General features: G+C 47.0%; 1 protein-coding gene and 1 pseudogene across 1 annotated transcript; both read left to right on the forward strand.

Annotated features, from left to right (window-relative positions):
• Positions 1-27,914: 27,914 nt before the first annotated feature.
• LOC119515259 lies at positions 27,915-31,225 on the forward strand (annotated as a pseudogene).
• Positions 31,226-40,001: 8,776 nt separating this feature from the next.
• On the forward strand, positions 40,002-60,324 carry ADRA1D (adrenoceptor alpha 1D). Its single transcript, XM_037812189.1, has 2 exons — positions 40,002-41,525; positions 58,883-60,324. Exons 1-2 carry the CDS (start codon positions 40,421-40,423, stop codon positions 59,467-59,469), a joined length of 1,692 nt encoding a protein of 563 aa, XP_037668117.1. The 5' UTR covers positions 40,002-40,420; the 3' UTR covers positions 59,470-60,324.
• Positions 60,325-72,089: the final 11,765 nt, after the last annotated feature.

Here is a 72,089-nt window from a genome sequence, read left to right on the forward strand (position 1 = left end):
CAAATAAGCTCAGCCAGGTGGTGTGCACTCCGGAACTCTGGGCCCTGGGCTCTCAGTTTTCTGAAATCCCCACTGGAAAGGGGAACAAGAAAAGTTGTTTCATGGAGAGAGATAGCTAGGGAGCCTGGTCAGTTATTAAAGGGAAACCAAGTTGGATTAACTTTGCGATGGCAGACACATGGGCCTCGAGAGAGCTTTCCCAAAAATCATTAAATCCAAAGAAATGTGTGGGTTTCCTCTAAGTTTTTCAGATCAACAGTCTCCTGAGATGCAAAGTGATGGTGTCTCCGCACTGACAGCATTCTGGAAGGAAAGAAAGCTGGGGTGAGAGATGGGGAGCTGGGCAACCGCAGCACTGGTTGGAGTGAGAGGCTTCGCTTACATGCCCTGGGGGCCGTGTTTGCCATGAAATGTGTCATGAGAATCTGCCCCACCTGCCAAAGAGTTAGCTGTGGAGAGCAGCAGCAGGGCACAGGTGAGGGGCAGGGACACCAAGCATGTCCTTGAGGTCCCTAATCTTCTCTTTCTTTCTGCAGAGTCCCTCAGGCTGCCATAACAAAGCACCACAAAGCAGGTGGCTTAAAACAACAGACATTTCTTGTCTCACAGTTGTGGAGATTAGATCTCTCAGCTAAGGTGTCAGCAAGGCCATGCTCCCTTGGAAACCTGTAGGGGCAAATCTGTTCCATGCTTTCCTCCTGGCTTCTGGCAGTGGCTTGCCAGCAATCCATGGCCTTCTTTCTCTCTCTGTCTCTGTCTACATTTCCTCTTCTTACAAGGACATCAGTCATACCGGATTAAGGATCCCCTCTACTTCAGTGGAGCCTCATTTAAACTTACCTAATTCAGCTGTCATGATCCCATTTCCAAATAAGGGCACATTCTGAGGTACTGGGAATTAGGACTTCAGCATATCTTTTTGGAGGATCCAATAGCCCACCAACTAATGCCTTCAAGCAAACTGGGACCCCATTCATTCCCTTCCAAACCTGGCTCAATCCAAGGTCCTGGCCCCCACCTCTCACCACCTCCTGCAGCCCCCACCCTCAGGCCTCCTCCCAAAGCCACCAACCCTTCTGCCATACATCCTCACCCTATCTTGCTCATTGGGAATTGGCCCAGACTCTAAGAAGTCCTTCCTGCATCCCCACCATTAAAATACAGTGGCCCTGAAAGCAGGAGGCAAACAGACATCAACACACTGATATTCACAGTGGCACTATTCACAATTGCCAAAAGATGGAAACAACCCAACTGTCCATCAACAGATGAATGGATAAACAAAATGTGGTATATACACACTATGGAATATTATTCAGCAGTAAGAAGGAATGAAGTCCTGAAGCACACAATAATATGGATGAACCCTGAAGATACTATGTTAAGTGAAATAAGTTTGACACAAAAGGACAAATATTATATGATCTCACTGATATGAACTAATTATAACATGTAAACTCATAGACATAAAATCTAGAATATAGGTTACCAGGATATAGAATGAGGCTAAAGAATGGGGAGCAGTTGCTTAACATGTACAGAATACTTAACTAGATTGAACTTAAATGTTTGGAAATGGACAGAGGTGATGGTAGCACACGATTGGGAGAATATTTAACGGTGCGTGAATGAGGTGGAAAGGGGAAGTTTCGAGTCATGTATGTCACCAGAAGGAAAGTTGGAGGTTAAAATATGGGAATGTATAACACAGTGAATCTTGTGGTGGACCATGCCCGTGATTAACTTTATAAATATAAAAGAGTTCTTTCATGAACTAGAACAAATGTTATGACAGCATTACAAGGAGTTAATAATGAAGGAGTTTATGGGGGGAAATGTACCTATTGCAAACTATGGACTATAGTTTACAGTATTGTTTTAATACTCTTTTATCCACATTAACAAATGTACTACAATACTATGGGTCAATAATGGGGGGAGGGGGGTATGGGAGGATATGGGTTTTCTTTTTCTTTTTATTTCTTTTCTGGAGTAATGGAAATATTCTAAAAATTGATCATGGGGTTGTATGCACATCTATGTGATGATACTGTGAGCCAGGGATTGTATACTTCGGTTGGTTTGTATGGTGTGTGACTATATCTCAATAAAACTGCATTTTTTTTTTTTAAAAAAAAAAAAGGCTTCCTACATGAACAGAAAAAAAAATACAGTGGCCCAGGTGAGAGTGAGCTGGTAAACCCCATTGCACTAGGATGTTAGGGAGTGACAATGTCTTGAAATATTCCTCCCTCCATCCTTGCCTGGAGACCCAAGACCTAAACCAAGGACTCATGGAAGGACTTCAAGCATGTGACAGGCCAGTGGGAGACAATCTGGGATGAAGAGACCTTTCTGGAATTATCAGTTAGCAGAGTCAGTGGCTCTAGAACTGGAACAGAGGAGGAGGCACAGCTTCCTTTATAATCTTTCTCATGCTCTTCAGACTCAGCACAGATGCTCTCCGGGGACCCAGGCCCATCAGGCTGCGGGTGCTGACTCAAAGGACTCTGCAATAGGGGATGCAGGATACGCACCAGATGTCTGACATCCAAGCCAAATGATTAAATGGTGATTAGTGTGAAAATTCCCTTTCTTCAGTCCTTAGTGACTTTTATTCTGATTAAAATCAAGTCAAGGCCAGTTGCAAGAATACCTCTTTAGGCTCCCAGAGCAGGCAAGTTCCTCTAAATGAACAGCCAGGAAAAAATGAATTAATTATCTTCATGTTCTGCTTGTAAGCCAAATGAATAAATGGGTTCTGAATGCTTCTTCATTCAAGAAGAAAAAGACATAGATAAGCTATGCCTCGAATCATAAGACCTGACTGTGAGAGAGTATCTGAAGTCAAGCAATAATGCTCTATGGGCAGGTCCAGGATGGCCAACATCATTGCCTAATGATGGGTGAGGGGTTCCCCCATCACCTCCATCTGGATGGGGTTTCCTTGTTCATCATTATCACCTCTGTGAGTTTCACCATCTTTCTTCCCTTCATTATGATCAACATCATCACCAAGACATCAGTCATCTGCCCCAATTCCACTCAATGCAACTCAGCTCAACGTCACCTCCCATGAGAAACTTTCCCAGACCATCTTTTCAGGCACAGTTGGCTGCTCCCCTCTCAGTGCTCCAAAATGGCATGCATGCTTTTGTGGGTTTATTTGTGGGTCTGTTTCTCCCATCTGGCTGTAAGCTTCTCAAGCACTGAACTGATTGCCCATCTTTGGCTCCCCAGCACCCAACAAGTGTGTGGAACACAGTAGGTTCTCAATGCCCCACTTACAGAAGAAAAGACTGAGGGAGAATATGTTTCCACAACATGGAACTTAGTTCTACTTACAACTTCCACAGTCTTATATGAACCCATCCATTCCTCCCCACTCTCCGACTTTGGCCATGGTCCTTGGCCAAACCATTATGCCTATGTTTTCTCTTCTGTGGCTTCCCATTCCCAAGGTATGGTCTGTCTGGATTCTCACAGAAAAGGGTACAACTATAGGAAGTCTTTGAAAATAAAATCCAACAAGGCCTGATAATAGACAGCATATGTTAAATGATGAGGGAGGAGCCAGTGACAGAAAGCAGCTGCTGGCACTGACAGACAGGAGTCAAAAGGAGACCCGAGAGCAGGATGGGTCAGGGGACAGAGAGGTGAGTTCAACCCAAGACAGGCTGACTTTAAGAGTCATCAGTGTTTGGGGGGAGATTTCTAACAGGTCAGTGGAAAAACAAGACATGAACCCAAGAAAAGTGGATATGCCCAGACCTGGGCATGTAGAATTTGGAGTCATCCACATTGAGATAAAAATTGAGGGCATAAAATATTATCCATATGAGAATGCTAAAGACAAGAGGGTGCATGGAGGAAAGGAGCACGTGAGTGGACTGTGGGAGCACAAGCGTGGGGGAAGTTGGAGGTAAGAATCCCAGAAATGAGTCAATCTGGCAGTGACCTGCTAAGCCACATTTTGACCTGAGGTAAAAGAAAAAGCATGAATAGTGATCTTGTTTTTATTATAACATTTATATTTTATTCATTGTGGATTTTTTTATTGATTTTCATTTTTTTAATACTGCATTAAAATACTGTTTATCTTGAGAGACAGGAAAGAGAAAGAACCAACAGTTCCACAACGTCCTTCTCAAGAAAGTGACCATCCTTCTGCAACATCCTTCCCAAGCCCAGCGAACGGAGCCCAAGCGCTGGGTTCCCACCATCCTAGATTCAAACCCTGACTCTGATTTCTCTTAGGTGTGTGATCTTAGGCAAGCTGCTTTACTTCCCTAGGTCTGTTCTCCTCACCTGAAAAATAATGCCTTCCTGGCCAAGTTGTCCCAGTGCCTCCCTTACATGGTTGATCCCTAAGATGTGTCCCCTTCTCCCGAGCACTTGAAGGAGGAAAAGGAGGTGGTAAGAAAAAAGACTGAAGAGACTGGTCCAGGAGGAGATGACCATAAAAGAGGATCCTCTCCACATCTGAAAGATGGACAGAGATGCTCTATCCCACATTTTAGATACTGCAGAGCACTCTGGTTATTATTATCTGTGACTTCCTCCCATTTGTGGAGGGGACGGAAAATCCACAAGACAGGAAAGCCTGGGGTTCACAGCAGCTGGAGCCACCAACGCTCTCCCACCCTCGACCTCCAACATCACTCACCCCAGCCCCTCTGATCAGCACCCTATGGTGACAACGCACAGCCGCTCCAGCAGGGCTCCAGGATAACTGGGGGAGAAGCTGGGGGGTGGGTGGTGACTGCCACCATTTCCTTCCCAACCTTCCCTTTCCAGAGGCTTGTAACTCCCCAGTCTGTTTTTCCCTGGTGGAAAATGTCCATGTTTGGTGTCTGCCCAAAGGAGTATCTCTATGGAAAGTTTGAGAAAGATTCCCTCTGGCTGGGAATGTGAAAAAAGCCTGTGCCTTTCCCATTTGGAAAAAAAAAAAAAAAAAAAAATGGAAAGAACATACTTGAGACGTGGTTATTTTCGTCTCAGATACAAAAGGAGCTGACTTGGACAGTGCTCACTTGGCCTCCATTCCCACTGCTTTGTTTGTTAAAAAGTGGATGGAACAAGCCAGGGAGGTGATGCCAACCCCAATATGCCAACATGCTCATGTCTTCTTTTACTCTTTTCTCACTTTTTTATTCAGCTATAACCTACATACGATAAAGTGCACAAATCTTACATGCACAGTCTGAGGAATTCTTACATAGGTATATACCATGTAACTGCCACCCAGATCAAGACACAGAACATTTCTAGCACCCAGAAGTCTCCCCCTTTCCCTTTCCAATCAACGCTCACCTGCCAGAAGTAACCAATTCGTCATTCCTGGAATCACACAGTACGTACTCTTTGGTGTCTGACTTCTTTCACTCAACATAATGTCTATGAGATTCATCCATGTTGTTGCATATAATTGTCTACTTATTTTATTTTGTTCTTTTTATTGCTGAATTATATTCCACTGTATGACTCTACCACAAATTATTCCTTCCTTCTGTCAGTGGACACTTGACTAGTTTCCAGTTTGGGAATATTAAAAATATTGCTACTATCAACATCTATAGTACATGTATTTTAGTGAACAGAGGTCCTCGTTTCCAGTGGGTGTATACCAGGAGTGGAATTGCAGTGTCATCAAGTATGGGGAGGTTTCGCTTTAGTAGATACTGCCCAAGAGCCTTCCAATGTAGCTGCACACTCCCACCAGCAAGGAATGGGAGATCTAGTTGCTCCACTCCTTTGCCAATACTGGTATTGTCAGTCTTTTTCATTTCAGCCTCTCAAAGAATCTTGAAGATGATTCCAAAGCAAGTCTCTCTGCGTAATCTATCTATGCTCTTGAGAATTATGGAGAGTGTTTACCACATAACTCCATGGATAACCCCAATTTCCTTTGTGCCAAGAGCTCTGGTCTTCTGCCCCAACAAACTTCTGGTCAGGGTGGAAAACCTCCACCCTGGGATTCTTGGAGGGAAAGCTCCGGAGGTTGGGACTGGAAGGGGTGAGGAACTGGGGATGGCTCTCGGCTGGTAAGCAGCCGATGGAGGGAGCTAGGAGGAATGGAGGAAGCAAAGACCAGGAGGCAGTTAAGGTTAAGAGTTGCTTCTGGCCACGTGGGGAATGAAGGCTACATGTGCACCTGTCAGAGGGCACTGGGAGGAAGCTATCTGATGATTCCTCGCAGACAGTTCTGCTCAACTTTTGATGAGAAGGAAACCCTCAGTTGTATGCCCAGAGTTTCCTCATGTCAGGGCCCCGAAGGAGGCTTCTCAGAGCAGACCTTAGAAACAGAGTCATCACCCTGAAAGTCTTGGATTCAGAAAGGTGGACACACTTTTCAACCGCCAATTCCTGCCTGCCTGCCCTGTGCTGGATGGAGATCCTCGCAGAGCATCCCTATCTGGGCTCTGACATGCTCTTTCCTGGTGTTTTCAAATCTCTGAAGACTGTCCAGGTTTAAAAGGAACAGGAAGATAATCATGACTCATCCAAACCCTAAATACGAATCTAGTTCCTCTGAACCAGCAGCACAGTGGCCTGTTGGGAAATATATAAAGCAAATCCTCATCTTATTCTTTACGCCAAAATAAAATCCAGTTGAAGAAAAGGTTTAAATGTTAAAAAGAAACCGTAAAAGTATTAAACAGAAAAACGGGTCAATGTATTTATAGTCCCGGAGTGGAAAATCCTTTCTAAACAAGACGAAAAACCCAGAAGCTTTACAGGAAATTCTTGAAATACATAACTATGCCAACATTAAAATCTTTGAGGGGTGAAAAATATCATCAAGAAAGTCAAGATAAACAAGAAACTGAGGGTAAAATTTGCTACATATATCAAAGGGCTGATTTTTCAAATTCACCAGAAGAAATTTCACAAATCAATTAGAAAGGGCCTATAATTCCATAGAAAAATGAAGAAAGAGTAAGAACAGGAGGTTACAAAAGAAGAAATGTAAATGGCCGATGCACATAAGTAAAGATGCTCAGCCTTAATCATAAATAAGTGCAAATTAAAATAATAAGTGACCTTTTTTAAAACTGGTTTTACTGTCAGGAATATGAACATTTAACAGGAGCCCCTGTAATGAGAGTCTGGGGAAACAGGCATGTGTGTACACTATTAGTGGATATATATATTGATGGACTCCTTCTGGAGGACAATTTGGCAACACCACCAAATTTTACAATTTAAAATAGCATTTGATCTAGCAATTCCACAGTTAGCAATTTAACTTCCAGATATACTGACAAAAGTGGCTAATTTATATATATGTACAGGATGTTCATTACAGTTCTGTTTCATAGCAGCAAAATACTGGAAGCAATCAAAATTTCAACCAATACGGAAGTGAGCAATAAATCGTGGTACAGCTATGTAATGGAATACAGGTGCCCATAAAAAAGGTATTAGGCAGACCTGTGTATAATGCTATAAATAAATCTCCAAGATACACTAAGTGAAGAATGCAATTCACTGAACAATGAGTGAGTTTCATATGAATAAAAAACCTGAGAGTATAACAAGGGTGTTTTCAGCTACAAATATTCAGAAGCTTGAGTAACACTGGCTTAAACAACAAATATGTTTAATTGTCTCACATAACAAGAAACCTGAAGGTTGGTAACCCAGCAAGGTCATCAAGGACTATTTTTCTGCTCCTCCGTCCTCAAGCTGTTTGCCCTCTTGCCATGACTCCATGTTACAAGATGGCCGCCTCTGCTCTAGGAACCATACCCACATTCAAGGCAAGAAGAAGGTAGAAGATTTAATGCCAGTGAGTGCTCTTCTCATGACTGTTTCTTATATCTCATTGGCAAGAACCACATCATAGGACCTTGCACCATCCAGTTGCAAGGGGTGCTGGAAAAGTGAGTATCTGGCAAAAAAAAAGGAACAAGTTACCATGGACTGGCTTTGCCGGTCATGGTTTGTCTTCAGAGGCAGGGCACACTGCCACCCCAAACAAATTCCTCAACAGGGATTATCTGGATGATAATCCATATTTTATAAGAATCACATACTCTGGATGGCCTAATTGTAAAAATGTTGAATGTGTGAATGAACCATGAAACCAGCCAGATAAATGGCCATCTGCTTGGCTTTTTTAAGAGCCAAGAAAAGAATGTTGATGCACACTTCAGTGACCCTGCATGGGTCAATTTAGAGGATCCACCATGGGAAAAGATAGAACAACAATTCTCAGAAGGGTACAAGGTCTGCTTTAAGCCCCCAGTCTGCTATCCTTCCCAAGGGGCTACCAACAGTACCCAGAATTACTTATTTGTAGGCATAAGTTGGGTCCATGTAACTTCCTTCAGCAGGATAGAGTCTTCCCCTAGGACCCAGGTAAATAGTCCTGTCTGAGGTACTGACTGGCTCAGGTGAGTTTTGCTCACCCCAAGATACTGACCGGTGCCCCCTGCTGGAGAAAGGAGTGATTCCACAAAAGTCCTGGAATCAGGGAAGAATCTGGGTTCTTACTGGGCTCTCAAACTTGCTAGCAAGTCTCTCGACCTTAATGGGACTCTACCTCCAGACTCCTCATTTGTAAAATGGGGCAAGTGGATCTATGATCTGAAAAGCCCCTTCCATATCTGTAAAGCAGCAGTTCTAAACAAACCTTCTCCCTCTGCAGGATTCCCTTTAGAGACTCTGAGGGTTCAACACACCAGGATTCAAATCCCAGCTCGCCCATTATGAGATCTGTGACCTTCAACAGGTTATTTAACCCTTCTGAATCCACGTCCTCATCTAAATAGAAAAGTTAATACTTCACAGGGGAGTCAGCCCACCTGGTTTCTATTCCAGCACTCCAGCTAAAACTGCTCTTCCCAGCATCACAAGGAACCTGAATGTTGCCAAACCCAATGAGCATTCCTTTGTCCCTCTCTTACTCCCGACAGTGTCTCTCCACTCTTCGAAGCTCCTCACTCCCCTTCTCTGACTCCAACCTCTCCTGGTTTCTAACTCCTTCCCAGGTCACTGCTTCTCATTCTCCATTATTGGATTTTCTTCTCCAATCACCCTTTATATGCCAATGATCTTAAAGATTTGAAAAGACAATCAACCTCACTCATCGTAAGATAAATGCAAATTAAAACAGTGAGATAATTTTTCACCTGACATACTGGCAAAGCATGAAGAGTTTGGCAATACAATCTGTGGGCAATGATTTAGCGAAATGGGCACTTGCATACATTGTAGAAGTATAAACTAGCAATGCCCCTTTGGAGAGCAATTTGGCACAATTAAAAATTTTAAGCAAATGAGGGGATTTAATTCAGCAATTTCACTTTTAAGAATTTGTACTTGAGATAAAATCTACCAGACACCAACCCAATGCCCATGCTCTCCCTTACAATAGAACCTGATTTTGTTGGCAGCAGCAATGAGTCCAGCAAAAAGACACTTGCCAGCCTTCCATGGGCTGGATGGATGCTTGATCCAGGTCTGGCCAATGAGATGTAAGCAGAAATTATCTGAAAGGCTTCCAGGCAATCTCTTAAAAGAATAACAGATTCAGTTGATGATGCATCCTTTTCCTCTATGTTGTCTTTCCTCCTGCCTCCTTCTTGGGACATGGGTGTGGTGGCTGGATCTAGAGCAGCCATCTTATGGCCATAAGGAAAAGGACAAGGAGACCTTGCTGTGATACCATTGAACCAATGCCAGCATTTGTCTACCTCCCGACTTCTCAGTACATGAAAAAAAAAAAACTCCATTTTATTTAAATCACTGTGGAGTTTTCTGTTAAATACAGCTGAAATTAATCCCTAAATAGTGTTTGTACTTACAAGGATATTCTTGCAGTATTGTTTACATAGCAAAAGCCTGGTGTGCCAGTTTACATATTTTAGGTCCCCCAGAAAAAGCCATGTTCTTTAATGCAATCTTGTGAGGGCAGATGCATTTAGTGTTGATTAGGTTGGAACTATTGATTGTTTCCATGAAATGTGACTCGATCAACTGTGGGTGAGACCTTTGATTGGATTATTTCCATGGAGACATGAGCCCTGCCCATTCAGGGTGGGTCTTGATTTAATCACTGGAGTCCTATAAAAAAGCTCACAAACAGAAGAACCTCAGGGCAGCTGAGAGTGACATTTTAGAGAGAAGCTAAGAGAGAGATTTTGGAGACAGTTGCTGAAAGCAGACTTTTGCTGACACTTTGGGGATGCTAGCCCAGAGTTTACTCTGGGGAAGCTGAGAGAGGACAAAACACCCCAAGAGCAACATTTTGAAGAATGAACAGGAGCTGAGAGAGGAGATGGAACACAACCCAGGATCAGCAGATGCCAGCCACTTGCCTTCCCAGCAAACAGGTTTTCTGGACGCAATTGGCCTTCCTCTGGTGAAGGTATACCCGTGTTGACACCTTAAAGTAGACATCTTCATGGCCTTCAGACTGTAAATTTGTAACCAGATAAACCCCCTTTATAAAAGCCAATCCATTCCTGGTATTTTGCATAACAGTAGCATTAGCAAACTGGAACACCTGGAAACATATTGAATTCCCACTTGTGGGGAACTAGGTAATTAAGTCATGGGACATGAATATGACAGAATATTACGCAGCTGTACAAAAGAATGAAATGGACCTTTTTAGTACTATAAGGGGTGATCTTTAAAATACTTAGTCAAATTTTAAAAGAAAGATGTAGAAAGGTAAACAGTTTGCTAGCATTATATTAAATTGCTTTATAGGCACAGAACATCTCTAGGGGAATACTTCAGAGACTGGTGTTTCTCTGGAGATGGGACCTGGGGAGCTGACGATCAGGAATGAGAGGGGCACTCGCTATTGCCTCTGAAACTGTTAGAATGTTAAGCATGTGCATATTTTATCTTCCCCAGAAGTTTGTTAATTAGAATCTTACTGCTTTATCAAAGAAAAAGAGAGGGAAGAGGGAAGGTCAATGATTTCCAGGATTGACTCTTGCCTTCACTCTTTTCACTGGACAACCTCATCCCGTGGCCTCAACTGCTACGTTATGTTAATGAACACACTTCTCTATCTGACCCCCCGTGGGACGTCATCACGTGGAGGTTCTTCAGGATCACAGACTCAGCATGTGCAAACCTGCAATCCTGCTCCTTCACCCGTGTTCTCAGTATAAGACGTGGGCCCTCAGCCAGTGACGCCCACCCAGCAGTCCTGCCAGCTGTAGGAGGTAAGGGTTGCTTCAAGTCCTGCTCTCCTCCCTCTGCCTCAAACCTCCCCCTCTCTCCCTTCTGGTTTCTCTGATCTCCCTAGACACCCTGAGCTAGTCAGAACCTTCCAAAAGCTCAGCCCGATGTTCAAACCTGCATTACAGCCCCCCAAGACCTCTGCCCTCGTCCCTCTGTAGCCTGTCCTACACTCATAACCATCACCTCTTGTTCACTATCTTCTCCACTAGGCCAGAATCTCCAGGGGAAAAGGACCGCATCTGTGTCTTTCTCTGCAAAATTCCTTGTATCAATAGCTGGGTCTGATAGCAGGGATCACACACCAATGGCACAAGCGACAAAACGTGGACATCGTCTCACCCCTCCACATCCAATCACATCCCACCCATTTGACTTCCCAGCCAGCCCCAATGCCATTCGCTTCTCTCCCTTTCCAAAGCCACCATCCTGACTGGGCTCATCACTTCTCCCCTGGGCCACAGCCACAGCCCTCAACTGGACTCACTAAGCCCGATTTGGCCTCCTCCGACACTGACATCAGAGTGGGATATTTAAAATGGTAAGCTCCTCATATCGTCCACCAAAAGAAATAAATAAATAAACACAGAAGTATGGTGAAAGCTCACCATTGTGACCAGACCCCCATTACAGCCCCAGGGCCCCACCAGGCCTTCCCGCCCCTGCGTCTGAGCCTTGACCTCCACCACATGGACCAATTTACACTTCCTCAAAAATGGCATCGCTTTGACTCTCTGTGCCTGTACATGGAGCACTGTCACCATTCCCCACCTCCACGCTTTAATTTTCCTTCTGGTTCAATCTTTCATGTGGAGCTCCAAGGTTACCTCCTCCAGGAAGCAACCATGACTACCCAGCAAGCCTTGCCCATTGGCATCCCCACTGTGAACTGTGAGCTCTTGGAGGGAAGGACCATGTCTCCTCACACTTTTATCCCTGGTGCCAAGAAAAGTGCCTAACACATGGAAGGCTCTCAGTAAACATATGTTGGGTGATCAAATAAAAGAATAAGTGAATGAATGAAGGCGTTCTTGCAGAAACAAAATGAGAAACATACAAGTTATCAGAATCTATGCCAGATATACAGATACTCAACAAATTTACCTTCATTCTTTCCTCTCATGCTCCTGTATCCCAATTTCCCCAGTCTCTCCAGCCCATGGGGCCAAGTGGGTTCCCCATGGTGATAAGGATGCATCTATGGATGGTCTTGTCCCACCTGTTCATGAAGGACCTTCCCTGCCCGAGTCTTGCTCAGTGATTCTCAGAGTCCCCAAAGAGTGCACCATGAGCCAACCCACTGGCTGCCCTCACCATCTCCTTGGCCCCTTTTTTCCTCTCCTGCCCCAGCCCCACACCCAGGACCCATCAGCTGCTGTGTCCAAGGCTCACAGTCTGGGCATCCCTGCCCAGGGGGCGGCTGTGATGCCCCTTAGCTTAAGCCCACAACCCCTCACTCCACCAGGTGCAGCCACAAACCACAGACAGAGCTGGTAAGGGGTCCCCCAGACCACACCACCCTCCCCAGGCTGCCTCCCCGGCCCCCTGAGCAGGCCCCCTCCTCTCACACACACAGCGGCCATGGGGCTCCCTCGCAGCCCCTGGCTCTCCCCAGCAGCCCCTGTTCCCTCCCACCCTGGGGCTCACCCAGACCTCTGAGGACCTTTCTACCTCTCGGGCCTGGCCTCAGCTCCCGGGGCCCTGGAGGCACAGCGGGGGGCTGGTTATCTACAGCCACCAAGAGGCCAGAGCGGACACAGTTTCTTCCCACTGCTGCTTCCCTCTAAATCTGAACCGTGACCAAGAAAATAAGCGAGAGAGAGAGATGAAAAACCATAGGAACAGGACGTCCTTTTCAGCTGCCTCTCCAATTCTGTCAGGGGCTTAGTCCAAAAGAGGCTTTAATTGGTCAAACTATGTGGTTTTCACTGAGACAAAATGCCATAAAGTGAAATATGATTCACATTTGGCACGGCAGGGCAGGGGGAAACTGTGCCTTTGTCAGGCCCTTCAAAGGGAAAATGGGGTGGGGTGGGGAGGGCCCAGAACCCCCATGATCCCTGAGGGGATGAGGACACGTCCCCGGTGGTGGCCAGTACCAAATGCCCTCGGCTTCCTGGCTGCCCTCACTCCCGGCCATGGCACCCTGAGCGTGCAGGAGAGGGAGGCCTGCAGCTGGGTGCATGGGCCACGAGCAGAGCGGCCGGGAGGGAGCTCCAGCCCCTAGGCAGGGGGTTCACCCTGGGGAGGCATGGCTGCACCCACAGGAGCTGCAGCATCTCCTGCACCCACATCTGCTCCCTTCTCCCCTCTCACTGCACACTCCACCACCTCCCATTTGCACGGTCCTTGAGAACTCGTGGTCTACTGGGGAGAGAAATGTTAGAGACAAGAAATGTCAAAATGATGGGGGGAAAAGAAAGCTCAGTGTCATAAGTCATAAATTCAGGACGCTCCCAGATAGGCTCACCACCTCATCCCAACCTGCCCCAACTGATGCCTGAAACTCCTCTCTTCCAGCTCCATATCACCGACTCAAGAGCTGAAAAACCAGGATCAAGGGGCATATCAGTCCCCTAGAGGTTTTTGGTAAGAAGGGTAGGGGCTGATCCTGAGGACACTGGAAATCCACCCTATGTGTGCGCTGCCGGTGGCAGGGGTGGAGGGGGAGGGCAAGGAAGTGGAGGAAGGGAAGTACCTGAGCAGATCAAGAAGCAGAAAGGAGAAGTTGGAGGGACCACAGCCCAATCAATCCAGCTTCAAGGCAGATCAGTGTGGACCAGAGCAGCCAAGAGAGGCTTCCTGGAGGAGGCAGGATTGGAGGAGGTCTACCAAGAAAAGACCATGGGAAGCAAACTTTTCCAGTTGACAGCTTGGGCCAAGGGGAGCACCCTGAGGGAAGGAGCACTGTGCCTGAGAACAGAGGCCCAGGGAGGCGGTCTATGGCAAGCAGCGTGTTACATCCAGGAAGGAAGAGAACTGGGTCCCGTGAAAGAGGGTGGGACAAGGAGTTCCCCTGAGGATGGAGAGGATGGAAACAGTGGGCCAGGGGGAAGGGAGAGGTCAACAAGGTAAAGCCAGGACAGGAGAGCCTGGGACCCCTGGGAGCTGATGGAAAGGGTGGCACAGCAGCACAGGGAGCCCAGAAGGGACAGCGAATAGACTGAGCACACCCACCCCATGGCGTCGCCCAGCAGCAGCCCTGGGAGAAGACGCAGGTGAGATGCCCTGCAGGATTGTTAACATGCCTCGGTGTCTTTGGGTCCCTGGTAAGTCCTATGTCTACCTCAGATCCCATCAGAGTCTTGGTCCCCGGTTGGGTTCCAATGCCTCGATGTTGGCTTTCCCCTTCAGAACCTGGTTCCCTGAACCCCGGCTGGCCCTACCCAAGCAAATGCTCTGAAGCCTCCTGTCTTGTAGGTCCCTCAGGCCAGAAAGAAACTTCATTCTCTCTCCATCCCCCACCCCCACCCCTTGGGCAATGTAGAAAGAGCCTTAGATGAGATGTCCAGGTCTGATCCAGGCCCCCATCTCTGAGTCACTAATTCCCCCATCAGGAAACTGGGAGCTGTGACCCCGGCCCTGCCTATGTCACAGGGTGCTTTGGGATGGAACGAGGTGAGTATACAGGAAAGCTCTTTGGAAACTTTCAAGTGTTGTGAAGGTTTATTATGATTATTATTCATGTCTGATTTTGCCGCCTCTGTGGAGCCCCAGTTCAAGTTTATGCCCACACGATGCCAAAACAACCAGTCAAATCCATCAAAAAGTCACTCAATTGGGTGGGAAAAAATGTAGGCAGCTCTGTTGTGTGATATCAGAAAATAAAGGCACCAGGAGATCGCTGGCCTCTCTGAAAACTTGCAGTGGGTTGTTCCAGGCACTGTTTTGAGTTTTTCTAAGGCTTTCACCTCCCATGAACCAAAAAAAGATAATGGAAAATTCAAGCCCCTAAATTGTATCCCAGAGTTGAGTAAAGCCAGACTGGGGCGGGGGGGGGGACGGGACAGGAGGGGAAGACAGAGATTCTTGTAAGGGAGTGGACTATCTCACCCTTGAGATCTTAGGGACAGTGGGAGCTCTTCTGTAGGGTGAGGGGATCCCTCTCCAGCTGAGAAGCAACCTTGGAAGGTTATCACATGGATTAGGGACAGTCAGCCAAACCAGCCAAGGCCGTGGGGTCCTTGCCCTGACCACAAGTGCTGACACCGAGGACATCGGGGCCAGGGGCATGAGAAGGTGGCATCTGGGAACACAAAAAGTTCTGAGATCAGAAGACGTTTTTACCAAATAAATATCCCAAGAGGGTTGCTTCAGAGTGGGAGAAAGAGAAACTCAAGCCAGTTAATTTTGCTCCATGTAAGCAGTTTCACTAAGTGCTTTGCTGGGGTAAGAGATGGAATCAGATCTTTAAGAAGAGTCTTAGCTATTATCCATGGGTTTTATTTACACTGACCACCCCGTCACACCATTCTCATAAACAACCAGGAGAAATCTGCCTCTAAAATAAAATTTCTGGATGGAAATGGATTAGGTAGGAGTGAAAAAGCAAGTTGCAGCCTGAATTTAATTCTATCAGGAGCAAATCCTTCCCAAGCATCTGTACATTCCCAATCCTTTGCTAAAGGCAGGTGGGAGAGGGAAGGAGCAGTGTCAAGAAGGACAAGACTCAACAATTATGAAAACGGCCAAATGGAGAAGGCCATGCCAGCGGGGGGTGGGAATTCAGAGTCGAGTGGGGGCTGGAACTGTCCCCAAGCACAAAGTAGGTTTTGAGATAATATTTGCAGAAGAGATTTTTGGAAAACACTAAAGCATCTGTACTCAAATATGTATTTTGATGATGATTGTCAGTATACTGTCTGAGATGGGAGTTGAAGGATGATTAATGTAGTCGATGCTATCAGCACTCTACCCGTGTCCCATGACCACAGCTGCCAACTGCCAGCACCTGCAGCTCTTTTCCTAGAACCTCCCTTGGGCTGCTGGAGCTCCTCCTGCATGAGTGTGGGGCAGGCCACGAGTAATGGGGAACTAACACCTACTCCCACAGCCCACACCAATGACTCGGGGAACTGCTGTGTAAATATCCCAGGTCCCTTGCCCTTAGAATGGGACAATGCTGAGGTGTGCTCCACTCTGACTCCCCACGTGCCCCAGTGGGACTGAGCCTCAGCTGCCCATAAAGGTAAATAGCTTGATAATGTACGCTTTATGGGCTGCCTTCCCTTCCCTGTCTCACTTCCCTGATCCCCTCTTGGTATGTCTGAAAATATTCATTGAATATCAGACACTGGTTAAGAAAAATCATAGAGGGCTCTGGATTATGTCATATCCCCTGTGAATGGCAGATCACCTTAATCCAATCGGAGACTGAGATGCTTCAAGGCAGGTTTTAAGTCTCTTTGATATCTCGCCTACTTCAGTTTACCCTTATCCCTAGGGTGTGGCACTTCAGAGGTCTCAGCCAAAAGTCTGGGTGTCCCGTGGAGCCCCTCTCTGTTGGCAGGCTTTGAATATCAATTTTTGTCTCCTCAACACCATGAGGCTTCCCAAGGCTCTGCAGAGCCTCAAGAGATACAGAAAAAAAAATCTGATAAATTTCAGCATCTGTTTGTGATTTTTTTTAAAATGTAACAAACTAGTATTATACTGTAATGTCCTTAGTCTAAAAAATGGTGCCAACAAAAACCCTACATCAAATAGTAAATGTGCTGGCCAATTTATAGCTTCCCTCCTGAGACCAGAAAAAAAGACAAAAGGTCCCACTGTGGTGTCAGGAAGGAATGGTCTTTACAATAAAAAAAAAAAAAATTTGATTCTGCACTATTTATTGTTTAAAAAAGGAGCAGCTGGATCATACTTCACAACATGCACCAAAATAAATTACAAGTGGAATGTAGTTCTAAATATAAAATGTAAAACCATAATGCCCCTTAAAAATAATATAGAAAAAAATTTATGATTTTGGAGTGGGCAAAGATTTCTTAAATAAGGCCCCTCAAACCTACTAAACATAAAGTAAAATACTGGGAAATTGGACTTTTTTAAATTAAGAATTTCTGTTCATCAAAGACACTATTAATAGAGCAAAAAAAAGCTAAGTCAGAGAGTAGGAGAAGATAACTGCATTATAGGTATTCAGCAAAGGACTAGGATCCAGAATATAAAAATAATCCTGATCAATAAAAGAGACAGACAACCCAATCTTTAAAACGGGTAAAAAAAATTTAAAAATAACAAACAGGTTCTTCACAAAAGAAGATACATAAATGACCAATAAACATTTGAAAAGGTGTTCAACATCATTAGCTATCAGGGAAATGCAAATTAAAATGAAGATGAGATCTCACATACACTCCACTCCTAGGAAAGGAATACACACAAAAGAAACATGAACATATGTGCACCAAAACACACGTACAAGAATGTTCACAGCATCACGGACTTTTTATTCATCAATGGTAGAATAGATAACTGATTTAAGTAAATTCATATAAAGGAATATTACACGGCAATGAAAATAAACAAACTACTTCTACAAACAACAACACGGATCAATGTCACAAACGTAAAATGGAGCCAAAGCAGTGAGGCACACAACATTATATTCCATTTATACAAAGTTCATAAGGAGACAAAACTAATCTATTGTGCTAGAACTCATAATAGGTGATTATTTCTTTAGTTTTCTTCAGTGTGAACATCCTCTATGCTCCCAGGTGTAGGGATTTCATGGCAAAGCTCTCAGAGGAATCTCCAGAGGCCTTGCCAGCATTGTGGCAAAGGTAGTAACACTCTGTACCCTTCTTACCCTCACCACAGAGCAACAGCACTTTCCAAAGAAATCTCCTCCCCAAATTCTCTCTTCTTCACTGTCTGACCCCTTCCAATCTCCTTGCTCTGGTTGCAGGGCCCAAGAGTCATGGCTTGGGGACCATTTCCTTTATAAATTCGGCTCACAGGGATCCATCTCTGGAATTCCACATCCACTGTCACTTGGAGTCTTGATCATAACTTCAGTGCTAAAGCCTTACTCTAAGAAATTTTAACTTGGGGCCAATTAGATGGGTAACAAATGGTATCTCATTTTTTGCCATTGTTTGCATTTCTTCAATTAGTGCTAAAGCTGAGCGTTTTTTCATATGTTTATTGGCCTTTCAAGTTCCCTCTTCTGCCTGCATGTTCCTTCTTCATTTCAGTCCAACTCCACCCTCAACATGATACTGGAAATAGCGCTTGTCAAAGTCCCCAGGGACCTCCATGCTGCCAAACTAAATGATACTTTCCTAATCTCAGCATCAGTCAATATTTTGACCACATCTTACCTCTTACAGCTTTGTCTCCTCTTGACTTCTATGTCACCACCCTTCAAGTTTTCTACCCACCTCTCTAGCGGTTCCTCCTCCTGCTCCTTTGCTAACTCTTCCTCCTGTACCGTGGGCCCCATGGGGCATTTTTCTCTTCTCTACCTATACTGTCCTCCCAGGTGTTCACATTCATTTGCAAGGCCACCTGTGTGCTGCCCACTCCCAGATTAACATCCCTCAGACCCCTCCTCAGTACTCCAAACTGTGTATCAAAATGCTTCCTCATCGCCTCCACCTGGATGTTTTATGGCATCTCAAACTTAACTCAATTTTCCCCCACACAAAAAGTCCTACTCTCTGAGCATTCTTCTCCATCTCAAAAAATAACACCCCCACCATTCAACCAATTATGTAAGTCAATATTTGGGAGTCATCCAGACAAGCTTTCCTTTCCCTCAACTCCCCTCCACATCCAATCCATTGGAGTCTTAGTTCACCTCCAAAATACCTCTCACATCCATCCACTTCTCTCCCTCTCCAAGCCACCATCAGCTGCTGCCTGGATAAGTGCAAAGCTCTCCTAACTGATCTTCAGGGTTTCCCACACACCTAGAATAAAGTCCAGGCCCTCTGCTGAGGTCCACAAAGCCCTACATGTCATGGCCTTGACCACTCCACAAGCAGCCACACTAGTTCCTGCCTTTGCCTCTTCTCCAGGCTCCTTCTTTTCTTTCCTATCATAGCCCAGATGTCACACACACACACACACACACACACACACACACACACACACACACACACCAGAGAGAGATTCACTAATTAGGCATCTAAAAAAGCCACCTCTACACTGCATTTATATCACTCATGACCAGCTGAATCTACCTTGTTTGTTTCCTGTATCCTCTTCCCATTAGAAAGAAATCTCTATGAAAGCTGCAACCTTCTCTGCTGTGTTTGCCAACCTCCCTGTTCCGGTTTGCTAATGCTGCCATTTTGCAAAACACCAAAAATGGATTTGCTTTTATAAACGGGGTTTATTTGGTTATAAAGTTACAGTCTTAAAGCCATAAAGTGTCCAAGCCAAGGCATAAACATGAGTATACCTTGACTGAAGGATGGCCAATGGCATCCAGAAAACTTCTGTTGGCTGGGATGGCATATGACTGGCGTCTGCTTGCTCCCAGGTTGTGTTTCAAAATGCCTTTCTCCCAGGACATTTCTCTCTAGGCATCTGAGGGTATTCACTTAGTTTCTCCCAGGCAAACTCCGGAGTAGCAAAAGTCTACTTTCAATGGCTTTTCTAAGTCTACTTTCAAATGTTTCTCTTGGCTGCAGCTGCTCTCCAAAATGTCATTCTTAGCTGCTCTGAGGTCCTTCTATTTGTAAGTTCATTTTATAGGATTCCAATGAGCTAATCAAGACCCACCCTGAATGAACGGGGCCACACCTCCAGGAAAATAATCAAATTAAAGGATTACCCACAGCTGGCTGGGTCACATCTCCATGGAAACACTCAATCAAAGGATTCCAATCTCATCAACACTAATAAGTCTGCCCCCACAAGATTGCATCAAAGAATATGGCATTTTGGGTGACACAATACATCCAAACTGGCACACTCCCAAAAGCTGAGATTAGTGTGTGACACAGAGAAGGTGGCTTCACAAATATTTGTTGAATAAATGAATGACTAATCAGGTTCCAGCTTCTATTCTTACCATTCTCAAAAACACACATCAAGGTGAGCTGTTGTTCCTCTTTGAATACTTTTCCCTAGTGCACAAAACGTTTACAATGGACATGCATCATATTTATAAAAACAACAGCAATTGCTTTTAAAAATAAAATTATTTAAAGATTAAATCCAATCATAACATTCCTACCTAAAATCTCTCTGTGGCTTCCCATTACATTTGGAATTAAACACAGATAACCTGCACATCTCCATGTGGGACCCCCAGCTTCCCCTTGGTCTCAACCCTCATTCTCTCTGCTTTAAGCTCACCAGCCTTCATTTGGTGCCAGGAATGCCAAGGTTTTCCTGCCCCAAGACCTCACATGCTTCTCTTCTGCCTGAGGTGCTTTTGTCTCAAATTCTAGTCTCAGGTGAAATGTCACCCTCTCAAGGAGGCCTGCCCTCCCCATGCCCCCTAAGTTGCCCAGCGCCCTCCATTATTTTGTCATTGTGCCTTGTGTGTGTTCTTCATTGCACTCAATTCATTGCACTTTTATTCGTTTTTATCATCTGTCTCTTGTAATAGATTATAAGATCCATGAAGGTCAAGGCTGTGTCTTGGTCAACACTTTATCTCCAGTGACCAGCAAATTGCTTGACTCATAGTTTGCACCTGTAATAAATATTTGTGGAATGAATGAGTGAAAAATGGAAGGCAATGCTAAACCCCAAAGAGCAGAGCAATAACATAGCCTTTCAGGCACCCTGGTAGACAGTAAGGGAGGCTTTGTTGACAAAATCTTGTGGCCCCCATTCAATCACCCTAGATAGGGTGACTGGAGATAATGGATTATAGTTACTCCCAGAGCAGACCTTTTAAGGAGAAGGAGCTACATTAAACGGCACAATGAAAGGGATGAAGCCCCTATCATTTCCGTCATCTCCACACACCTCTACCAACTGGGAGATCCATGGCATCACAGCATTTTTATTCCTAACGCAACGGCAGAGGGGCAGGTCTGGCTTGTCGGAGGACGTGACTCTCAATGCACATTTTTTTGTGTGCAGGTGTGATGATGATTTTATAACACAGTAGGGAGAGGGTGCAGCCTGTAATTTTTCCCTGAACCCCTGTTATCAAAACCATGACACTTCCTTCCCAACCTTAGAATATACCTAAAAGTAACCATGCACTCCCCCACCCAAAGGAGATGTTAAGAAAGTAGGAAGAGCATGACCTTAAATCAGAGCTGGTCAGAGATAGGACTAACTCAACCAGTGTCATTGAATCAGCCCTATATTGGTAAGTTACCTTCAGAAAAAAGATTCTGACCAATCCCCTTGCCCTGCTCTGACCTCTAACTTGCTCGCAAACCAACCTCTTACCTGCCCACCACCTGATCCCCACCCTGCCCACAGCCTGACCCTTACCTTTCCCAAAGCCTGACCTCTTAACCTGGCCTGCATAACAAAGAAGGACTCCTAATTCCAGGTTCCTTGAATGTATATCTTATTTCCTTACCCAGACTATGAATTCTGGAGCAAGACATCAACATTTCCTGAGATACTGAATATACAAATGGACAATGGCAAACCCCAGAGTCAGAAAGTAGATTAGTGGTTGCCTGGTGGGAGAGGCAGGGAGGTAAGAAAGGGGGACAAGAGGGTAATAGCTAAACAGCATAGGGTTTCTTTTTGATGTGATGAAAATTTTCTAAAATTGTGGTGATGGTTGCACATGTCTGAATACACTAAATAGCATGAATTGTACATTTTAAATGGATGAATTTTATGGTATATGAATATTTCAATAAAGCTGTTTAAAAAAAAATTGGTTCAGACAGAAGGAAAATTATACCAGATAGAAATACAAACCTAAAATAACAAATGAAGAGCACTAGAAATGGTAACTACATGGATAAATATATAAGCTCTTTAAAATTATTATTTAAATCTCTCTAAAATAAAATTGACTGTTAAAACAAAAGTAAGAAGAATACAGGGTGGAGGTATAAGATATATATAAAATTGAAATGTACAAAAACAATAGCACAAAGGCCAAGAAAAGAAAAACAGAAGTCTACTCTTGTAAGGTTCTTATACGTATTTGAAGTAGTGTAATATTACTTGAATATAGATTGTGGTAACTTAAATATACATTATAAAACCTAAAGTAAACACTAAAATAAAACAACAGAGTTATAACTCTTTGACTCATAATGAAAAAAAGGAGAGAAAATGGAACCATAAAAAAATTCAAGAAATCCCAAAGAAGGCAGAAAAACAGGGAACAAAGAACAGATGCAATATATAGAAAGCAAACAAGATGACAAAGCCAAACCTAACAATATCAATAATCATATAAAGTGTAAATGATCTAAACATCTCAATTAAAAGGCAGAGATTATCAGATTAGATAAAAAATAAAAGCAAAATCCACCTGTATGCTGGCTATAAGAAATGTATGTTACCTATAAAGACAAATTAGTTAAAAGCAAAAGACTGGAAAAAGATTCACCATGCTAACACTCATCAAAATAAAGCTGGAATGGCTTATTAATATCAGAGAAGGTAGATTTCATAGCAAGGAATATTACCAAGGATAAAGAAAGTCATTTCATAATGATAAAAGAGTCATTTCATCAAGTGGATATAACAATCCTACACAGTGATATAGCTAGTAACAGAATTTTAAATACATTAGGCAAAAACTGATGGAACTACAAGAGAAATAGAACCACAATTACAGTCAGAGATTTCAATAATTCTATCTCAATAATTTCAAGAGTCAGCAGATAGAAAGTCAGTAAGGATATAAAACACCTAAAAAAACTATCTTCCAACTTGACCTAATTGACATTTATAGAACAGTCCACCCAACAACAACACAATTTAAATTCTTTTGAAATGAACATGATCTATTTACCAAGATAGGCCATATTTTGGGCCATAAAACAAGTCTCATAAATTTAAAAAGACTCAACTCAAACAAAACATGTTCTTTGACCACAGTGAAATTAAATAGTTCTACAATCTAGAAACTGCCCTCCCCCCAAAAAAAAAAATTTGGAAACTAAATAAAATACTTCTAAATAACCAGGAGCAAAGAAGAAATCAAGAGAGAAATTAAAAAGTATTTTGAACTCAATAAGGTGAAAGCACAATATATCAAACTTCTGTGGGTGTCACAAAAGTGGTACTTAGGGGAAAATTCATAACACTAAAAATCCATGTTGGAAAGGAAGAAAGGTCTCAAATCAAACAGTTCAGCATCACTTAAAAAAAGAAAAGAAAAGAAGAACAAATTAAAGCCAAAGTAAGCAGAAGAATGAAAATAATAAACATAAGAACTGAAATGAATAAAATTCAATAGAGAAAATCAGTATAATCAAAAGTTGGTTCTTCGAAAAGATCAAGTAGATAAACCTCTAGCCACACTGATGAGCAAAAAACGAGAGAGGACAAAATTACCAATATCAGGAACAAGAGAAGTGACATCACTACAAATTCTACAGATATTAAAATGATAAAGGAAAATTTAAAGCAATGAGCAACGTAGATGAAATAGATAAATTTCATAAAGGACACAAACTATCAAAGCTCACTAAAGAAGAAACAGATAACCTAAATGGCCTCATGCCCATTTAAAGAGTGAAGCTGTAGTTTAAAACTTGTCCACAAAGAAAACTCCAGATGGCTTCACTGGTGAATTCCACCAAACCTTTAAGGATGCAATAATACCAATTCTACACAAACTTTTTCAGAAAATTCAAGAGGAGGGAATTCCCCCCAACTCATTTCATGAGGCCGGCATTACCATGATACCAAAACCAGATAAAAAACATTACAAGAAAATAAAACTGTAGACCAATGGCCCTCAAGAACATAGATGCAAAATTCCAAATAAAATTTTAGCATATCAAATCCAAGAATATAGAAAAAGCATAATAAATCATGACTGTCATGGTTTGGAGGCTTTATGGACCCCAGAAAAGAATGTTCCTAAATTAATCCATTCCTGTGGGTGTAGATCTATTGTAGGTGGGACCTTTTGATTAGTTTATTTCAATTAAGATGTGACCCACCTCATTCAAGATGGGTCTTAATCCTTTTATGGGAGTCCTTTATAAGAGGACAACGGGCACACAGAAAAACAGAGAGAGACACTCAGAGAAGTTTAGAGAAAAAGCCACAGATGGAGAAGCCAGCAGCTGAAGCAACAAAACCTGGGAGAGAAGGACCAGCAGACGTAGCCATGTGCCTTGCTATCTGACAGAGGAGCCCAAACTCACCAGTATGTGGTCTTCAGAGAAGGTATCATCCTGGTGATGTCTTAACTGGGACATTTTCACAGTCTTAGGACTGTAAATTTGTAAGCTAATAAATCCCCATTGTGAAAAGCCAGTCCATTTCTGATATACTGCATTCCGGCAGTTTTACCAAACCAAAACAATGACTAAGTGGAGATTTGTTCCAGAAATACAAGGTTGGCTCAACATTGAAAAATCAACGAATATAATTGTTCTGGTTTGCTGATGCTGTCCTTTTGCAAAACACCAGACATGGATTGGCTTTTATAAAGGGGGTTTATTTGGTTACACAGTTACAGTCTTAAGGCCCTAAAGTGTCTAAGGTAACTCATCAACAAAGGGTACCTTCACTGGAGGATGGCCAATGGTGTCTGGGAAATCTCTGTTAGCTGGGAAGGTACATGGCTGGCGTCTGCTCCAGAGTTCTGGTTTCAAAATGGCTTTCTCTCAAGGCGTTCCTCTCTAGGCTGCAGTTCCTCAAAAATGTCACTCTTAGTTGCTCTTCCGGCATTTGTCCTCTCTTAGCTTCTCCGAAGCACAAGTCTGCTTTCAAAGGCCATCTCCAAAATGCCTCTGTAAGCTGCAGCTCCTCTCTCAGTTCCTGTGCTTTCTTCAAAGTATCCCTCTTGGCTGTCGCAAGCTCACTCCCTCTATCTGAGCTTATATAGTGCTCCAGCAAACTAATCAAGGCCCATTCTGAATGGGTGGGGCCACACCTCCATGGAAATTATCCAATCAGAGTTATCACCTGCAGTTGGGTGGGTCACATCTCCATGGAAACACTCAAAGAATTACAATCTAATCAACACTAATATGTCTGCCCACACAAGAGTGCATCAAAGATAATGGCATTTTGGGGGACATAATACATTCAAACTGGCATAATAATTCACCATTTTAACAAACTATTGTCATCTCAATACACACAAAAAATCTTTCGATAATATAAAATATTCATTACTGATAAAAACACTCAGCAAACTAGAAATAGAAGGCAACTTCCTCAACCTGATAAAATACATCTACAAAAACCTGCAGCTAACATACTTAATGGTAAACAACTAAATGCTTTCCCCCAAGTTCAGGAATAAGACAAGGATATCTTCTCTCATCACTTCTGAATAGCCACAGCAATAAGGCAAATAAAACTGTCTTTATGAGCAGATGACATGATTGTCTATGGAATCCATAATAAGTAAGTTTAGAAAGACAAGACTGCAGGATACAAGATAAATATTTAAAATTTTTATTTCATATACAAGCTATGAATAATTGAAATAGAAATATAAATAAGCAATAGTATTAAAATAGCATAAAATGTGAAATACTTAGAGATAAATCTGACAAAAATGTGTAAGACCACAGGGCCAGTACACTGAAACCTACAAAATATCATTGAAAAATTCTAAAGAAGTCATAAATAAATGGAGAGATATACCATGTTCATGGTATCGAAGATTCAATATTGTTACGATGTCAGTTATTTCCAAGTTTATCTATACGTTCCAAGTAATCCCAACAAAATAAAAATCTCAGTAGTCTTTTTATAAGAAAATGACAAACTGATTCTAAAATTTATATGGGAATGAAAAGGCCCAAAACATCTTTGAAAAAGAAGAATGAAGTTGGAGAACTAATGCTACCTTATTTTAAGACTTATTATAAACTTACAATAATGAAGACAGCAGCATAAAGATAGACAAATAGATAAGGTTAACAAAACAGAGAATCCAGAAATAGACCCCACATATATGTACAACTTATTTTTTATGAAGATGAAAAGATAATTCAATGGAGAAAGAAGTCTTTTTCAGCAAATTGTGCTGGAACGACTGGATATCCATTTGCAAAAAAAAGAACTTTGATCCATACCCCACACCATATGCAAAAAGTAAAGATTCACTCAAAATGATGACAGATCTAAATTTAACACCTAAAACTATAAAACTTCTAGAAGAAACTATAGGAAAAAAATCTTTGTGACCTTGAGTTAACCAGAGATTTCATAGGTATAACACCAAACACATGATTAATAAAAGAAAAAATTGATAATTAAGACTTCATAAAATTTAAATTTTCTGCTCTTCAAAAAACACTGTTAGAGAATGAAAAGACAAGCCACAAACTGGGAGAAAAAAAAATTGTAAACCATATCTGAAAAAGGACTTTTATGTAGAATATATAAAGAACCCTCAAAACTCAGTAATAAGAAAACAAACAATCCAATTTTTAAAATGGGAAAATATTTGAACTATTACTTCATCAAAGATATACGAATGGCAAATATCACATAAAAAACTCACCATCATTAGGAAATGCACATTAAAACCACAACAAGATACCACTACATACATAAAAGAATAGTTAAAATTAAACACTGACAATACCAAGTGTCAGCAAAGGTGTGGAATACCTAAAACATGCAAACACTGCTGACAGGTATTTTAAAAATGGTAAAAAGCAGTTTGGAAAACAGTCTGCCAGTTTGTTAAAAAGTTAAACATATACTTACCATATGATATGAAAGTTAAACATATACTTACCATATGATATGACCTAGCCCTTCTACTCCAAATGACAAACTGATTCTAAAATTTATATAGAAATGAAAAGGCCAAAAACATCTTTGAAAAAGGACAAAGTTCTAGGTATTTACCAAAGAGAAATGAAACCATATGTCCATACAAAGATTTGCACACAAATGTTCAGAGCAGCTTTATTTGTAATAGACAAAAATGAAACAACCCAATTTCCATCAACAGGTGAATGGAGAAAAAAATCATGGCATATATATACTAGGGAACATACTCAGCAAAAAAAGAAAGAAAAAAAGAAAAGAAACCAGATAATAAAAGAATACATACTATAAGATTCTATTTGTAGAAAATTCTTGAAAATGCAAACCAATTTATAGTGACAGAAAGATCAGTGGTTGCCAGTGGACAGGGGTAGGCGTAGGGCAGGGGAGTCAGGGACGACCAGAAGTGAAGGATTACAAGGAAGCACGAGGATATTTGTGGGGTTATGTATGTATGTTGATTATCTCAATCATGGTGATGGTTTTCACAGGTGTAGAGATAAAATAAATTAAAATTTATCAAACTGTATGTTTTCAATATGCACAATTTATTGTACGTCAGTCAGCTTTTGGAGTATAACAAACTACCACAAAATGTCACTTATTTGTTTTCGTATGTCTGCAGGTTGGTTGGAGTAGTTTTACACCAAGTGTCTCATCCTGGTGCCCAGGATGAAGATACAATCGGGTATGTTCTTCTCATGGTGATGGCAGAAGTGCAAAAGCACAAGCCCAACCTCTTAAGCATATTTTTTCAAGCTCTGTTTGAATCACATCTGCTAAAAGCCCATTGTCCAAAGCAAGTCACAGGGTCAAAGCAAGCCAAAGGGTCAACCATGAAACCTGGAAAGGTGTGGATACATTACTACTACAGTAGAGTGACAGTATGAGACCAATAATTCAGCCCATATGGTATGCTGCAGCAGCCTTCCTGAGGTAAAATCCCAAGTTTGCTAAGATCCAGCCTCTGCAGAATCCCTGTATGAACCTGACAACTGAAGCATAGTTAGGTGTGCACTAGGCAACACTATACCTAGGCCAGCCTACCCACATGGGGTTGGGGACTATCCACAAGGAAGGGCTGCCTAGGTAGGACTCACGGAACACAGGAATAGGAACAAGATCAGCTCCTTGTGGGCAGGTCACTCCCACAAGGAAAAAAAAAAAAAAAGCTGAGGCCGGGGCAACATAAATTAGAGCACAGGTTCACCAGAGAAAGGAGATGCAAGTAGAGCCCAGGCTTTCAGCTGGGACTCCCAAAGGGCTACACTTAGGAGTAGGGGTAAACAAAAAATACTCCAGCCTCACAAAGAATGACGACCAGCCTCCAAACCAGCTCAATCTCTGTTTATATCATGGTGACCTGTTCCATACTATTGCCTGTAAGTCCCTTCTAGAGGAAGACACATGATTCAGAGTCTCAATTTATCTCTACATTTTTTTGTAGACTACTATCCTGCATTCACTTCAAAATTACCCAGCATATCAGGACACAATACCAAAAGACAAAAACAAGAGAAAATATAGACAATAGAAACAGACCCACAGGAAATTCAGATCTTGAAGTTATCAGATATAGATAGATAGATAGATAGATAGATATTTAAAATATTGAAGAATATTGATAACAAATGGAAAAATGTAAGTAGAGAATTGGAAACTAGAAGAAAAGAATTAAATGAAAATTCTAGACCTGAAAAATACATTAACTAAAATAAAGAGCTCAAAAGGTGTATTTAATGGCCATTTAGACCCACCTCTGTAGAAAGGAGTAGTTTAATGGAATACAGATCACAAGAAAATAGCCACACTAAAGTACAGAGGGATTAAAATGGATGGAAGACACACAAAAGAGCATAAAGGACAAATGGGACATGGTAAAAATGATGTAATACACAAAAGTGGAGTCCAAAAGGAGAGGAGAGAGAAAATAAGACCCAAGCAATAGTCAAAGAGATAGTCAAGAACTTTCCACAACTGATAAGTGACATCAAACTGTATGTTTAAGAATCACTACAAATCCCAAGAAGGATAAATACAAAGAAAAGCCACACCTAGGCACATTAATAGTCAAATTGATGAAAACAAAACACAGAAAGAAAAATCTTAAAATCTATGAGAGAAAAAAAGACACATTACCTTTAAAGGTGCAATGATAAGACAGACAGTGACTATGCAACAGAAACAATGGGAGCCAGATGAGAAAGGGCTGAGAAAAAAAATACCAGCCCAGAATTCTATACTCAGCAAAAATAATCTTCAAAAAAATAAATAAATAAATAGCAGTGGGGCGCTAACTTCTATCTTGTCTCGGCTGGCTGCCACCAAGAAGAATCATCTCCTGTCATGTTCTAATAAATCTTCTAGTGCACTGCAATTTAACATTCAGAATTTCCTCTTTGAAAAATCAGTGTGCTACATCCATTTAAGAACATTCTGTCAAGCAAAGGCTCTGAGTGTTCCAAGTTAATAACGGAGACAAAGACAAGGCAGACCAAAAACTATGAGCAGAGAATACATGAGCAACAGGAACAGCTGTCACTTCAGCAAACTATTATTGACAAGCTAAAATCACGGTTACATCTTATGAATTCCAGTCCAGATAATAGTTATGGCTATGTTCCCCTGCTCCAAGACAGTGAATTAAAGAAGAATAATTTGACTCCTGATCAGCCACATAATAAAGTGAAATCGGGAATATCGAAAGAAAAACCATCAAAGATTAGAAGACAAGAGATTTCTTCTCCTAGAAAAGAAACTTCACCAAAGAGTATTGGCATTCCTTTATTCCATGAAAGGAGTTATGTAGAAATGACTTTCTGGGATCTGAAAGAAGAATTCTATAGAATATGCATGCTAGCAAAAGCACAAAAAGACCACTTAAGCAAATTTAATGTACCAGACACTGCAACTGAAACCCAGTGCTCTGTGCCTACACAACATATGGATAAAACAGATAAACAAGGTGCACTGTTTATATATCAGGCTAGAAATGATATAAATAGCAGGGCATCATGCACCACATCTGTCTCACCCAGAGGACTGGGCTGAGATGAAGAAGACTCCTCTTTTGCATCACTTTCTAAATTCAATGTCAAGTTTCCACCTATGGACAGTGATTTTACTTTCTTACATAGCACTCCAGAGGGACCCAAGTCCTTGGTCCTGCCATATCTGAGGCAGTGTGCCGGGACAAATCTAATATGGAGCTCAGAGACAACCCAGGAAACTGTTAATACAGAAGAAACTGTATTAGAAATTCACAGAATTGACCCTATAGCTTCAGTTATACAGAACATTAAAACAACTGACAAAACAAAAACCTCAAATCTTGTAAACACTTATATCAGGCCAACTCTGGATAAAGCTCCGTATTTGTCACATGGAGACCATAAGGTGTTATATGTAACTACATATAAATTTCAGGACCTATCTGATATACCTTTTCCCTCACTCGATTCCTCAGGAAGAGCTGACCGAGGACCACAGCAGGTAACTCCTGCATTAACAAATATAATACATGTGAACACACATTTTGCTGTGCATGCACAGATATGCATCTCCTTTAGGTTAATGAACATTCTTTTTAAACTAATGACTAGCCAAGGTTAAGACTTTCAGTAAAAAAAAAATCCAAGTCCTATAATAAATGACATGAGATTATAAAACTTGAATCCGGTAAAGCTCTAAAATAAAGTTCCTTAAAATTTATGACACACTTTAAAACACACGTGTGCCGGTTTGGATATATTATGTCCCCCAAAAAACCACATTTTTTTAATGCAAGCTTGTGGGAGCAGATTTATTAGTATATTGATTAGGGTGGAAACGTTTGATTAAATTATTTCCATATGGGCCCCACCCATTCAGGGTGGGTCTTTATTAAATCACCAGAGTCCTATAAGAGAGCTCACAGACAGACGGAGCCCAGAACAACTGAGAGAGACTTTTGGAGAGACGCTTGGGAGCTGACAGAGATGCTCTGAGATGCTTGAAGTTGCAGACAGAAGAATGTTTGGAGATGCTAAGCTAAGGACACACAGGAGCTGAGAGGGGGCTGAAACACAACCCGGGGCCAGCAGACACCAGCCACATGCCTTCCCAGCTGACAGAGGTGTACCGGACTCCAGTGGCCATTCTTCAGTGAAGGTATCCTCTTGTTGATGCCTTAGTTTGGACACTTTTATAGCTGTAGAACTGTAAATTTGTAGCCAAATAAACCCCCTTTATAAAAGCCAACCCATTTCTGATATATTGCATAATGGCAGCATTAGCAAACTGGAAAAATGTGAAACCTTAAAATAAATAAATGAATAAATAAATAAATAAATAGATAGATAGATAAATGATAAAGACATTTTCAGAGAACAAAAATAAATGATACAGCAATGATAATAATCCACTGTTCCATGAGACAACATAGAATCTATGTATCTCAAAAACAAATGTTGAGTGAAAGGAAAAATGAAAGAATACATCCTGCATGACTCCAAATATATAAAGTCCAAAAACAGGCAAAACCATAGTGCTAGAAGTAACGAAAATACTTATCCCCTAGGGAAGAGTGGTGGAATAATGATGAGAAAGGGGGTTTGAGAAGGGCTTGGAAGTCTTGACTATGTTCTATTTCTTGACCAAGGTGGTAGTCATACTGGATGGGTTCACTTTGTGATATTTCATCACTTACATGAATAGGGTACTTTTCTACATGTAAGTTATACTTCAACTCAAAAAGTAAGAAAGAAGGGAGGGAGGGAGGGAAGGAAAGGACTGAGTGTACCTCCCTGGTCCAGCTCCCTGCTGATGCCTCTCAGAAGCACTCCTCCTAGAACAGTGCCCACCCCTTCCCTAGACAGAACACACAGCCTGGAATGTGTGAAAGCCTTCCCCAGTCATCTCCTGCTGCAGGGCTGGTGCCCTGGGACAGAGACATGTACTCTAACCCCCAGTGACTCTGAAGTGCACAGCTCTTCATGTTTTCAGTACTCACTCATGTATATTCATTCATTGACTTGTGCTTCCAACCACCGACTCAACAAACATTCACTGAGCACCCTCAAGAGAACAGCTCCACAGTGGCTAGTGAGCACAAAAAAAGACAAATATATCACAATCACTGAAAACCAGAAAGTTCACTACCTCCAGGTACGACAGGTGAACAATTAAATTACAAAACACTGCTCTACAGAGGAATAAGTCAGAGTCAACGGGGACACAGAGAAAGAAGTAGAGGGGAATTTTGCAACACCTAATCCTCACATGGGACAGCGTGTTATCATAATTTCACAAATGGGGAAAGGGACAATCAGAGAGATTAAGTGGCTAACCCACAGACAGGACAGAGGAAAGGAGAATCGGTAGGAGCCAAAGTGGAATAGGCCAGCCTCACTTCCTAATTTTTTCCTGGGACAGTTGGGGTTTTTGCTTCCTCCATTCCTCCATTCCACCAGGGAATCATTATCAAGGAAAGTCCTCCTTTCTTCACTGACTTCTCCAGAGACTGAATTCTGGCCCAGGAGAAAGGAAATGGAAAATGGCTTTGGGCCATCTTATTTGTGAGCTGGAGGACTGTCTCGGCCTGACTAATTGGGATTGGAACCAGGCTAACCTGACCGGCCTCTCAAGTTGATTACAGGCTACTTCCTCTGCGTGGACTGGCCTATTTTAATTCTGTGTTAGGAAATCTCCCTTATTAGCATTTGCTGCTCCATTTAGGGATCGGAAAATTTGTCAGGTTAACAAAGTTTATCCCTGGAACCTTCCCACCTTTCTTTTCATCACCACAGAATATCCCCATGGAACCTCTTCTGCACACCTCCCAGTTCCCCCAACCCACAAGGGGCTAGAGGAGAAAGTAACCCTGTTTGTTACCTCTGCTGGGAGATATGAGAATTTGTGATATACAAAAGAAACACACTCATTCTTGGAGTTAAAAGACCTAGATTACAAGAGTGGAATTTCAGGCAGCAATAAAGGAAGGTGAGAGATTTCCATTGGCACTGGGTGGATTCTACTAGAGAGGAACTGCTTCCTCTACATGAAGATTAAAATGATGCTGAGTCCTCATTGCTTATCCTAATTCTCCTTTTGCATTTCCAGAGCTGACCTGAGTTGCAATTGTCACTGTCATGTCACATTCCCCAATGATAATCCCAAAGCTAACCCTTTTTTAGCAAGCCATGCTGGAAATGTCCTGATTGGGCCTGGTCTGGAAGGAACCGTCAAATGAAAGGTCACAAGAGTGGGTAGAGTGTCAGCTGGGGGTTAAGAGCTGCCAATCTATCTGCTCTTCTGACAATCTATCCAGCAATCATTACCCACCTAATGTCTAAATCGGATCCTCCCGGGACTCTTGATGTCCTGCAGTAGAGACAAGCTCAACAGGCACCAAACCCATTCCCTCCTCCTGGGCTCTTGGCTAAACCATATTTCCCAGCCCCCTTGCATCTGAGTGGGGCCATGGGACTGGTAAGTTGGGACACAAGGGTTGTGCTTGTCTCCTAAAATATCCACGCAATCCTCCACAGTCTCTCTGTGTTCTTTGAGAGGTTCTTTGAGATGTAGAGAATCCAGAAGAGATCTCCAGGGTCCTTGAGGATACCAAGGCTCTAGGGAACAGTGAAGCCACACATAGAAAGGAGCTTGGATCCCTGAGTCGACCCATGGAGGAGACATACCCAGGAGAGCTACTCAACTAGATACATTCACACTGGACTTTGAGCAAATGAGAAATAAAGTTTCATTGTGATAAGTCACCGAAATACGGAGGCTGCTCATTACAGCTTTTCACCTTACCTAAACTTTCTGTCCTGCTATGAGAGTTTTCCACCCTAGTGGGACTTCTAACTTTATCCAATATCCTGCTTCCCAGCTTATTTCCTCTCCTGGAAAAAAAAAAAAAAAAAAAAGAAACAAAAGAGTATCTCTTAGGAGCAGAAACCCATAGAGTCTAGAAACAAACACAGCTGCAAGGGTATGAGGCAAGCAGTCACACATACACCCCCCCACCAAGGGTCCCCAGAGCAGTGGGCTTCTTGCCAGGCTCGGAGTGGGAACATCATTGCACTGGCCTCCCCACCCCCATCCCCCCACCATCGCTTTGGCCTCTAACATTTCCACTATGATGGGAGACACAGTCACTAATTCCCAAATCCATTAATTTTAGGCCAAGATTAGCATAAATAAAGAAATCATAACAGTTTTCAAGTCCCCTACAGCCTCTGTTGACATAAGATGGTTCTGCAAGGATGGACTTCTTGGTATCTCCTTTCTGCAGAGATGCCCCAGATACTCCCTAACCAACGACCACTGAGAGGTGGCCATCCTTGAGCACCAAGCTCTGCTGTCCTGATGATGGGGGAGGTGGCACTGAGCCCTCACCCCTTCACCCAGGGCCCGTGCTAACCACAGTATGTATTTGGGTGTGGTGGCCTGAAGTTATGTACCCCAGAAAAACATGTTCTTAATCTTAATCCATTCCTGTGGATGTGAACTCATTGTAAATAGGACCTTTTGATGAGGTTACTTCAGTTAAGGTGTGGCCCAACTGAATTAGAATGGGTTTTAATACTATTAGTGGAGGCCTTTTAAAGAGAAAGCCATGGGGAGGAGCGAGAAGCAGGAAGTCAACGAAACCTAGAAGAGAAAGAAGAAAACGCCACCATGTAACAGAAAAGCCAAGGACCAGGGATCACTGGCAGCCAGCCCTGGAAAGCTATGGTCTTTGTTGAGAAAGCAGCACCTCGCTGACACATCGATTTTAGACTTCTCCTAGCCTCAAAACCATGAGCCAACAAATTCCCATTGTTTAAGCCAACCCATTGTATGGTATTTGTTTTGGCAGCCAGAAAACTAAAACACCAGGGAAGAATGGCACAATTAGGGGGACTGGGTAGACAAAGGTTGAAGGTCAGTCACTTATGGGTCAGGCTGTAGCCAGAGTTAGAGTCAGGCCATGGTGAGATGGAAAGACGGGCTGTGTCCATGGCTAGAGATCAGTTTGAGGCTGAAAAAAATAGAGTGGGTTCCCATGATCTTTATAGGGATTAATCCCAGGCAGTGACAGCTTTAGGCAGTCTTCTAATGACATGTGTGAAATTGTATCCTTTCAGGTTTCACACTCAGCTCCTCACTGTTATTTTGGGGCAGCAAGGTGCTGAAAAAGAGTTGCTTTGAATCCAGCTTTTCTTTGAATATTTCACTAAAAAGAGTCTCCTTGAAAAGCAGTTAACTACATCTGGCCTCCCTGATATCAAACCCAGAGAAAAGTTTTATCCATGGCAATGCAAAAGTTCTCCTGACTCTTCTTGGTAGTATTTTCTGCCATTTGTATGTGAACTCCCAGGGAGGCAGGGACTTTGCTTTCTTCAACATTATATCCCCAGTGTCCAGAATCATTCCTGGTATAGAGCTGGTGCTTAGTTAACATGTGCTGAATGAATGGATAAAGGTTTCCCAGACTTGGTGGGACAGGAGGGAACTGGGGGTTGACCAGCTGGTCCCCACAAACAGCATGCCTGTCAGGAATGCCTTCATAAGCCAAGCCCTCATTCCCATTCAGCATGCTGACTCCGACAGAGTCAACCACCATGCACTATCCTCACCAGAGAGGGGTGGGTCCAGCCCTCCTCAGTCCCCTCACGACCTCTTCTAGGGTTCCTTCAAGTCTCCTCTTCAAGGGCTGGAGTCCAGAGTTTGCCAGTGTAGGAGCTATCTTCTCAGTCACTTCCTGGGATTAATCCCTATAAAGATCATGGGAACCTCTCTTATTTCTTTACTACAACTCTCAAGTTATATATGTACTAGTTTGCTGTGGCTGTTGTAACAAACCACCACAAAGTTGATGGCTTAAAACAACAGAAATTTTTTTTCTCACAGTTCTAGAATCCAGGAGTCCAAAGTCAGGGTGTTGGCAGGGCCACATTTCCTCCAGAGGCTCTAGGGAAGAATCTCTTCCTTGCTTCTTCCAGCTTCTGGTGTCTGTGGCATTCCTTGGCTTGTAGCCACATAATTCCAAACTTTGCCTCTACCTTCACATCGCCTTCTCCTCCATATGTCTAATCTCCCTCTGCTTCTCTCTTATAGGAGCACTTGTGATTGGATTTAGGGCCCACCCAAATAATCCAGGATGATCTACTCATTTCACAATCCTTAGCTTAGTCACATCTGCAAAAATCTTTTTCCACATAAACATTTATAGGTTCCAGGGATTCAGACATGAACATACCTTTGGAGCCACCAAAATACATCCATAAGGGAGAGGACATAAGTATAGATACTTGGTCTTCCATCTTAAACTGGAAGCCATGCCTCTAGATCACAAAGAATTTGAGGGCAGAGCTTACTGGTCCAACAAGTTGCCCACCAGGCTGCCGGAGCCCACAATGCCATGGGGGTGTCTCGGGGACCAGAGCACAGCATGAGAAAGAGGCCCAGAGGGTAGGACTCAGGGTTTTTGCCCCTGGTGCAGCCAGAGCATCTCCACCAACATCTACTTTTATATATTGGGCTTCTAGGGAAGGTTTCATTTGAAAATAGAGTTCCCTTGCTTAAGGAAGGGAGGGAGGGAGGGAGGGAGAGGGGGACGGTGAGGGGGAGAGAGATGAGGGAGAGAGAGAATAAGAAAGAAAAAGTTTGAAAATCTCTGATCTAACCCAATGTCCTTTACCCTGTTTTATAAGGGAGAAAACTGGAACCCAGAGATTTGCCAAACATCATGAGCAGTGCAGAGCCCCAACCCTGGTGTTTGATTTGCTGGTAAGTATTCCTTCCAAAGCTGCTGATGATTTCACTGCTGCCCTTTTAAAGTCACATCCTGCCATCTGGGGGCTTGGCTCTACTGGGGAAAGTTCAGTGGATGGCTGATGAGATGGGGGAAGAAGTTCACATCATCTCTCAGTTGAGATGGGATCACAAGCCCCACCCATTCTTCTTCTACCATCTTTGAAATTATTTTAACCAAAGAAATAAACCCAAAAGTATTCTTCAGCTGTAAGCATTACTGGGTCACACAGATGGCCATTTCAGAAAGTTCTCCAACATTTCTATAAAGAGGGACAGCCCCATTCCACGGGCCAGGTCAAGATAAGGAATGTTAAAGAATGGAAGATATTTATTGATCAAATAGCATTTAAACTCTCCCTGAAATCCACTTCCTCCAGGAAGTCCTTAAGGATGCTTAGAAGGAGGAAAGACTCCAGATTGAAATGTAGTGGGTTGTACCTGGGGGTTCGAGTTCCTAGACCCTGGGATTCAGCTAGGGAAGGCTCTAGCCATTTTGGAAGAGGATGTCCCACTGGTCAAGGTTCTCTTCATGTGGGACATTCTGCAACACAAATCTCATGCAAGGATCATTTCAGGTACAAAAACCTTCTGACTCACATTCATTCATTTATAATCCAAATAAATCCCAGGTCCCATGTGACTCAGTCTCAAAGCAGTGTCTCTTTTAAAGAAACACCACCTCATTGTGCTTTCTGGGATTACCTCCCAAACAAATTAATTTGACACACACACATACCCCCCCCCAAAAAAAAAAGAAAAGAAAAAGAAATAGGAAAGAGTCCAGTCTTACAGGTCCAAGTGCACCATGACCTTAACTCAAAGCACTGGTAAGCCATCAACAAAATATTTTTAAGAGTGAAATGATCAGATGCACATATTGCAACAGACTGGGAGGAGGCAATGTTGGAGTAGAAACTATGGAGAGAAGAGGATGGATTCACAAAGGCAAGTAGGCAAAAATAATGAACACAACTTGGAAACCAGCTAGATATGGGATGAAAAGTGAAGCAGAGAAATGGGTTCAGATTTCTGTCAGCAGCAATTGCCTCAGTAGCGCCATGTTCAAAAGGCAATAATGCAAGGCGAGGATCTGGATGTCAGAAATGGCAAGTTTCACTTAGAACATGTTTAACTTGAGGTGCACATGAAGTATCCAAACCAGATGTGGGTGTATGGTGTGCTTGGGGTGGTCTCCGGCTTTATTCCAGACCCCCACTGAGGCGACCTTTCCAAGAAAGACAGACACTTCTTTCATTGCCCCTGCCAGCAGTACATGCTGCCAACCGGTTCCCTGATTTGAGCTTCTGATATGCCTGTATAGGAAACCCCCAGATAATCTCACAACTCCTGCCCTTCCATTAACCTCCATGTTTCTTCCCCTAGGACTCTAGAACCTGCCTTCCAGGAACCGCCAACACCTGAGATGAGGTAAGCCTGCCCCATCTTCTTCTGGGCACCCTATCCCACAACTCCTCTTCACCGTCTGACACCAACACCTCAACCAGCCTTCCGCTGGCTTTCTAGAACAGAATCAGGCACAGATCTCTATGTGACACTATCAAGTAGCCCCCCCCCCTACCACCCCAGCCCCAGCCTTGGGCTTAACTATAGCTCCTACTCCTAGTCTTCCTTGAAACTGACCAAGCCCAGAATCAGTTGGACCATACCAGGTCTTTCCCTGCCCTACACTGCCATGGACACAGAGCCTGGCAGCCAACACTCCCATGAGAGGAGCTCCTGGGCCACCCCTTTCGGTGCCCTCTGCCCCTCCCCTTCAGAGAGGAAGCCCAAACCCAAGGTTTGCTTTTGACTAGCTGCCAGCTAATCCTCAGAAGCCACTTTGCTTTCATTTCAACTTGCCATAGTAAGCTTCCAAAGACAAGTCAGTAAAAACTAGAAGATTGAATGGGGGAGCTGATGGCCTTAGAAGAACAGAGCTGCTTCTGCTACGACTATAACAGCCTTAGTTTCCTGGGGTTACCCATCTCTCAACACTCCCCTCATTTTCTACTTTTTTCTCCAGAGCACCTTCTCATCCAGACTTCCTGTTCCTGTGTCATCCACAGCCACTGGGCACCAGGGGCCCCTCCCAGACACCTCTGCAAATGGGTGCTCATCTCCCTGCATGGCTGGGGTCTCCCTCATCTTGTACATGGACGGTGGCATTATCCATCTCTCCCACCCCTGCCCTGCTAGCGAGCGAGGGGCTCCACACACCCCTCCCTCCACCTCTGTGTTGCCAGTTCACATCTGCTCCACTCTCCCTCTGCCCTCTGTTTTCCCTGTTCAAATCCTGCCCAGCTCTCCAACAAACCCAGGCACTAGCCAGGTGCTTACCACAATTAACTCACAACCCTCACAACAGCCGCATGGGGTAGGTTCACACTTTTCCTCATTTTACAGCTGAGGACCTGAGGCCCAGAGAAGACACACAGCTAAACTAGGGCAGGGCCTGGATTTGGATCCAGACCTTGTGCCCTCTCCCCCTTAACCATCCCACCAAGTGGCCTTTCCCGCTTGGTGGACCACTTATTTTGATGCAGCAGTAGGAAGTTTTGTTCCGACATCTGATGCGGAGTAAGTAACAGTGCAGAAGCTGGTATGTGTAGACCATGTGTCACCGGCATAGTCTCCTGTTCCTGCGACCATCACCCGAGCCTCGGCGCAGCACAGGCGTCTGCCCCCTTCCAGGGCTCCCTCCGCGCCACCGCAGTGGATCGAGATGCTTGGGACCCTCCCTTGGCCGGTGGCCTGAGAGGAGATGCCACAGACCCAGCCAGGCAGTCCTGAGGGGCGCCCCGCCGCGCACTGCGCGGTCCGGTCCGCAGTCCGCAGACGCCGGGCGCTTGCTGCTCTCTGGCGGCAGGATCCGGGAGCCCGGGGACCGCCAGTTGCGCCTTCTCGGCTCCGCGCGCCCAAGGGCACTAGCGAGTGACCGAGAGACAGGGAGAGGGAGGGAGGAAGGGGGACGCAGCCGAGGGGAAGGGGAAGGGGGGGGGGGGTCCAGGAGAGGCGTGGGAGGGGAGAGGACGGGCGTGGGCACTGCCGGCGAGGCGCGAGTGGCTGCTGTGGGGCCAGAGCGCTTCGCAGCACCGCGGCCCCGGGCTCCCTGACCCCCCGGACCCCGGACCGCCCGCTCGCCCCGCGCACTGCCCCCTCTCTCAGCGAGCGTGGCGCCCCATCTCTCGGCGCCGGCCGCCCCCTCCTCCCTCCCGGCGCTGCCCCTCCTCCGTCCCGCCCCCCCGCGCGGAGTTGAGAGAGCCGCAGTGGCAGCCGCCTGCACCGCCCGGCCGCGGAGCCGCCGCTCTGCCCGCTCGCCCCCGACACACTCAGAGAGCGGCGCGCGGCGCCCGCCCCGGCTTCTCGCTCTGATTCCGCGGCGGACCTCGGGGAGCCCCGGCCGCTGCCCCCGACTCATCGGAACTCGGGCAGAACCCCGACGGGACCCGCGCGTGGGACCGGAGCCGGAGCCCGAGCCCCGCGACTATGCCTGGTGCCCCGCTTCCTACCTGTCGCTCGTCCTGCCCCCCAGCTGGGTCCCCGACGGCCACGCGTTGAGATGACTTTCCGCGACCTCCTGAGCGTCAGTTTCGAGGGACCCCGCCCGGACAGCAGCGCCGGGGGCGCCAGCGCGGACGGCGGCGGGGGCGGCGCGGGCGGCGCGGCAGGTTCCGAGAGCCCGGCGGTGGGCGCCGTGCCGGGGGCGGCTGGGGGCGGCGGCAGCGTGGTGGGCGCGGGCAGCGGCGAGGACAACCGCAGCTCCGCCGGGGAGCCGGGGGGCGCGAGCGGCGAGGTGAACGGCACGGCGGCCGTCGGGGGGCTGGTAGTGAGCGCGCAGGGCGTGGGCGTGGGCGTCTTCCTGGCCGCCTTCATCCTCACGGCTGTGGCAGGCAACCTACTCGTCATCCTCTCGGTGGCCTGCAACCGCCACCTGCAAACGGTCACCAACTACTTCATCGTCAACCTAGCCGTGGCCGACCTGCTCCTAAGCGCCACGGTACTCCCCTTCTCGGCCACCATGGAGGTCCTGGGGTTTTGGGCCTTCGGCCGCGCCTTCTGCGACGTGTGGGCCGCCGTGGACGTGCTGTGCTGCACAGCCTCCATCCTCAGCCTGTGCACTATCTCCGTGGACCGGTACGTGGGCGTGCGCCACTCGCTCAAGTACCCAGCCATCATGACAGAGCGCAAGGCAGCCGCCATCCTGGCGCTGCTCTGGGCCGTAGCCCTCGTGGTATCGGTGGGGCCGCTGCTGGGCTGGAAGGAGCCGGTGCCCCCCGACGAGCGCTTCTGCGGCATCACGGAGGAGGCTGGCTACGCAGTCTTCTCCTCCGTGTGCTCCTTTTACCTGCCCATGGCGGTCATCATCGTCATGTACTGCCGCGTGTACGTGGTAGCGCGCAGCACCACGCGCAGTCTGGAAGCGGGCGTGAAGCGCGAGCGTGGCAAGGCCTCCGACGTGGTGCTGCGCATCCACTGTCGAGGGGCAGGAACCGGCACCGACGGGGCGCACGGGGCCCGCAGCGCCAAGGGCCACAACTTCCGCAGCTCGCTCTCCGTGCGCCTGCTCAAGTTCTCCCGCGAGAAGAAGGCCGCCAAGACGCTGGCCATTGTTGTGGGCGTCTTCGTGGTCTGCTGGTTCCCTTTTTTCTTCGTCCTGCCTCTTGGTGAGTGATCTCTTCCCTCCTTCCAGAGCTTGTGACTGTGCCTTTCTTGCCCCCGGACTTGGGTGACCCTTGCCTCTCCACCTTAACTGGAAAGTTGGTTTAGTTACGTCCCTGGTCTGGTGTGCGTGGGCCACTGCGTGGGGAAAGGCGAGAGGCCCTTCATGCTTACAAGTTTCGTTTCACAGGCTTCTAACTCCCTTGTCCTTCTCTCTTCGCTGCCGTTCCCAGCCCCGGGTTTGTTTTTATGCTCCCAACCCCTCTAAATATAAAATGTCCGAGGAAATCTGTGCGGGCGTGTGCCTTTAGTGTGTGGTCAGCTTGTATGTGCTTGCCTACATAGTGGTCGTATCCCCGCCCAGCCCAGATATAAATGCCAGCCCCGGGAGGTGGGTGCACAGAGCGGGTGGGCCCAAGTGTCCTCATTCATTTGTGGACACCCAGTCCTCCCACTGTACATCAGCAGACACCAGAAGCCACCTGCCCTCCCGCAGCACTCATTCTGTTTGGAGCTGGCCCCCATTCTGCTACCCTCCTCAGGTGATCTCTGTGACTTTGCTCTCATTTCTGAAATTTCCTCTTGAAGGTGGAGGTGAGAAGGAAAGGTATGGGGACAACTTATCATGTGGAAAGTTAATATTGATAATTTCCCTTTCTTACATTTGCCGAGTCCTTTAGTTCTTCTGGGGAACTTTCTGGTTTCTTCCACAAGCTTCCCTGCAGCCCTGGAAGCTGGGCAGCTTTCCCCAGGGGCTTCCTCCCACCCCTTGAGGTCCCTCTTGGAAGTCTGGGGGCTGGGCCAGCACAGGAGAAGAAGGGGCAACAGCATCTCTGGGGAAACATTTGTCCTGAGTCACGTCATCCATGACCACAACGTCAGCCAATGCAAGCCAGGGCCTCCTCTGCCTTTTCCCAGGCCTTGCCCGTTCTGCGCTGTGGGGCTGAATCAGGAAGGAGACAGTAGGCTCCCTCCTGCTCCCCTGCAGGCCCTCTCCACCCAGCAGCCAGAGCGGCTTTTATGCATTATAAATTAGACTCTGTCACTCCCCTACTAAAACTCCTCATTGCCTTCCCACTACCCTGGGAACAAATTCTCAACTCTGTACTATAGCCTAGGAGAGAGTGACCTTCAAATTAATCATCCAAACCAAAATTTATGCTGGGACCACAGGCAGGAGCCAGAACTGTGTGGGCCACCCTAGGCGTGCAGTCCCCCTCCCAAAAGGAAGACTCTCGTGGTTTGGCTGCCCTCCCCCCCACCTCACTGCATGCTCCCCCTCTGCCCACGCCACCCCATGCCTGTCTCTGGGCCTTTGCACTTGCTGTTCTTTCTGTCTGGACTGCCCTCTCCAGCTCTTCCCCAGGCCAATTCCGCACCCTTTAGGTTTCAGTTTAAATGTCCCCTCCTCTGAAAGGCCTTCTCAGACACCTCAGACTGTCCTATTTCATATTCTCTTCCTTGCAGCACTATGATCTTTTCCTTCACTCAATCATTAGTCATAATTACATCTGTCAGACAGCCTGGGGTCAAATCTCATCTCCACCCCTTACAAGCTGGGTGAATTTGGGCAAGTCACTTAACCTGTCTGTGCTTCTGTTTCCTCATCTACAAACTAGGGATGGTGGCGATAATAGTCATGCCCACCAATAGGGCTGTTGTGAGACTTCAGTGAGTTACTACATGTGAATATAACTGTGGCACATGGCAAGTGCTGTGTGAGCTGCTGCTTTTGTGGTAGATGCTCAATGCATGCTAAGGGATGAGTGAATCACTGACTTGGAAACCAGCTCCTTCAGGGGTACCTTCCTCCTTCCAGTCCCTGGTCACCCCCAAGAGCACCAGAAGCAGGGGAGGGATCAAGAAAAAGCAGTGCGTGCCAGCAAGGACGAGGCTGTGGGAATGAAGGCACCCAGTGGGGCCACAACCCAGGCATTGTCTGAGCAGATCCAGGGAACCCCTCCCCCACTCTGCTGCAGGGACAGCAGCTGGTAAGCAGACCAAACAGCCTAGAGGATATAGAAAATCTAAGGAAAAAGATCCAGAGTCCCTGAGGGACCTGAGCACAATGGGTCATGACTGCCTTAAACCTAAAATGCAGTGGATCAGGCCAGAGAGGCAGCAGAGAGAGACACCACCACAGATTGGGTGTCTTGAAAGATGGGGGCCTTGGGGGACCCAAGTCTCTGGCTGGGAGAGACTGGGAGACAGCCCTGAGGAGCTCAAAGAGCAGCTGGGATCAGATCATTCCCCAGACCTCTGACTGCTCCCCTTCCCCTTCAAGGAGCAACTGCAGGGCGTCTGTCCCCTGAGGCAGGCAGAGGGTGAGCTCAGTGCCAGCCTTGGACATCACGTGTCCAGCCCTGTGGTTGAGGCTAGCAGGACCAGAGAACACAGCCCCGGCTCTGTGGCACCTGGAGAGCTCCATGGGAGGGAGCCCCCTTGCCCAGCATTCCGGCCAGTGCCCAGCCGAGCCCTCTGCTCCATGCGTGGAGTGACCGACCACACTTCCTGGTTTGCCCAGGCAGCCCTGGTTTATACCTGTTGACTGGCAGGATTACTAACAGTGCTCTCCTGTCACTCACCAAGGTGGTCCAGTTTAGAGGCTAAAGTATACAGACACCAATCCTCGGGGGCCTGTGGAGGAGGGGCTCTAGGTGACCCTGCCCATGACAGATGCATACCGCTACTCTCACCCCCGCATGCTGGCACGGTACTGTGTGCCATGGACTCTCACGGAAATTGTGTAAATGCTCCCTCCTAACAGGGATCCTTCAGCCTGGATGTCTGGAGGAGCCCAGACTTGCAGAGTGTGTACAGGGAGGGGCAATGGTTAGAGCTTGCTGCCTGCAGACTTTCACGAAGGACCCCTGAGAAAGGGGGCTGCATTGTTGGAAGGGTTGGGCTGGCTGGAAATGCACCTGATGAGAGCCTTCTGCCCCTGGGACACTTAGTGCAAGAGTGCCCCCACCCCAGTGTTCTAGCCATTCTGCGTAGAAACCCAGTTCTCCCACCCTGTGGGCAAGCCGAGTACAAGAATGTCTGGGGAGAACCAACCTCAGGCATGCACCCATTTGCAGAAGAGACTTCTCCAGGCACCTCCAGAGGCCACATCTCTCCTGGTGTTTTCTTTCCAACAGTGCCTAACAGGGTCTAGCTTTTGGCCTGCCACACATCCCCCCACCCACCCCCAGCCATGCCCAGAGGTGGACTTGTCCCTGAGACCTACACACGCACACACACACACATACATACACAACAACCCTTCCCCTGCCATTTCTTGTGACCACAGGCAGACCCACACTTCACCCCCGGATTACACTCCCAGCTGTTTCCTTGGGCGGGTTTGCAAATCAGCTTCTGAATGTGGTGTTATAACGCATTCTCAGGGGATCAGAGCCCAAGGGCACCTCCCCAACACACCTCAAGGTGAATGAGCTACCTGGAGGCTGATGTTGCAAGTCCCACAAGATCCAGCCACCGTCCCTGTCCCCTACTCCCAGCCATCTGTGAGCTATGCCTGGGCCTCTCTCTCCTCTGCAATACCACCTGCCTCCCTGACACCCCCAGAATTAGTGAGGTGCCCCCCCATGCTCCCCAACACTCTGCACACACTTTTATCACAATGTGCTGTATTCATCAGTATTCTCATACACACTGCAAAGCCTAAGGCGTGCACATGTAGGTGTGGGAGAATGATGGTATTTGTGGTGTGCCCTGTGGCTTGGGAGACCTGGAACCTGAAGTGTGTGAAAAGAGGGGTCGAGAGATGAGGCAAAATGCCATCAACAGGAGAATGGACAAGAAAATTGTGGTGCATTCATGGGCTGGAATACTATACAGCAAGGAAAAAACTGCCGCACACAACTACATGGACAAATTTCACAGGCATTACACTGGGCAAAAGAAGCCAGTGTAATAGAACTGTGTGGTTCTATGGATACAAAGATCAGAAACAAAGGAAGTTAATGTTGATAGAAGTCAAGATAGCAGCTACCCTTGTGTGTGGTTGTGTGTGTTTGTGTGTGTATATGTGGGTGTGTTGGGGGTATTGACAAGGAAAAAAATGCAAGGAAACCTTCTGAAGAGCAGGAAATTTTCTAGATCTTGATCTGGGTAGTGATTAAATTGGTAATTGTATATATAAAGTCACCAAGCTGTATGATCAAGATGTGTGCACTTTATAAACTTTACTATCTGTAGGTCATGCCTTAATTGGAGAGAAAGAGAAGGCAGAAGGAGACAGGAGAGAGACTGTGAGCCTTGCTGAGAAAGTACTGTCCAAATCGGGAAGCACGCTTTGGCAGCCAGGTGTGGAGAGTGGATTCAGGGTGTGTGTCTGATGCAGTTGGCCAGGTGACTAAGAACACACCTCCACAGGCTCCCTAAAGCTGTACAGGGGTCTGCAGATGCAGGGGGAGCTGCAGGGGAAGCCACAGGAGGTGCCTTGTGGCATCACTGACCCCTGGCAAAGGGCTTGACTAAGGGACCAGCATTACATCCCTCCCCCTTCTGTGCATTTGTGCACGAGGTGCAGTGCCTAGCACATAGTAGGTGATCCGTATATGTGTATAGAGGGAGGAAGAGGCTGTTCCCGTGGCTCTCCATGTCCTGCTATGCTGAGGGTCTTGGTGGCAAAGCACAGCCCTCTACTGAGAGCAAACATCCTTAGTAGCATTGGGTTGAGGGTGGCCTCTCATTTATGCGACCTTGTTTTTTTAAACATAGCTAACATCTGTTGAGTGATGACTGTGCATAAACAGTGAGCTAGTGTGTGTTTGTTTGTTTTCTCACTTTGTTTAATCAGGGAAAGTTTCAAATACACAACTAAGTGGAGAGAACCATATGATGAACTCTCATGGACCCATGACTCTGTTCAACAGTTGTCAACCCAGGGCTAATCTTGGTTCATTCCAACCCTCATCCACTTTCTCACCATTGTGGATTATTTTGAAGCAAATCCCATTTCATCTGTAAATTCTTCAATATGTATTTTTAGAAAATAAACACTCCTTTCAGATATAACCACATTACATTATAACATAAAATAGTTGTTTAATATCATCAAATATCGGTGTTCAAATGTTGCTGATTGTCTCACGCATTTTTACTTTGAATAATGATCCAAAAAAAGCAAACGTTTGTTGCAGTTGCTTCATTGGCACCTGGGATTTTTTTAGCTGATAAATCGTCCCTCCTCCTTTTTCCCTTTCAGTTTATTTGGTGATGAAACTAGATTGTTTGTCCAAAGGAGTGTCCCACAGCCTGGAGTGTGCATCCCCAAGTGCCAGTTAACATGTTCCTCTGTTTCCTGTATTTCCTGGATACTGGCTTGATCAGATTCGGGTTTGGTGTTTGGGCAAGAATTCTTCTCCTTAGTGGTGCTAAGGCTGATCAGGGTTCCTGTGCCGTCGGCCTGCTCCTTCCACTGTGTCCCATTCAGCCTTTTACCTCTGGGTTTAGCAGCCCTTGACCATGGCCTGGACCCATTATTTCATTCAGGCTTAAAATGGTGGTATTCTGTCATTCCTTCTGCATTCATCCCCTGGAATTCTTCTTAAAAAAAACTCGCCCCTAGCTGTTTGGTTCCTAAGGTTAGACTCCGTAAAGAAAAGTCAGAAGAGATGCTTGATGTTCCCCTTTGTCAGAGTGAGAGTCAGTTCCCTGGCATTCGTTCCAAAGGTGGCCAATGGGGATTTTTTAGTATCGTGATAAACTCATGATTTTTAGACATTCTTGTCGTTTCAACCCTGTGGACATCCCTGTGTTTGGAGCTCACTGTGCCCCTTCTTTGGCCGCTGGGTGCCCTACCTTTCAGTTCAGCAACTGAGACCTCTGGCCCAGCCCCAAGAGTCTGGAGTGCTTCCTGCTTTCTGATCTAATGAGGTGTTCAGGCTCAGTGTGTACTTCAGAAAAAGTAGTGGGAGCCAGGGAAGGAGGACAGGAGGCGGAGCTGGATGAAAACAGCAGACGTTCACTGAGGTTTTGGGGGAGGTAGATGGAGGTGGCAGTGGACTGGGGCATGGCCTGGGAGGTAGGGGGACAGGAGAGCCACTGTACTCTGGATACTAGGTGTCAGTGCGGCCAAAATCAGAACATGGCATCATCCTGCACTGACCTGGGTTCGGAGAGAGTGGGGGAGAAATCTGTGGCTCTGATACTCAGGTCTCTAATGAATGAGGTGGAGTGATCAATATTTTTGGGACAAATGTGTCAGCAGGTGTTAGACAGAGGACAAGACCCTCAGGGAAGGAGGGGTCTGTGCCCTAGGACAGAAGGCCATCCCCTATCAGTGATGTATTTTTCTTTTTCAGAAATAAAATGTATTTCCCAGCTCTGTCCACTGAATCAGAGACCAACTCAGGGCCCAGACTGTGGCCTCTAAATTATCATTTCCCATTAAAAGAGATCAGGACCGACTAGAGAAATGGCTGATTCCAGGTCCCATCAGTTAGGACCCCTTTCCTCGTCAGCTGGTCCCATGGTCCATCATGTCATCTGCTCTCACCATCTTGAACTCCCTCACCTCCACCTGCTTGTGGGGGAGCCCCCAACCCTGAATTGGGCCATTCCTTCAGGCAGTAGGCAGTGGTGTGCTGGTAAGTATTTAACAACCGGCTCTGGGAGGGAGACTCTGCTTTGTAGCATCTGCCCATTTCCATGGTTTAAATATTCCCACCAGGACCAGTTTCAAGCTACCAGAGACATCAGTGGGCTCACACAACTCCTGAAAACTTAATCAGCTCTCACCAGCCAGTGTGAGCCAGGGGGAGCCAATGTCTAGCTGAATACTTGCTAAAGAAAAACCATACACTTTTCCCCAGCCAGGCCTCTGCCTCGGGGCAGCCCACAGGGTCTCCTCGGATTCCTACAGATTCCCTTTCCTTCCTAAGGGATCTCACTCTGTCGGTTATGACTCAGCCCTCCTGTGCCTTCCACATCTCCCTAACCCCAGCACAGCGTATAGATGGGGCCAGAGCTTCTCTTCAAAATCATTCTCCCTCCACCCTGGGGCCCCTCTCCCCCTCCCCTGTCTTCCCAGGGTAATCTCTCCTCCTTTAGCCTACTTGCGGGAATATTCCTTCCTTGCTACCTCTTATTTTTATTTTTAACCCTAATCAGGACACCCTTCTCCCCCTGTCATTTATACGGCAGCCCCAGGAGGGGCAGATTCGAGCACCCTCCCCCACCCTGCTAAGGGCACACACTTCGCTGGACCAACCTTCACCACAGTCGCCAGTGACCACCAGATTCTCCCACCCGGGGTCCCGCCCAGGCCTTCCTTGACACACACACCCCACCTGTGTGTCATGTTGCCTCCTCTCTACCTGCTCTTACATTCCCTGATCTCGCTCACTCCTTCCTACTCCTCTGGCTGCTTCTTCTCAGCCTTCCTAGGGGTCCCTCATCCCCCAAATCCACATTCCAGCTGCCTGCAGAAGCCCCAGCAGCCCCTCGAACTCCCACGCCCCAGGCCACGCTGTCTCCGCCTCCTACACTCATCTTTCCATCCCTCCCTCAAGCCTGCAGCTCCCTCGTCCTCCCCATCTGGGCAGGTGACATCTCCATCCTCTGTGGCCAAGCCAGGAACATGAGACCCAGCCTCGAGTGCTCCTTTCTCACCTCCTGGGTAGTGGGTCCGACCTCCTAGCATCTCCCAACATTTCTTCTTTCCGCTCCCACTGCCCCACTTGATTAACTCACTGATTAATTAACAAACATATATCCTATACATCAGGCACTGTTCTAATCATTTTCTCCTCCTAACAGCCATGTAGGTAGATACTATTAGCAGCCCCATTTTATATCTGAGGAAACCAAGGCACAGAGAGGTTGAGTGACTCCCCAGCCTTCCAGCGTGTAAGTGGCAGAGCCAGGAGTGGAACACAAGCACTCTAGCTCCAGAATCCTGTTACGTCTTGCCTGGGTCAGAGGTCAGGCTGGGGCCAGGGTTAAGGGTCAGTCAGCAGCCATGTTTTAAGTTTGAAATCTCACCGAACCCTTCAGCCTCTGCAGATATCCCCAGGTTGAGTCTCACACTCCCTCCTGCCCCAAATCCTGGCCATGAGGGGGTCCTGAGCATTGCTGTGGGATACAACCCCTTCCCTCCTGGCCTGATCCTCACACAGAGCCAGGCAGACCCCAAGAGCTTCTGAGCTCAGCCCTTGAGGGGAAATCAGGTTGCCATTTCTGCCCCCCACCCAAGCCCTGCCACCCACCTCGCTTCAGGAGTTCTATGTCCACAAAAGAGGTTTCCTGTGAGTGGTGGAAGATTGACCTCCCATCGCTTTGTGGGTGGTCACCCAGGAGAATGGGGTGCTGGTGCCCAGGAGCCAGAGCAACTTGCTGGGACTCCCATACAGAGTGACCACTACCTGGGGACCTTCTTTCCCCGTGGCGTCAGTGCTGCTCTCCTTCGACCCATGAGCCTTTGCCAATGTAGCCCCAGAGCTCAGAGCCTCATGCCTGGATCAGGGTGCAGTTTGGCTGAGCCAGCAGGCTGCTAGGCAGGGATTGCAGCCTTGGTCATTCAGGGCTTGGGGTGTGGACATCCCAAGGCCATAGATTAGGAAATAAGTGAGTTAAGAAGTGATGACAAAGAGGACAAAGAAGAGGGAGAGAGAGGGAAGGTGGAAAGAGAGAGAAGGGAGAAGAGGAGGAAAAAAGAATTGGAGGGAAATGGATGGGGCCCAGCATGGGCCTGGAAGAGGCAAAAAGGATGAGGATGGGTACATCTGCTCATCTCCCCCCTCCCCACCGCGGGCCTCTGTGATGCCAGGAGCCACCCCTCCCCCCAAAGCTGCAAAAGGCTGTCCAGGGCCAGACCAGCTCCAGGCAGCTCATGGATCCTGAGACAAATGTGGGGGCACAGAAGGAATTCTGACCTATTTCTTGTCCATCCTGAGCCAGAGGGCACCACAATTACTGTTCACCATGGAAAATTAGCAATGCAAAGAATTCAAGCAACTTGGCTTGGCACAGTTGGCCCAATAATGCCCTCAACTCACCCCACTGTGTCCTCAGAATCTATCTGAGACCTGGACCCCATCCAGGCCCCAGTTGATAACTCACCTCTTCCTGACAGCCTTCCTTGTTGCTTCCATTTCAAAATGGCCTTATCTCTGACCACTCTTCCCCTCCCCGCCTCTGTTCCAAACATCCTAACTTCCTGGCTGTCTCTCCAACTTGCCAGGCATGCTGCTGCCTCAGGGCCTTTGCACGTGCTTCCCTCTGTCTGGAATTCTCTAGCTCCAGAATCCTCAGGGTCTGCAGGTCTCAGCTCAGTTGTCACCTTATTAGAGAGGCTTGTCAGCTGTGCTTTAGGGGACAGAGGTCGCAGCCTCTCTTGGGAAGGAACCAGGACACTCCAGGCCAGAGCCCCTAAGAGGCAGACAGAGAACTGTGAGGAGGAGTCTGGGACTAGGACTTCCTTCTCTCCTAGCCCGGCTGGCACAAGAAGACCTGCATATCTCAGAGGATGCAGCATTTTTAACCCCTCTATATCTTTCTGGCCAGAGGAAGTGGCTTACTGTGGATAGAAAAGTCACTAGTGATAGAGGGGGCAGGAGGGGGAGAAGCTGGGGTGCAGCCTGACATTTCATGGTTGGCTGCAAGTTATGAGTGTGGCTGGCGGTGAATCCTGGCCGTCTGCCAAGAACAAGTTCCCTCCTGGTGATGCCAAAAAATGCTATTAATCACGCAGTCTGCCCCTTGGCTTCAGGGCCGTCTGTCCTCAGCGAGGCTTGGAGTTTGCTTAGCTCCAGTCGTGCCCCTCCCCTGCCTTCCCAGCTCCTCCCGGACCTAGCCTCAGGGGAGGGGACTGGCCTGTGATAACCCAGGCCACAACCCACCCCCACGTCACAGGATGCCTCAGTTTACCCAGTAGTATGTGGGCCAGGCTAGCCCTGAGGGCACAGGAAAGGCCCTGCCCTTCTGGACATTAGGCTAGACTCCTGATGGAGGGGCCCCCAAATAGGGAATGGAAAAAGACAAGTAGGAAGCAAGCTTGACAGAGACTCAAGCATGAGAGGACAAGGACAAGCAGCAGAGAGAGAAGCAGGCAGGAGTTGTTTGTGGTCATCTCTCCTCAGAGGCAGGTAAATCCAGCCACCCCCACTCCCACACCTGTGCACATCATGCTCCTCCTTTCCCAGAAGCCGGTAGAAGAGTTGTGATGGCAGCCAAGGGCTAATCCCTGGACTGAGGCTGGGGACCAAGCCAAAGAGCTTGAAGACCCTGTCCAAGCCTTCAAGCAGAGCCTGAGCTGGGGGTTCTTATACAAATGGTTTATTGAGGGATTATTCTCAGGAGAAATCTGTGAGCGAGCGATGGGAGCAGGAGGCGGGTGGGGAGCAGCTAAGCCAAGGATGTGGTCTCAGACAGAGCCACTGCCTGACCCCACAGGGAGCTCTGGGACAAAGATGGCCCTACAGAATTGTGCCACCTTGAAGCAAGGGGCTGGCTTATTCTATCCTGGCATCAGTCCCCTTGGGTTGCTGGTGTCATCTCCACACATTTAGCAGCTGCCATTGGCTGAGTCTTCAGAGAAAGGAGCAACTATGAGCTGTTATTAAAGCGCTAGCAGGCTGAAGGGGCGCCTGACCCAGGTTTGGTGGGCAGGGGGTGCCTGAGCCAATGGAGGGTAGAGAGAAGGCTCCTTGGAAGCAGCAGGAGCTCAGCACAAAGGCAGGAGCACCCAGCCCATGTGGGGAGGCCTGCTTGGGCTTGGGTGTGGCTGAAGTTTGGAGGGAGGCAGCACTGGGTCTTGGAAGATGGGGCAAAGGAGTTTGGGCTTATGCCCCAGGGCCACTGGAAGCCATTGATGGTTTTTAGAGGGGAAGACAGGAACCAGTGTTTTAGAAAAAGCCTCCCAGCAGCTGTGTATAGAGTGGAAAGGACAGGCATGGAGACCAGGAGGCCACTGGGAGTGGCCATGACCATCTAAACAGACCAATATGAGGAGCCAAGCAAAGACTTCTGGGAACGGGGTGAATGCAGGACCTGGCTGGAAAGAAGGTCGAATGCAGTGGCCATGCAGGATAGGGAAAAGGGACTTAATCAGCAAGCTCAGCAGGTGTTGAACACCCACGGTGCACTCATGAGGTCTGGACAATGGAAGTGCAATGCCAAGCAAAACAGACACATGTCCTGCCCCATGGAATTCTCCTCCAGAGAGAAACACGATGCACAAAATAAATAATAACTCAAATAGTACAACAGAAGGCGATAAGCACCATGTAGAAAAATACAGCCAGTGGAGGGGGGTGGGGAGTGGGTATGGGGGAATGTTGCTATTTTAAATAAGAAGTCAGGCAACCTCACTCTGAAGGTGAGAGTGTGAGCCTTCATGGCTATTTGGGGAAAGAACATTCCATCTGGGGGAAAGGAAGTGCAAAAGCCCTGAGGTGGAAGTGTGTCCGGTGTGTGCAAGATGCAATGGGGAAGACAGTGTGGCTGGAACGGAGTGAGTGGGGGGGATGGGAAAAGAGGAGTTCAGAGTGTAGGGGAAAAGTTGAGCCGTGTAGGGCATCAGCTTTTCTCAGGGGGAAAGGAAGCTGTCGGAGGGTTTTGAACAGAGGAGTGACATGATCAGTTTATGTTTTTCAAGAGTTCTTCTACCTGCTGGATTGAGAATAGACTGCAGGGGCAAGGGGGTAAGCAAGAGACCAGTGAGGAGGCTGCCAAATTCAACGAGGCAAGAGATGATGATGTCTTCGGTGGGGGGTGAAGGCAGAGGAGGAGTCTTTGAGTTGTGGCCTCATCTCCTTCCACTCTGCCCTCCATCACTTGGTTCTATGTACACTAGCCTGGCCATCGAGCCTGAACATACCAGGGTCACCTCAGGGCCTTTGCACTTGCTGTTCTCTCTGCATGGAATGCTCTTTCCCCAGATGTCCACATGGCCCCCTCACTCCATTCAGCTCTTCACTTAAATGTTAGGTTCTCAAAAGGCCCTCCCTGGCCACCTTGTTTACTACCAACCCCGAGCACACACATGCACACACATGCACACAAACACACACCTCTATCTTCCTCCCCCACCTTACTATTTCTCCTTAGCACATTTTACAAGCTGATACATTTACATTCTCCTTGCTTATCCGATTTATTGTCTGTCTGCTCTTATGAAATGTAAGCCTCCCGAAGGCAGGGTAAGTGTGAGATGTCCGTAGACCCAAGTGGAGATGTCTAGGAAGCAGCTGGATCTTCAAGTCCAGAATTCAGGAGCGTGGTCTGAGCTGGAGATAGAAATGTGGGCCTTATCAGCCCAACGGTAGGGTAGTATTTAAAACCATGAGAGTGGATGAAATGAGCCAGAAGAATGCAAAGAGAAAAGATGACAAGACTAAACTTGGGCATGCCTACGTGACGAAGAACCAGCAAAGGAAATCGAGGAGGTGTAGGAAAAGCCGAGAGAACACATCCTGGAAGGCGTCTGGGATGGATGAGAGCAGGGCCGGCGGGTCAGCAGCGGTCAGGGTGGGGTGGGTGTGTGGGGCAAAGCAGGTATCAGTGGAACGAAGAGGGGAAAGCAGGTGGGAAAGGGGAGACAATGTGTGTAAGCAGGAAGGGCAGAGAACCAGCAGAGAGTGATGAGGCAGTCCCACAGGTGACTGACAGATCAAGGGCTTCACGTCCTGAGCCTGGGCGTTAACATTGGGTGAGGGGAGAGACTTCTTTCTTACCAAGAAGGAAGAGACGTGAGGAAGGCTGCTAACTTTGCAGGCGGAGCAGGCGAAAGGGAAATGAGCAAGTGCCTGGGATCTTTGGCCTCAGTTTTTGCAGTGAGATAGGAGGTGAGATCAACTGTTCTGGAGCAGGAGGAGGGGTGGGCTGCAAAGCTGGTGGAGAGGGGTAAACGTTTAAAGGAGCTGGCGGAGGAAAAGGGGGGAGCTGGCTGAGGCTGGATGGTGAGATCACTGGAAACAAGGAAGACAGGACAGAGGTCGGAGCCTCGACATGTGTTCAGGGAGTGGTAAAACTGCTCCAGAGTTAAGATCTGGCTGGATGTGGCAGGATTGAGACCACAGCTAAGCAGAGAAGGAGGCAAACATAGAAGGGAGATGATAGGAGAAATCCAGTGAGGAAGAGGGAGGACAGAAAAACCCAAGAGGAGAGGAAGTTGCAGTCAGGAGTGGATAATGGGTTTTATGCAAAGAAATGGAATGCTCAGGTTTCTGTTCTAAAAGGATCCGTCCTCCCCACGCACCCAGCTGCTGTGTGGAGAGCAGGCTAAGGAGGGACAAAGGCAAGAGCAGGGAGTCCACTCAGAAAGGGCACTCCAGGTAGATAATGATGGTAGCTTGGACTAGGGTGGTAACGAGGAGGTGGTACAAAATGTAGGGATTCTGGAGCCGATAGGAGCTGGTGATGGATGGGATGCAGGGTGTGATAGAAAGAGAGGAGTCAGGAGTTTATTGAGCACTTACTATGTGCCAAGCATAGTATAGGCAGCTTAGCATTTATTTATTTAGACAGGAAACCTGGTTACTTAGGTGTTCCTGACACTTCAAGTGAGTGGGACATGCTGGGGGATGGTACAACTAATGCTGCTGGGGTGGAGGAGAGTGGCATAAGCACGGCTTCCAAGAGGAGGTGCCACTGGAGCTGGCAATTAGAGAATGAATCCACACTACCCACCAAAGGAAAGAGGAAGGGCACTCCAGGATGCAGAAAGATCAGGTACAAAATCCCAGAGGCAAGACTGGGGAGTCCACTGTGGCCAGAGGGCAGAGAGAGGTCGCTGTGGCTACTTGGTTAGAGATGGAAATAAGACTGCAGAGAAAGGAGAGAAAGGGGGTGAGGCTGGGTCTCTGGATAGAGAGTAAGAGGCTGAGGGAGGATGTCCCACGGAGGCCTCTGTTTTCAAGGGCAGTTGTTAAGGTAGCACAGCTAGACTGTAGCCCTGCACGGAAAGCTGTGGATAATGTGGAGAGTGGAGAGGGAGGCAGCTTGGAGCAGAGAAGGAGGCTGCCCAGACAGAGAGAGTGGCCATGGCCCAGAGCCTCCATCTGCCCCTTGAGACTTTCCTATAGCTGAGATTCAGCGGTTGGCAAAAGCATGTGTCGGGCAGCTGTGCAGGGATGAGAAAGGAAAACCGGGGCGGTAACTGGTCAACCCAAGTAGCTGTAACTCAGAGAAGACTGGGAGTAACTGAGAAAGGTTTTGTCCATTGGTGCCCCCACGGTGGAGTAGCATTGCAGGCATTAGGGCCAGGAGCCGGGTGCCCAGCCCCAGGGTCTCCCCCATTCATGGCATGCAGTATGGGGGAAATGCCCTCAATCTCTCTGATCCTCAAAGACCCCACAAGTCGAGATAATGTTGAGGGCAGAATGGGGTGCAGAAGAGGGCAGAAGGGAAAGTGAGGCAGGATGCAGGGAGGAGGAGGTGGTGGGCTAGAGCACTCTGGGCAGAGATGCGTGTGATTCAGGCCTGCCTTCTGTGAGGGAAACAGAGGAAGTGTCTAGAGCTGCTGCCCGTGGGAGCTCATTCAAGCCCAGGGCACAGACATCTGCATTTTCCAGGCAAGATGTCTGCAGGCAGTGGGCAGAGAGCAGATGAAACAAAGTTGCAGCCATTGCTGTCAGTGCCTCCCTTCCCCCCTCACCTTCTCTAGACTTCACCCCTTCGGTGCACCTGGACCAACTTTCACCTGAGCACCTGCTGGCATCTCTTTGCTCATGGGCTTTCTCTGCCCACCAAAATCCACATTGCCCACCCATGCAGCAGGCAGGAAGTGTGCTGAATTAACCCTTGAGAGAGCAGCCCAGCCAGTGACTCTCCCACCTCCTCCAGCCCCACTGCTCGAGTAACTCAGCTATGTGTTCACATTTGCCCAGAGTTCCCCAGTGGATAAAGCTCGAATTGCCCACAGTGACAACTAACTTTATAATTCACCTTTTATCACTTGCTTCCTTCTCTTCCCTGCCTCTTTCCCACTCCACTACTATGTTTCATTTGCCTCCCAAATTACCAACTTGCATTTGAATCCTTGTGTCGGAGTCTGCTTCTGGGAGAGCCCAAAGTGAGACAAAACCTTAGCAAGATCCAGTGGGAAAATCTTGGGGCTGAAAGACAGTTTGAATCCCACTTCCCCTGTGTGTAAGGAATTCCCAGCTCACCGCTGGCTTTTGCACATGTTGGTTGAGCATAAATTAGAGCATTAATGTTTACAGCAAGATTTAGACCATACTACAGTACGCCACATTGCCACCAATCTGAATAAAAACCATGCTAATAATGCAGTGTCCTTTGGCCAGCTTTGGGCTCAGCGCTGAAAGCATAGTCCACTGATTTGTCATCCTAGGCTAAATATAAGAGAATTGAAGCCTGAGTCAGAAAGTTATTTTCAGCATTCTTCCTTTGCGGCGGTTGAGGGACGCTACTCTTGAAGGCCACCTTCTTAGAGGCTGGGATCAACCCTCGGCCCAGCCCCTCAGCCAGGGAAAATCATCTCCCCAACTCAGCCTCCCCCAAACCCAGCAGGTCTCAGCTTCTGTTTCTGGCTATTCTCTGGGGCTGGGAACTGGGTCCCTTCCCAGGGCTGAGGTTTCCTCTCTCAGTGGCCACAGAAATAGAGGGAGGAGACGGACAGGGAATAGAAACCAGTATCTATTGAGTGCTGGGCTCTTAAATTTATAAATCTTCACAAAACCCCTTCCAGAGAAATATTACTGTCCCTACTTTGTAGAGAAGGCCAAAGTGGGACTTAGATGGCTAACTGGCTTGCTGAGAGCTGCATGTTCAAGGTTTGAGAAGCCTGTGCTGCATGCATGGTGCTACATGACCACCTCTTCCTCCATGGTGTCTCTTAGCTCCCAGAACCCTCTCTGGTAGGGGGTAGGTATTGTACAAGGGTCCCCAGATTAAAGAAGAGGGCAGGGTGCTTTTGCCCCACCCCCAGCAGGAGCCCATGACCTTATTTCTCTGGGGGCAAGGGGAAGAGAGAGCATGTCCCCATGATTTGCCAAGGACCGCCGCCCCTGACCCACCCAGCCTCATGGGCACCTGCTGTCACATCGTGGGAACGGACACTCGTACCCCCTGCTGCTGCCATGGCTGAGCGGGGATGAGAAAGTTGCCTCGGCTTCCCGGATCATGCCATTATGTTTTGTCGGGTGCCTTTTGGAGACATGGTGGGGGGGCCAGGGCAGATATTTGTGGGAGGAGGGTCTTCTTGGCACGGCTCAGATCCCAGAACCTCTTCCCACCCACCCCTGCCTTGTACTCTGCTCCCTCAGAGCCATCCAGAAGCCTTCCCTGACCACTTCCACTGGGACAGCCCATCATCCTGCATCCCAGCAGTCATGGGCAGTGTGTTTATGGAAGCTTAATTCTAGGCCCTGTCTCTTGCCTACTTAAATAATATCCATGGCTCCTACCTACCCACAGAATAGAAGCCGAACTCCCCAGCTTTTAAGGCCCTTCGCCATTTGTCCCAAATGAAGTTTTCTGTGTTTCTCCTAAAGGATACTCCCAGGCCCCAAACTGGTTCTCCTCTTGCCCTCTGCCCATCCTCTGAGACCCCCAAAAGCTGTCACTGAGCCTGAGCTCCCCCCACCCCACATGCACGTACCAAACACCACCATCACTTGCACCTCTGTTTCCATGATATTCTACTCCCGTTGCTACCTAGGAAGCAGGGCCATGTTTAATGCCCCCTCATACGTGTGAGCCGGCACAGTGCCTGGCATGGGGCAAGCTTGGTAAACGTTTAAATCATTCGACCCCTTTTGTAATGTGGACTCCTCAGGCATTTGGTAAAGCCTGTGGATCCCATCTCAGAGTCACGCTTTCAGATGCATAAAATAAAATACAAAGGATTGTACATGAAACCGATTTTATTGAAAAAGTTGTCAACATATTTTAAAATGAAATTCAATGTTTAGTAATAAATGTGCTTCTTCATTAAGGCATTAAATAACAAGATCCAGTGGTGAATTCTAATGCCAGTTATTTCCAAATGGTGAGAAGCATAGACAATATTTCAAAATATCTGCAACAACTGAATGTGAGAAGAAAACATCTGGGGAATGGCTAATATTAAGCTGACCAATATGAGTCAGTTTTGACCTACAAAAACGGCTATTTCACAGGGTTTTGCCTAATTCTACCGTTTTTGTTACTTACACTCATTAAAGGAAATGCTGAATGTCAGGTGAAGATTATTTTTTCCCATCCAAGTTCATAGGTCCCCTGAATTCTATCAGAGCCCCTTTCAGGGGAGAGCAATGGAACCCCCTTGAAAGTTCCTGGCTGATGGGTCAGCCGGGGCCCCAGGACGGCAGAGAGAGGCGCCCTTACCGCCCAGGACCTCCCCCTCCCGAGGCATCTAACCAGCGTCCTTCTCTGGTTCCCGCAGGCTCGCTGTTCCCCCAGCTGAAGCCATCGGAGGGCGTCTTCAAGGTTATCTTCTGGCTTGGCTACTTTAACAGCTGCGTGAACCCGCTTATCTACCCCTGCTCCAGCCGCGAGTTCAAGCGCGCCTTTCTCCGCCTCCTGCGCTGCCAATGCCATCGTCGCCGGCGCCGCCGTCCCCTCTGGCGCGTCTACGGCCACCACTGGCGGGCCTCGGCCGGCGGCCCGCGCCCGGACTGCGCCGCGGCCCCCGGGGCCTCCCTGGCCCTCACCGCGCCCCCGGCCCCTGGCTACCCCGGCACGCCCGAGGCGCAGGCTCCGGTCGCGGGCCGTCGAAAGCCGCCCTGCGCCTTCCGGGAGTGGAGGCTACTCGGGCCGTTGCGGAGACCCACTACCCAGCTGCGTGCCAAGGTCTCCAGCCTGTCGCACAAAATCCGCGCCGGGGGCGCGCACCGCGCAGAGACCGCGTGCGCCCCCCGCGCCGAGGTGGAGGCTGTGTGCCTCAGCGTCCCCCATGACGTGGCCGAGGGCGCCACCTGCCAGGCCTACGACTTGGCCAACTACAGCAACCTCCGGGAGACTGATATTTAAGGACCCTTGAGCAAGGCGGGGGAGTGTGCTGGGGGCAGGGAGAGGGGTGAAGGAGGTGGGAGGCTGGCTTTGGCAAAGAGTCCCACGTGGGGCAGGGACCCAGAAACTGGACAGGGCGGCTGCTCTGTGCCAAATCCAAGGAAATGGGGCAGAGCTTGGGCTGGAGACCTTGTAGGGTGGAAAGTTATGAGTTGAGCTCCTGGACACAGGGCTCCAAGAGCCTGACCCTCAGGGGAAATGGACATGGAGGGGCTGTGGGCTCCATGGGGCCATTTGCTCCCAATCTCTGGTTGAGAAACACTGCCCCACCCACCATACCCTGAACCCTGGGTAGGCAGCTCCGAGAGCAGCTGGGTGGGCTTACCCCTCCTCTTGGGGAGGAAAGGGCAAAGAAGCCATACCTGGCTGCCCCCAGTGCCCACCTAGGGGGAAGGTAAGGGCTCACAGCTGGACACAATTGCTCCCTCTTACTGCCGACTGGAGACACCCAATGGACCTGCCACCTCCACCTACAAGCTTTGGTGGCAGGTTGGATGGCCATCATACAAGCCTGGGGTGTTTACCCTAGGCCCACTCCTCCCACCCAGGCCCCCCATGCACACCCATCACCTGGCCCTGCCCCTCAATTCTTCCCCCTCAAGGGCCTTACTGTTTACACTCTGTACATAGCTCATTGTGCCTGTGCCTGTCACTTCTTGCTGGGATCCAGAACCACCAAATGGGGAGAGCTTTATTTGTCGTTTTGAGACATATTTATTGGTAAGAGTACTTCTATTTTGTCCAAACTGTGCAAATTGTCCCTCTTCAGCCTATAACCCATAAAGAACTACATTTTTTTCTACAGTCTTTCCAGTACTAAAAGTTTCCACTTAATGGTCTCTTTAACTTATGCCTGCTATCCTTTGGGACTTTTAGCATGATCAAAGAACTTGGAGTTTCATAGGCTTTTAAAATTCACTTGATTAGTCTTGGAAAAGAAATAGTATTCATAAGCACAAATTTTCGCTTTGTCAGTCTCCCCAGATGTATCTGTGATGCTCTGAGGGCCTCAGTGAGGAAGGCAGCCATCAGTTAAATACGTGAAACATTACTTTACATGATGAGGTGCACAAGCCCACCAGGAACCATGCTCGTTAGCTTTGAGTAAAATGTCCAACCCTTGTCATATACCCAAGGGATCACAGGCAATTTGGAGTTAGGCTGGATAATATCAACCACATCCTACCAGCCTGGGAATGATGGCTGTGGCCTGGGGTGTCTGGAATGGAGATTCTGAAACTGGAAGAACCAGCTTCTGGGGCCAAGATAGACCAATATTTTGAACCAACAGTTCACCTCCTATACAGGGGGGTGGGTGGAGGGGTGGTAAGTCTTTTTGAAAAGCCATCACAGTTTCAGGCCTCTCACCCCAATTTTACAAAGCAACCAATATCAGGACTTGGGAGCAGACATTCCACACTGTGGATCTACAACAGATTCTAGACATTTAAGCCTGACTTCTCCCCAAAGCAGGGGAAAGGCAATTTAAGGCAGGTGCTGGGAGCATGTCAGTCACCCCAAAGCAGACCTCATTTGGAAGCACATTGGCTTGCCACTAGGCTGAGGATGCCAGGGGACAGCTTTCACTGTCTTTTCACAGAGATGGGGGCCATAGGGTAAATCAGGAGTCAGTGAAGGGGCTGAGCCCATTGTCAAAGGATTGAACATGGCATCCTGGGCAGGGGGTTTGGTAAACCCTGAGCAGAGTAAACGCTGGTCCCCACATGCCAGGCATCTGAGCCCATAGAAGGTCAACATTGGGAGAAAGGGAGCAGGGTGGGGAGGGAGCCTTCATCAGGGGATTTTACGGAGAGCCTCCCTGCTCTGGGCAACCCAATAGGAGTGGAAGCAGGAGGGGACAGTGCCTGCCAGCACCCCCTCTAGGTATGACGATCCATAGGCAACCCGTCTGATGCTCAGGCCTTCAGCCCTCCCATCTCCTGGACACGGCTGCCTCCTCCTGTATCCCTACCACCACCAGGTACTGAGCGTTCAGGAGGTGGGGGGCAGGCTGCAGCATCCCCAGAGGGCCCTGCCCACAGCAGCGGCGTCCAGGGATCTAGCTGTAACCACCGGTGAATCCCTGTGTTACTGACCTTGATCTCAGAGCATCGTAGAGTGGCCAAGGGGCCCTTGCGGTGGTTTCAGGAATGTGGAAGAAAGTGCGTTCACTGAACCATTTCCTGGGTCCTCAGATGAGGCCAGCCCACACCCCTGATTAGAGACTGTCCCTGAGCTGCATATCCGGCAGGCCCCTGTGCAATGTCAACATAATGGGGTCAGTGGGATAGATTATCTCAAGGCCCATCAAGTTGGGAGTAGAATTCATTTCCCAAGCCTGAAGAAGTTTGTGAGTGAAAAGGGGTTGCTGTGAGATATGACAGGGAGAGAAGCAGGCCTCCAAGGATGGCATTTGCCCCAGTGCCACCTCCCCCACCCCATCCTTAGAAAACCTCATTCCCGCTTCCCATCCAGGACCCTGGCTCCATCCTGCCCTCCCTCCCGAGCTGGGCTCCTCTTGCTTCCCACACTCTCTGGGCCCTTTGTTCCCACCATCCCCAAAGCCACTTTTACAAGTCACCTGGGACCTTTCATTTCCCTCGTCTCCTCCCCTCTGTCTCCGCTACAGTCCCCACTGGTGGCCATCCCCTGCTTCCCAAAACGTTCACCCTGGCTTCCGAGCCACCCCATAGGATCTCTTCTGATCTGCTGACCACGCTGTCTCCGCCTCTCCCGCAGGCTCCTCCCTCTCTGCCCTCAAAAGTTCTCAGGGTTTTATTTGTCCTTTTCGCGACTCTCCACACAACCTCATCCCCTCCAAACCATTTCAATGGCCACTTGTACATAAATGACTCCCAAGGGTCCGTCTCTAGCTCCAGATGTGTGTCCACCCTCCCCGTCACTGACCCCCCAGCACCCGACATAGAAGTCCCTGGTCCAACTCGTCTCTCTGAAAACCATCTCCTCTCCTCCATGCTGGCATGAGACGCCACTAGTGCCGAAGCTTCCAGCTCCCCGAGGTCCCTGAGCCCGTCCTGCTCACTCCTATTTCTGGGCAGTGCCCCATGCTCCATCTTCCAGTTTTCGCCATCCTTCCAAGGTCTCCTTCACAGATCCCCCTGCTCAGAACTACTACTACGCTTCCCTTCAGGCCTCCCTTGGAGCTTGCACACAGTCAGCCTGGTTAGCGTCCACAGAGCGCTTGTCTTCATCCACCTCTGGGGAGGGTCTCTCAGTCCCCAGGGCTGCTTGGATCTGGGCTGGGTGTTCATTAAATACTGGAGCTGTGGAGTTGACCCACTGACTCTTCACTGGGTCACTGCCCCACTATCCATCTGGTGGCTGTCCCGCCATCCGTGTCTTTGCAAGACCTGGCCCCAGCGGGTCCCACCAGTCCTGCAGGCGCTGGAGGCTATGTCCTCCCACGACTGAGATCAGTTACAGCCCTGGGCTTCTGCAGCAATGGCTGCTCCATGTGCTCCTTTTGCCCTCCAGTTTGCCCATCTGGGACCCCACCCCACCCCACCCCCCAGACTCCTCACCCACTGCCACCACAAGCCAGTCCCTTCATTCCTCCTGCCTGGGAGCTGGCAGGTCCTGGGGCAAGGTTTGGCACCTAGGCCACCCCCGTGCTCCCTCCCCTCAGTGACCTGTCTGAGCTCTCCCTCCTCACAGCCCTCCTGACCCTGTTTCTATTCCAATCCCCTTACACCCCCAAGGGGTTACATGTTCACCGTCCACTTGGAAAGAATTTCCTTTTTTTTTTTCCCTTCCTGTGGCTCCAAGGAAGCACAAAACCAGATGCTTGAGAAGGGTAAACTGGCCCTGCAGCCTCTCAGCTGGGAACAGCAGTCTGGGGAGCCCAGCGCCCAGGGGGCGGGGCCCTTGGGAAGGGGCTTTTCCTGCTCTCCTGCCAGCGTGGACTGGCCCCTCCTCCCTTCCCAATAGGGTTGCAGGGAAACAAAGAGAATGCTCAACTTGACACTGGTCTACATTCCAAACTCACTCTTGTCGGGTGAGGAGCGGAAATTACAGGATGCACTAGGAATCAAGAAGAAATGCAGGAACTGGGGCCACAGCAGGCTGAGCTGGAGGGAAGGATGCACGGAGGGAACTCCAGAGACCCTCGCCGCCACACTTGTGGACATTCCTTCCAGGGGCTCACCATTCACATGACTCTGCCATACTCTTTGTGTCCACTAGAAACCAAAGGAGGAGCCTGTTCCCATTCCTGAGAGAGCTATCGGATTGGTCCAACTCGTCTTTTGAAGCCAAGCCAGAGGTCATGGGTCACGGGCAGCCTATGTTGGCTAACTTGGGGTCAGGTCTGAACAGCTGCGGCAGGGAGGTGGGAGGGAGTAGGGTCACGTGGTACAGAACACAGCTGTGGGTGGAGCAATTCTCTCAAATAGGACGGGCAGGGCATAAAATGATTGGCATCTCTAGCACACGGTATCGGTCAAGAATGCATCTGCAAGTACTAAGGAAACTGAGCAACAGCTGCTTAAACATGGGGCATTATTTTTCTCTCTTGGCAAGCTCCCAGGTAAGTGGTGGTTGGCATCGCCAGTCCCACGCTCTTTCTGTCTTTGCTTCATTTTCTTGGGTGTGTTGGCTTTTGTCCTCGTTGTTGCCTTGTGATCACAAGATGGCGCCACAATTCGTGTTCCCATGCAAGGCAGAAGGGAGAAGGGGCTGGGCTGTAGCATGTTTCCTTTTATCAAGAGAGTCCAAGCTTTCCCAGATCCAACCTCCCCCGGCACACTTGCCAGCACACTTCCACATAGGTCTTATTGGCCAGAACTGGATCCTGTGACTCCCCAAGCAGCAAGAGTGACTGGAAAAGCAGGAGAGGGGATTATGTGATTGGTTTAGAACAGGGAGCTACAAATTCTGCTGGCCAACTTCAGCCCACTGCCTGATTTTGTACAGCCCACAGGCTATATCTTTAAATGGCTGGGAAAAAAATCAAAAAATAATATTTTACAACATGAAAATTATATAAAAGTTACTACATGATATTCTCGATTTTTCCGCTTGCCTGCAAAGCCTAAAATATTTATTATCTTGCCCTCTACAGAAAGTTTGTCAACTCTTGGTTTAGGGCCACGGAATCACTGCCTTCCATTGGGCACATTGCCAGCCTAAACGAAATGAGGATTCTGGCAACAGGAAGAAGTAGGGAATGGATAGGGGGCAGGCAGCTCTCACTGTCTGCTACATACACCATTTAACATGTAAGCCTATATCCAATTATCTAAGCTGCAAGCAGCATAAACTAAGAATTACCCCTCCTACCAGGAAGATGACACAAAGAAGTTACTCTAGAAACCCACTGCCTCTAGCACATCTTCCCAGATTGACCGAAGAAGTGTCTAGGATTTTGAAAGGGACCTATGGAAAGGAAAGGGGGGAAAGAAGGGTGCCAGGAAATCTCTGGTTGGCTGGCTAGTTCCGAAGAGGCTTAATGGGGTATTTATTGCTCGGTGAACTTGCCCCAGCCAGGGCTGGTCCTCAGTATTACAGGTCTAGAAATCTGTTCTGGTCAGTGTTCCACAGTCACCAGTGTCACATAAGCAGATAATAGACTGCCTGACTCACTACGGAGTGAAGTTCATAAACCCAAGGCCCATATGCTCATTTACAATGGGAAAATATAATTCAACTATGTCCCAAGCTAATATTCACATGATAATAAATGAGATTGGTGGGAAGCTAAACTGTGGTCTGGGAGCCACTTAGCAGAGTTGGTGAGTTACTTATTTAGGGGCATCAGGCATGGGGCTCAGACCCTGGGCTGGGGTCCCACCGCCCCAGGCTTTTTCCCTCTATTCCTATGATACTTTCCTCACCAGCCTCCCATCTAACTGCTTCAAGTCCCCTGCAGGTGTCAGTCCCAGGCTTTTGTCTTACTCTGCCCCTTTAAGTTGACTTTGCTTGTCACCAATCTCATCCATCATGTGTGCATTTTAAAGTGGACCCTCAGAAGACAGTCTTGAGAGTCATATGAGTTTTTATTTCCAAGGTTTTAGGGGGCATCTTATGATTACTCTAGTAGACAAGCCCCATGCAGATTAGGCAGTTGTGTACCCCAACCCTAGCTGTGAACTGCACCCATCCATGAGGGGCCCAGATGCCCTCTGATATGCTTCAACTAGCCAGTACCCTCCGGCCAACAACAAATGACCAAGCGCTTGTTCATTGAACAATGTGTGCATTGCATATTTACTGAGCACCTACTCTATGCCCAATAGGTGCACAAAAGAGAAAAAAGAAATCTGTGCCTCCATGAGGTTCTTATTTTAAGAGTGACAGGGGTGATGGGTAATGAACAACAAACACAATAAACCAAGATACAGTAGGGTAGATGGTGACAAGCACAAGAAATGCATCAGGGAGAGGGTATAGGAAGTTTTGGAGATGGAGAAGATTGTACTTTTAGGTCAAGTGCATAGGATATTTCTCAGCTAGAAGGTGACATCTGAGCAAAGGCCTGAAGATGGTAAGGGAGTGAGGCATGCAGGTGTCTGGGAAGAAGCAATGCAGGTAGAGGAAACAGCAGGTGCAAAAGTCCTGACTTGGGTGGGTACCTGGCATGTTCAAAGATTAGCAAGGAGGGCAGGGTGGCCAGAGCAGAGTGAGCAAAGAAGGGCATAGGAGGTGAGGGTGCCAGGGAGTGGTCGGCGATGGAGCCAAACTGTGCAGAGCTGTGGAAGTCATAGCAGGGCTCTGGCTGTCACACTGAGGTGGGCTTTTGGAAGCCTCGAGGAGAGGATGACAGGCTATAACTTTGGGTTAACAGAGTCACTCTGGCTGCTCTGTTGAAAACAGATGAAAGAGAACCAATAGCTGAATCAGGAGACCAGTTAGAGAGGGGTGACTGCAGTAGTCCAATAAGAGATGGTGGTGACTTGGCAGGTGGTGGGGTGGTGAGAAGTGGAAGATTCTGGAGAAATTTTGGAGCTGGGGCTGACATTTCCATGTGCCAAAACCCATGCTCAGCATACCTCTCCCAAGCTCCTATATAGACTTGCCTCTCCTATTAGGAGCCCTTAACACTTCAGGAAAATTCTTTTTAAATCAAGGATAGACACTTCCAACATAAGGTGGCATTCTGCCCAGCCCTTTATAAGACTCTTACCCTTAAAGTACTAATGAAGACCTAAAAAGAGAATAAAAATTTCAAAACAGGTCTGAAAAGTAAAGATAGGTCTGAAGAGTAAGAATATCAGCTAATAATTTGCAAACACTTCCTCCAGAGCTGAGGAAGCCAAATTAAAGGACAGATTCAGGGGCTTTACCAGAGCTCTTTCCTCTGCATTAAAGACACCACTGTTGAGCAGGTAGGGGAGAAAAAATTTCTACCCTATTCCACTGCATGTCCCCCCAGCCCTAACTCTGAGTCAGGGTTCTTCAGAGAAACAGAACCAACAGGATATGTGTGTATGTTGGTATGTGTGGGTGTGTATGTGGGTGTAAATATGAAGAAATTTGTATAGGGATTGGCTCATGTGACCTTGGGGATTGGCAAGTCTGAATTTGGTAGGGCAGGCTGCAAGTTGAAAACTCCAGTAAAAGTTGAATTTCCCCAAGACAAGCTATAGGTTGCAAACTCCAATGAAGGTGACATTGAATTCCCCAGGAGAAGCTGACTGGCTGAAATAGAGAAATTCCTCATTCTAACTTCTGAAATCATCAGTTCTGGCTTTAAGTCCTCCAACTGGTTGGATGAGAATACTCCACTCATTGCTGAGGGCAATTGCCTTTGTTGGTTGTAGATGCAATCAGATGTAGATGCAATACATTCAGATCCATCTATGAAATACCCTCACAGTAACAATCAGGCAAGAGCTTTCTTGACCAAACAATTGGACACCATTAACTAGCCAAGTTGACACATGAACTTAACCATTTCAATGCCCAGTCATCAAACCTCCAGCCACTGTCCTGCTGCCCAAAAATTGCTTTCTGAGTAGTTGAAAACAGAGCCATGATCCCCCATACTACTAATTCACTACAGAAGCTTTCTATATCCATCAAAGACTTTGATGCCTGCTGGACTGTGCAGTCTTGAGGGTCTGGGATCAGATGGGATTCTGAGTACAGAGGAGGACACTGTAGTTTCCAGGTGCTCTATTTGGTGGAAGAGGAGTTAGCCAGCAGCCCTGAATTTTTAGAACAAAGTTCTTCCCTATCATTTGAAAACTGGGCAGTGGAGGGTAGATCTTTCCTCATTCTGGCAGAACAAAACTAAAAGAATTCCCACTGAATTCTATCTTCTCCAAGTTCCTTGGGCCAGAATTAAACTATGCCATGAATCCCCCAAGAGCCCAAGCCACTTGGCCCATTCCTGTCAGGTTCTTTTGCTAGGACTGAGTTATCCTTATATCCTAGCTAGCTGTCCAATCTTGGGGCCCATTGCTCACTCTATCGCCAGTGCCTAGAAAGATCCATATTGTGCCCCTTTGAGCTGGGTGGCTCTCCAAAAAAGAGGTATATCAGTCAGCTATTGCCACAAAAAAGCTACAAAACAAGTTAACGCCTAAATTCACTGGTTATGACAACAAGCATTTATTTTTCTTGCATATATATCTGTCTTCAAGTCCAAGGTTGGTTCCAGGCTTTTATGGGCTCAGATCTGTTCCCCTCTTCTTCATATTCTCCTTGAACCATCAGCTATCTGGGGCATGTTCTTCTCATGACAAATGGCAAAGGCCAAGCCCAACTGTACAAGCACGTTTAAAGCTTCTGCTCCCATTACATCATGTCTATTCACATTCCACTGGCCAAAGCAAGTCAGAGAGCCAAGCCCAAGGTCAATGGGGCAGGAAAATATGCTCTGCAACAAGGGAGAGAGGAGAGTGACTGAAAATTTGCTGAACAATCCTCCAATATATTACAAGGGGACTGACTCTTCTGGCAGAGTTAGCCCCTTCTACTGTCATCAAACCTCCTGTCCAGGAGCTGAAAGGTACAACTAATGACAAGCTCAGGAGCATCTCAAAGGACCTGGACTCTAGGATTGATTAGGGTTGGCCCACTTCCAGCAAGCAGTGGTTCCTGAATTGAGTTGGAGCCATAGGCGGGGACAGCACAGCCACTTAATATCTGAGATAACTACTCCATGTAGACAAATAAGGCACAACTGTGGGAGGGCAGGGTCACATCCAAAGGGTGGGTAAGCTACTGGTTGGTAATCTGAGGATCAAATTTCTGATTCTGTGACTGTCCCCTTCTAAATCTATCCACTGCTCTGGGGCCGGGCCCTTTGACTTTTGTTCTAAGACCCACCCTCGTCTTCAGCTACTTCTTCTCCTCAACCTCTTAGGCAACAGCAGCTCGGCCCCTGCAACCTCAGCCCAGGCCCCAAAACCCCTCCCGCATCCTCTAAGTCTGGCTGGGCAGGTACAGGGATGTGCTACTCCCTCCCATCACCACAATAGTGCTGCATAACAAAACAACCACAGAATCTCAGTGTCATGCAAGAATAAGATTTACTGTATCTGGGGTCAGTTGGGCTGGGTGAGGTGGTTCGGCTGATCTTGGCTGGGCTCACTCACAGGTGTGGCTCTTGGTTAATCTTCATGGCCTTTGGCTAGGGAGGTGACTCAATTTTGCTCTACATGCTTCTCATCCCCCAGCAGGCGGACCCAGGCACATTCTCACAGTGAATCTGAAGTGCAAGAGCATAGGTGGAATACGCAGGGCCTGCTGCACCCCAGGCTCAGAACTGGCACAATGTCACCTCTGCTTCATTTGCTTGGCCAAAGCATGGTCATATGGCCAACCCCTGATTCAAAGAGGTGGAAGAAAAGACTACACCCCTCTAGTGGGAGAAGATGCAAGGCCACATGGCTAAGCATGAGGATACGTGGAGGCGTGAAGAATGGAGCTCACTTCTGCCATCCACCACCAAAGTCAGCAACACCAATTTAGCTCTTGCCCTGAGACAGAACGAGCCTGGGTCCAGACTGGGCGGCCCCTTCCTGTGCTCTAGGACAAGGACCCCATCCTGCCAAGCCCTAGGTTTCCTCATCTATCACTATGGCCCGGTTCACACCTTTTTTTGGTGACAATCAAATGAGATCCTGCTGTAGAGGGGCTTTGACGAGTAGAGGGAGCTATAAGGTGACACTGTGATTTTCTTAACTAAATAGGGTATCATTCAGGGTAAAGACAAAAGGGAGAGATTCTCCAACACGAATGGGCCCTTCTTGAAAAAACTACCTGCTGTCAAAGCCCAGTTGATGTAAATACAATGAAAAAGAAGAAACTGAAACAAAAAAAAATGATATAACTACAGTTGCAAAAGAGAATACCAGTAATAATTTTATACCAATAAATTTTAAACCAACATGAAATGGCTAATTTTAAAGAAAACATAAATTGCCAAAGTTAGATTCCTCCCAAAGTAGAAAATCTCAACAGAACATTAACCATAAGAGAAATTAAGATGGTAGTCAATGATTTACTTATATTAAAAAAAAAAAAATGCACCAGTCCTGCCCAGCTTTACAAGTAAGTTGTTTAAATCTTCAAGAAACAGATCATTATCATTTTATGCATACTTTCCCAGTGTATATAGTAAAAACTTGTAAAGCCACCCAAATTATTTTAAAACCAGATATGGAAAGCACAAGAAAAGAAAGCTATAGGTCATTGTAAGCATAGATGCAAAAGCCTAAATAAATATTTACAAATGCAATCCAGCAACATATTATCAGTGTGGCAGTCTGTATGATTATCAAAATATTTACAGCCCCTCCCTGCAGTCACGTTATGTATGTAGAAATATTTTTAATAGGTTGGAAGGACAAATACCAAACTCTGTGGGGTGGTTACTTCTGGAGAGAGGGAGAGAGGATCAGAATTAAGGAAGATGATTACAGGAGACTTAAGATTTATCTGTAAATTTCCTTTTATTTATTTTTCCTTTCTCTCTCTCTCTCTCTTTTTTTTTTTCTTTTTAATTTTTATTGTTATTGTTCAGATACCATACAATTATCCAAAGATCCAAAGTATACAATCACTTGCCCCTGGCTACCCTCATACAGCTGTGAATCCATCACCACACTTAATTTTTGTTCAATTTTTAGAAACTTTTCATTACTCCAGACAAGAAATAAAGTGAAAGATGAGAAAAGAAAAAAAGAAAAGGAAACTCTAATCCTCCCCTATCCCTAACCAACCCCCCTTAATTGTTGACTCATAGTATTGATATAATACACTTGTTACTGTTTATGAAAGAACATTGAAATACTACTAACTGTAGTATATAATTTGCAATCGGTATATATTTCTTCCCTATATGCCCCTCTATTATTAACTTCTAATTGTATTGTCATACATTTGTTCTGGTTCATGGAAGCGATTCCTAGTATTTGTACAGTTGATCATGGACATTGCCCACCACAGGATTCAGTTTTATACATTCCCATCTTTTGACCTCCAACTTTCCTTCTGGTGACATATATGACTCTGAGCTTCCCCTTTCCACCTCATTCACACACCATTTGGCACTGTTAGTTATTCTCACATCTTGCTACCAAAACCCCTGTTCATTTCCAAACATTTCAGTTCATCCTAATTGAACATTCTGCTCATACTAAGCAACCACTCCCCATTCTTAAGCCTCGTCCTATATCTTGGTACCTTATATTTCATGTCTGTGAGTTTACATATTATAATTAGTTCCTATCAGTGAGACCCTGCAATAATTGTCCTTATGTGTCTGGCTTATCTCACTCAGTATATTGCCCTCAAGGTTTTGTAATCAACCCATTATTTTTTATATGGTTTTGTTCACTCACCATACATTCCATCCTAAGTAAATAATTGATGGTTCTCTGTATGGTCATATATTTATGTGTTCACCAGCTTCACCACTATCTATATAAGGGCATCTACATTTCTTCCACAAGGCAGGAGGGAGAGTCAAAGAAGGTAGAGAGGCAAAAGAAAAAGGAAAACAAATGACAGCTAGGAAGCAGCTAAAGGAAAAATAACCTTAAAGTAGAGTAAAGAATCAGACAATACCACCAATGTCAAGTGTCTAACATGCCTCCCCTATCCCCCCCTCTTATCTGCATTCACCTTGGTATATCACCTTTGTTACATTAAAGGAAGCATACTACAATGATTCTATTAGTTACAGTCTCTAGTTTATGCTGATTGCATCCCTCCCCCAATGCCTCCCCATTTTTAACACCTTGCAAGGTTGATATTTGTTTGTTCTCCCTCGTAAAACAACATATTTGTACATTTTATTACGATTGTTGAACACTCTAGATTTCACCAAGTTACACAGTCCCAGTCTTTATCTTTCCTCCTTTCTTGTGGTGTCTCACATGCTCCCAACCTTCCTCTCTCAACTGTACTCATAGTTATCTTTGTTCAGTGTACTTACATTGTTGTGCTACCATCTCCCAAAGTTCTGTTCCAAACCACGCACTCCTGTCTTCTATCACCCTGTAGTGCTCCCTTTAGTATTTCCTGTAGGGCAGGTGTCTTGTTCACAAAGTCTCTCATTGTCTGTTTGTCAGAAAATATTTTGAGGTCTCCCTCATATTTGAAGGACAGCT

This window comes from Choloepus didactylus, chromosome 19 (assembly GCF_015220235.1).
Source record: "Choloepus didactylus isolate mChoDid1 chromosome 19, mChoDid1.pri, whole genome shotgun sequence".
In the NCBI taxonomy this organism is placed as follows: domain Eukaryota; kingdom Metazoa; phylum Chordata; class Mammalia; order Pilosa; family Megalonychidae; genus Choloepus; species Choloepus didactylus.

What these genes read in the sequence shown, in the direction of transcription:
- ADRA1D (XM_037812189.1), top strand. Translation starts at nt 40,421, where the DNA reads ATGACTTTCCGCGACCTCCTGAGCGTCAGTTTCGAGGGACCCCGCCCG. An exon ending in TTTCTTCGTCCTGCCTCTTG is followed by an intron (nt 41,526 to 58,882) that starts GTGAGTGATCTC and finishes TGGTTCCCGCAG; the next exon opens with GCTCGCTGTTCCCCCAGCTG.